Genomic DNA, 60,948 nt, shown 5'->3' on the forward strand with positions numbered 1-60,948 from the left:
CTTATAATTTGGACTTGGTCTAGTGAAATATTGTCCTATCCTGATACATCACTTTCGTGAGTCATCTGTGTTCAGCCACGTTCCATCCTCCTCCACTTCCCTTTGGACTACCAGGAGCATCTCTGTGACATCTTGAGAGAGCTGCTCGCCGAGAAACGTGCTGGGGAAATGAAAGAGGGATGAAAAAGAGAGATTAGACAGAGGAATGGACACGACAGAGAGTAGCAAAAGCACAAGAGAGTGCCAGAGCAGAGGAGTATGAGAGTAATGGGGCCAGTAATAGTTTGGCAATAGAAAATGAGGAGGGCCTGACAAACAGCCATTGTCCTATGACACCATGTGACAAACTGAAACATAATGACGCACACAATGACAGGCAAAGCTTAGATAAACAACAGATGCAATCATCAATTATCAACAGGTCAGCATGCCTCAACACAGAAATCACCAGTAAATATGTCACCAATCAGAATATGCTATGTAAGGCCTCCAGCCACTTCCACCCTGACTGTTTATTATAGTACTGAATATTAATGCCAAGAGTAGTAGATGAAATCAAACCTATGATAACTGGTAGCAATCTGCTAAGTGTGATGGTCTTATTCATTACAAGAGGAGAATGACTACAATAAGGATGCCCCCATGTTTTTATGTGGTGGTACTTAAAGAAGTAAAGAATGAAACATAATATGCTCAGTGGACAGTACAGAGAGGTTTTTACTTTCCCCTCCTCTCTTCTTATTGTTCAATACATCTTTGACCATGACTGTAGATGTATGCAACAACAGAAGGAAGATGTCCACTTCCACCTGATGCACTGAAGGTAACGGCAACCTCAATCATATACTGCAAATATGGTTGTAAGTAAGAAGTTGTACATAACACTGGATGAACAGGAGACTCCTGAAGAAATTAAGCAAGTCAATATCTAACCTAATTCACTGCCCAAACCTGTTAATCACTCTTTCTTGTTACTCACCGGAGTTCTACTTCCCCTCCAATGCATGTGGGACCCTTTAACTTGGAGTCCAAGTTGTAGTAGTTCCCTCCAACCTGTCGTACAGCAAGCCAGTGTCGCCGCCTGAGAGGGAGGGATACAATTCCCAGCGACACTCGGGAGGGAACATTGAGAATAAAGCCCTGAACTTTGTCCAAACGCAGGCTCTGCACAGACCTGGGGGAAGGGAGAGATAAGAGAATGTCAGGGGGTCTCTCCAACAAATGACAGCTTTAGCAATGAAGATCATGGAACTGACTATGGCGCTGAAAAGACCAAGCTGTGTGCTGATGGCAGAATAGTATTGCTGTTTTAGTTTTTACTATGAGGTGCTCAACGCCTCTGAATGCAAGTGCTTGGGTGCTCTATGTGTACACAAGACTTTGACAATACAGTTCAGTGCTTCTTAGAAGATAAGCACTAATGACTGACTGACTGACTGTGAAGCTTAATATTGACTGACTGATGTTTTCTGGTGTTCATTTGCAAATTTAAGAGTTTGCACCTTCGTTTGTCCCACCACACTGCTGCCAGGCCACGACTCTGCAGAGCTGCCATGATGACATTAACATCATAGTTCCCAGTACCCAGCATTGAGCGGTGCGGATTTACAACGCATTGTGGGGCAAGGCTGAATGAAAAGAAGCACAATATAAACAGTAAAAATAGATATGGTTATAACGTATTAGTTCTTACATCTTGTACATTGTCGGTTGCTGAGTAATGGCTAAAATAAAACTCTTGTTTTATAAGATTTTCGAAAGTTTCCGAAGAAGGTTAAAAACACCAACTCAGGTGGTAAAAGGAAATAATTCTACTTGCCATGTCAGAGTGCCTAATTACACAAGTCGCCTGTCAAATGACCTCACCGCTTGCAGATGTCGTCGGCAGTCTCCTTGGTGAATACCCGCTCTTGGAGCACGTTGTTGAGAGCATGGATAGCACACAACTCCAGTCTCTGCTTTTCGTGGAAAACTTCTCCTTCGCTCATACTCTTTCTAGATTAGGACGGTCTGACACGAGAACACTGTACAATTATCTGCATTTGATTTACTTAATAAAGCTACCTAAGTTACCGCGCTAACATACCTACAAATTGAAATAATTGGTATGTTAAATCCAGCAACAAAAACGTTACCTCCCCACTTTGAACACTCCAAGAAAACAGTGGCGTTGTGTGTGGTCTCTAACTTGTACTACTTTTTTTATGAATATGGGAATATGAGCAAACGATTAGGTCCGGTACTTCAAAAAACAAAGTAGCTCGATAGCTTGCTGCATCTCGAGAATGACTGTATTGCCTTGCCTTGCCTACCTTGCTGTAGACAGCCCGCAGTGCAATATTCTCTTGAAGCGGTAAATTCAAAAACATAAACTGCTTTCACGGTTTGCTAAATCAGTGAGATATTGTTACCATTCTTATAACGTTTAAAACTGCCCTAATGTCTCATTTACGCGAACTTGTCTTGGTATATGCGTGATGCTCACAGTCCACCTCGTAAAAACGACTAACCGGAAGTTGCCTTGTTGTTGTTTCATGTCGGTGACGCCCCGAAAATCTACAGTGTTGAATATCTCATCGTTGTCATCTACAGCCAGTCAACAAGAATGCGTCTACAATCTACGCCAATCATAAAGCAGTGCGATTGACTACAATGCGTTAGCGTTTTTTTCAGGCATTATTGCAAATCTAGGCTAAAAAATACACATGCCTACTCTGTATAATAAATGACAGAATAACGTCAACATTTTTGGAAATGGTTTAAGATTAAACGACGTAGAAGTATATAGGCTGTAGGATTTTCTTTCTGTTTATTATTGTTTTCTCCGTTGGGCCGTAGGGATTTAAAATAGGCTGTAGAATCCGTTTTTCAGAATATTACAATTTGTGGCGAATAGCAGTCTTCTGGCGCTCTCTAGTGCCAAGACAGTGAAATGATAGTAATGTAGTGAATTCTTTATTATACATGAGTAAATTAAACATATTTTATTTTAATTTGCCCATTGGTTTAAGATGCAATGTTACGGCTCTGGTCATCTTGTTATGTATGCACAAGATCACGAGCAAAATTATTTTTGTTTATGCTGCAGGTGGTAATCTTGAGTATTCCTTGAGCTCTTTAACGGTGCAAACCCATGCCACCGTTGTGAGCGACGCGATCTCTAAACCCAATGCATTTCAATGGGAGCCAATCCATTGTGACGTAAATTAGCGATCTGAGCGACGCGTCCGTTGAAAATTCGAACATGTTGAAACTTATGCAAATGAGGAGCGATATTTCCCGGCAGCAGCCAATGAGATTGTTTGGTGTCGTCTTTGACAGTTGGACTGCATGCTATTTCCACACGCTACACCACGCCCACTCAAAGCGATGGAAGTCGCTCACAACGGTGGCATGGGTTTGCACCGTAAGTATTTATTTTTGTTTTGCAACATTAAGGTATGGACAAATGCTGATAAAACTAAATGAAGCAAATGAAACATTTGTTTTCTAAGTTTGAAAGTAAGGCGTCTTCAACGCCTACATATTATTCTCGCTTCATTGGTTGTCCATTTACTTGGGTGGATGTGAGTTTTTTAAACGGACCTATAGTTTTTCACCATTGGACCTAAACTCAAATTTGGCTGGTTGGGGAAGCTGGAAAAGGTTGTGACGACATCTATTTCTCGGTGCACAATTGGTCAGAGGAATTATGTGGTGTGGCAGCTATATCACGGCCCGCATGCCGATTGGCTAAGACCACAATTTTCACTTGGATAAATGTATTTTTGTTCCTGTGTCAAAGATAGATAGCTTAGCTGGTAGCTAAGAGCTATAGCCACTGGGAGGCTGGCTACTTTAACAAGTTACATCTTAACTGGCGAATTATTAATAACGAATTATTCTACAGTTTTTGCTCACCCTCATGCATTAAGTGAAATATTGTATTTTATATTCAGTCGAATGTGGACAGTCTACTTTCAGGCTACTTGGAGCAAAGCAAAGCAAAGCTGCTAAGGGGACTAGCGAATTTGTTTAGCAAGCTAGCGATAGCTAACCTTACTGCTGCCTTATTTAACGTAAGCTGATTGGCATTACCAGCATAACGTTCGGTTTGCATTGTCATTTCATTAACGTTAACAGTTCAAGCAGTACCTTGCACCAAAACTCAGGAGCAGCGGAATTATTGGCGAAGCTACAACCAGAACGTATCTAGAGGAGGAAGCTAGTTAGCTGGCTAACCGGGATAATATAGGACGTTCCCTTAACAGTGGCTAGCTAGCAGGTCTACTGTTGACAGTGGCAGCTAAGTGACGTTAACGAAAATCCAGTCCAAGAATCTACTGTCAAGTCGTCCTTCTGTCAGATACTTACTCTATTTCAACAAAGACAAGCCATGGTGAGTAAATGCTTTCGACCATAACGTTATGTGTGCTAATACACTGTAGTTGTCTGTAATTGTTTAGCTTACGGTACTTCTCTATATAGCTAGTGACGGCTAACTAAACTAGCCAACAAAGTCTGCCCAATTACTCTTACATGCTAGCGATTAGCCAGTTTACCAGTGTCACGGCATATCTGGGTTTACGTTAGCTAGCTACAAAGCTATTTATGAAGGCGATGTTGCTTGATTCGTTGGCTACCTAACGTTGTCAATTACGTGTATGGATAAGTTAATTGGTAGTCGTTCTTAGTTAGATATTTGGAGTTGGTAACACCATAAATATGTGTTGTACACTTTAGATACGTATCGTCAAAGTTATATAGCCACCATGTCGTGTTTGTGTTACGTTAACATCTGCTGTTCTCACTGCTGATAGCTGAAAGCCAGATTTCTTGCTTACAGGAAAATCATATAACTGTAACTGTTATCGCCCTATGTAGCTAAGTAACTTCAGCTGTAAGTGTATGTTTGTGTGTTTGGCTGGGACATTGTAAGCTGTGGGCATTTCAGACCATTAGAACAGTCCCAACAGGATTTCAAAATTTAGTTGGTGTGATCTTTTTTTTTCTTAATTTTTTTGCTATCAAATTACAGATTTTGTGGTGGTTATCTCCAAAAAATGGTTTAAAAATATTTGTTCCTCATTAAACTTCACATACTCAATCAAGCAAATTATTTAGAGATTAAGGTAAGTTATCTGATTAACTACACAAGTTCTGATACGATTGATGCTAGAAAGTTGAACATTGAAATTCACTAGAAATTGGCTCGGTGTTTGAACTCTCTTCCACAGGTTCTTGTTAATATTCAGAACAGTGATCATGGGTTATCTTATATTATTATTATTAAAGAGTCATGGAGCATGGCGCATAAAGCGAAAGAAGACAGAAGTCGAGATCCAACTAGCAATCTACCGATTGCTGAACGGCTTCTCTTCCACCTGAAAGCACTGTTACCACAGCACTCAAAGAGGACTAGTTAGAATTGCACACTTCGCCATAACACTCTTTTGTGTAAAGTTAGCGTTTTGAAACTTCTGTCATACATATCTATTCACATCAGATTTGCTCATGTAGGCTATTGCTGACACTTTTTAAAACCGGTTTTGAACAATGGTCTAATCCAAATAGATAAAACAGTGATGTATGTGGGTTAATAAGGCTTTAGGCTGAGGTTGCGGGCTATTCACGTGGGGCAATTACGTCATCCGGTTAGAAAGTCCGGATTGGGCGTCCATACAAACACCGCTCCGCTGGCGGGTTCGTATCTACCCACATTGGAAACCGGATTCAAAAGGTTCAGTGACACAATCTCCCGGGCTCGTGTGGACGAGAGGCCGATCCGACGACATTTCTTTCCGGATTCGGGCAATCCAGGTTCAGTCTGGACAGGCCCTGAGGCTTGAGGCTACATGTAGCACGATAACATTTAGGCCTGTACGATTAAAAGATGTCTAGGTGACCATTAGTGTCTACATGAACAGGGATTGCTTACATGTTACATGAGTTGACCACTGTAGATCTTCATTTAGCCACCGGAGCTTTTGAGCAAGCTAACAGGTTAACTGCTGACGTTTTAAGACACTACAACTACACTTTGTTGTAATTCATAGACATAGTAAGACCTAAGGCAGGGGTGGGCAAACTTTTTGACTTGCGGGCCACAATAGGTTCTAAAATTTGACAGAGGAGCCGGGCCAGGAACAGATGGATGGAGTGTTTGTGTGAACTAATATAAATGACATGTAAAAATCATCACATGAAAGGATTTGGCCTTTAACAGGGAGCAAAGCATTTATTTGCAAGGCAATTTAACAAATTGCACGAACATGAACAATACAAAAACATGTCGTAACGTGACTGATCAAACATCATGAAAACATCTGAGGCTTGCGCCCAAACCAATTACCTCACTTGAACTTCTTTATTATTTATTTACATTAACAGGTTAGAGCAGCCACGCAGGCTCTGTTCGGCATAGAGCTGCAACGATAAGTCGACAAAATCGACGATGTCGATTGTGAAAAATGGTCGACATGGATTTATATCCGACGCGTCATTTCATTTATTTATTTTCGGCCAGGCGCTAGCGGAGCTAGCGGTTATTTCCATACGCCGTTGCAATGCACTATAGGAATTGCGAAAAATTGCTTCTTTACCTAATAATAATTGACCATCATTGAGACAAATGGAACAGAATCTGCAAATAGCCTAGCATACGAATCAAACTACTGACAGAGAAGACAAATATAACACCGGCTTTCTATATTTTTATAGCAGTGAAATATAAACATTCAAATATATATATTGTTTTACATGTGCACAATTTGAAAATATGCATGACCAAGATCATGCACCATTTTCTTTACCCTCCGTTCTCTTACCTTCATGTGCTGCATATCAGAAATTGCCGACAGAAAAGCGAATTACGGTGGGTGTCCACGGGACGCAACATCGTGTCGCTCTCATTGGGATAGAATGGAAGCGTCTTGTTGCCTGCCGACACCTGCTGAGGAAAAAGTCGGCTCTCCTGGCTGCTGAAAGTTGGGGATTTTTTAACTCTATGCAAATGAAGGCGACTTGCTGAGAGCCAATCAGTTCGGCGTGTGGGTGATTTGGAAGTCAGCGTAGCTCATAGGGGCGGGAGTAATCAAAAATGTCTTAAAAAGATGGCGGACATCGGGACTCATTTACCGGGACATATTTTATGTGAATAAAGGTTATCTACACGACTTGTATACGTCTAATCGACTCGGTTTGTTGTTTATATCCTACACGAATGCTGTGAGGTCAAACAGAATATTGTAGGTCTTAAATTAAGCTCTAATTAAGCTCTCAACTATTAGTTAGCTTGCCGCTAATACTTTGACCGAAAACCCATTGTAGCTAGCTAGCTGCTAAATATGTTACAATACCATGTTTTCGTGATTGAACTGGCTGATATATATATGGTTTAGATTCACAAATTAATTCACAAATTACAAATTAAAGTAATCAGCGCAACATCTTATCTGAACTCTGAACTATTACTGTTAGCTTGCCGCGAAAACTTTAACCGAAAACCCATTGGAGCAAATAGTGGCTAGCTAGCAAGCTGCTAATAAGTTTCATATACTTGGACATTTGCTACAGCCAAACTGAATTTTCTGACCACGCCCCCCAGGCAACTAGTCACATATCTATCGTGGACACCCACCGTTATTCTGAGATGGCTCATGTTACCATGGAAACAATAAACAAAGCTAGCTTTGGCACACACATGCATTGCGAGATCATGCGCCATCTAGTGGGGAAATGGGGGCATTACAGGAGAAAGGTCAAATTGAATTTAATAATATTTGGACAAGTTCGGTGGGCCGGATTAAAAAGCCCAAAGGGCCGTACTTTGCCCATGTCTGACCTAAGGCCTTCATTGACTTTGTTATAGGGTACACTAAAATAGATTGAAATGCTCCAGTGTTCCAAAAAAAACACATAATTTTTCTCATACTGTACATCTATAGTCGCTATCTTAGCGCTCCTGTGTATTTAAGCCCTCCCTTCCTGATGAGCCCAGTTTTTGAACAGCTGTTGGCAGTCAGGATTGTGTTACAAGATTGCATCATCAAGGAAAAGGACTAGAATTCCAATGATGTGTTTCAGGCAACTGAGAAAAGTGGTTTCTCTGGGAGAGAGTTACTCCCTCTAGTGTGTACTTTGAGATTTGGAACTACAGACCATCTACATGCACAAAAAGCCTTATAATGCAATAAAGGGAAGAGGAAAACTGGAAAAGCATGATGGGCCCTCTTTAAATGATGTCTGGGCGACCTTATTGTCTCCATGAACACAAATTTGTTTATATAACATATTACATCAACTTAGTTGAGGCAAATAGACCCCTGAAGATATTCATTTTGCATTTGAACTTTTGAACTAGCTGACCGGATTACCACTAGGTAGATTGCTGGTTATGCACCACACCACAACTATAATTGCCACTCAGGACGCCCAAGCTGCTTGCGGCACAATTCACAAGGTGTTTCGCTGTGTGGAAGCATAGAGTTTCTCATTGACAAAAGCTTATAATGACTGATGTTTTTTTTTTTTTAGCCTTGCACACATGAGCTAGAGATGTGGTTAATGAGTTCAGTTATTTTTTGGTTGTGTTTATTTCCACTTGTACTCTAAGCCCCAGGTGTTTGGGGCTAGATTTAGGCACCTTTGTGGTTCTCACATACTGTGATATTTGTGAATGTCATTGTCAAGCGAATATCCTATATCAAGCTCACTGTGGTCTTCAATCCATAATGAATGCGACATGAAACAGTGGCAGTGAATGAGACAGACCGTGTGTAATTTTAAACCACCGCCAGGAAGTCAGAATTAAGTTGCAATTCGACATCAAGGCTTATTTTATGCAGTAAATAATCAAAATATGTAGCATTGTAAAATAATGCAGTAAGGCTAATTTAGCATTGAATTCCATGATCATAAAATAGTGAAAAACTGGGGGGTGTTAATCTTAATAGGAGCACTCCTTGCATTGATCATAACTTGACTTTACTAATGTAAACAATATGTTTTGCCTTGACAGAATTCAAATGTGGAGAACTTGCCCCCTCAAGTCTTAAGACTGGTCTACAAAGAGGTGTCAGCGCTGGCAGCAGACCCTCCTGAAGGTATAAAGATCTATCCCAGTGAGGAGGACATCACAGAGCTACATACTGCCATAGAGGGTCCAGGTAAAGTATTGGTTATTTGGTTAAGCAAACTATTTGTCAGGGCAGTTTTACCCCGTGTCCAAGTCTCAGAAATATCAAATTATATTATGCAGCTGCTGTGAAGAATAAAGAATGTTTGTAAGTGTATGTTTGTCTAATTGTTGTGCAGAAGGAACTCCGTTTGCTGGAGGTGTGTTCAGGATGCGCTTAGTCTTGGGGAAGGACTTTCCAGCTGCACCCCCCAAGGGTTATTTTCTCACCAAGATTTTCCACCCAAATGTTGGCCACAAGGGAGAAATATGTGTCAATGTGCTGAAGAGGGACTGGAAGGCAGAACTGGGCCTCAGACATGTGTTGCTTGTAAGGTTCATTCCTGTACATTCCTGTTCATATACATTCACACACACTCAAACCCTCATGGTGGTTTTCCTCTGTAATCGTGATCTGTTGGCACATATACTTGTGATCTGTGTCCAGATAGTAAATATATGTTGTAAGTGGTTGTTGCTCAGCATGTTTTAATTCAGTCCATTTTTGCATTTTCCTTTCTGTACATTTTTCTATTCTCTAGACCATTAAGTGCCTTCTGATCCACCCAAATCCTGAGTCGGCTCTGAACGAGGAGGCTGGGCGACTGCTTTTAGAGGACTATGCTGAGTATGCTTCCCGTGCCCGTCTCCTGACTGAAATTCACGCAATGGGAGGATCAGGAGGGACGTCGGGAAACCCTCACGAGCCTGCTGATGGCCCTCAGCCTAAGAAACACGCTGGAGACCCAAACAAGCGGGCAGTTGGAGCAGCTGCACAAGCAGCCAATGGTGCAGGGGTCAATGGTAGCACTAGTGGTGGCAGCAGTAGTAGCAATAGTAACATAGTTGCGAAAAAGAAAACCGATAAAAAACGTGCTTTGAGGCGACTCTAGTTCTGAGTTCTAGCTTGTTTGTGTGTGTACATAAATATTGAAGTGTAACAGACCACCTTTACTACCCCCCCTCCTTCATCTTTCTATCCCTACTCAAATACTCCTGTCCTTAACCAAGTTTATTAACCTGTGGGTTTTTTGACCCCCACATCACCCCCTAGTATTGTCCCATCATTCTCTCTCTTTGCTGCTACTCTCAGGATCCTGTTTGTCTTCAAGTGAAGTCACAAGTACTCTTGCCTCTTATTTACTGCACATCATATAAAAACCTTCTGTGTGTGAGATGCAGTGTTTAACATTGACGCTTATGTTACTGAAGATTTAGTTTGTTTGTTCTGAACTCTTACTGTTCCTGTGCTTTAGCCCTAATTCCTCTAAAGAGGTGAGATGGGAAAGAGTTTCGGGTTTCAGGGGGTTGCCACTCTGTTCTCATCAATGAGGCAGGATTGTACAATGTACTGCCCAGGTAGCCTCTTGTCAGATCCACCCGGAGAGTTCAATATATGTTTTCATCAATGCTTCTGAATAATCTCCCACTCAATCAGGCATGTCGTTAGAAAGGATACAAGAGGCTGCATGGAACTCCGGTGCTAAGCAGGCTTCTCTAGGTCTTGTTTAGACTTATCTGAGAAGTTACTGGAGGAATCCAAGGGTAAATTGAAGGTAGCAATGGTCATCCCAGACATTATGCAATTGCACTGGCCTCAAAGGCTTGTATAGGGCATGGCCTTTGTTAATCAATGAAAGATTGAATTCATTTTTAGGAAGTGTACTTTGTCCCTCTGTGTTGTATGTGTGTGTGATGAAAGATGGAATTTCTCTATTTTAGGAAGATGTAGAAGATTGGGGGCTAAAAATGTGGTCTGTATATTATTAAAAAACAATGTTTGTCTTTTTTAAAAGGTATCTGTGTAATTTTGTAATTGGTTTTCTTTCTCTTTTTTTCTTATTTTTCAAATTTATAGACTTGTTATTTTTTATTTTATTTTTGCTTTAGATTTTAGACCAGGGGGACAAACAACAGAGGTAGAGCTAACCATGCAGTGAGGGGGAGAGTGAGGGGCTCTTGTATCCTTTCTCGGGGCCGGGGTATCCACAATTTTGAGTCTTGCTCTCAGTGACCACCATGCCATTTTTAAATCTACAGATCCCGCCTGTGGTGGTCTGTTGTCAAAGAATTTGTACTTTATCAGATACGGCAGTTTTTATATTCCCCCTTTTTGTATGGATTGTCCCGTTCTCATCTCTATCCCCCATGGTCATACCTGGATAAAGTGTCTGTCTCTCGGGAAACATTCATCAGCAAATCATCTCCCCATCCTCTTTGCACCACTACGGCTCACTCCTCTGCAGGTTTTCACAAATTCTAAATGATGGGCCTACATTTCCCAAGGAAACACCCTCTTCCGCATTTGACTTTGAACTTTGAAAACCTGCTCTGGGAAGCTAGAGCTTATGTGCAATTTCTTGGACGGGGTATTTTTGTGTCCGTATAAGTTATTTAAATTAATAATAAAACATAAAAGTATGTAATCGTTTTGTGCACGTTTCATCATTTAACATCAATCATAGAATCTATTCTCAAAACTTGGGACTTTAGGCTACAGTCTCATTTGGCCTTGTGCGTCAGTGGCATTTGGCGGGGTGCATACACAGCCAGTAATTTCAGGTGTTTATAACGGATGAACGGTTTTCTCAGTAGGTTACCCCTGTGTCTGCATTAGCTGCCCACCCACCTGTATGGGAATAGCTTCCTGCGCAATGTCTAATTACCCTGTGTGGCGCATGTGGCTGACAGCAACCTGGGGAGCAAGCTGTATCTGAAAAGCTTGTGGGAGGTTGCCTTTCACATGAACCTCGGTAAGGTTCTGGGTCCTTCAGATATGACTCCATTAAGGGTGCTTTTGATAACTCACTTCCAAATACACCTTGTGGATATCCTCTTTTTGCATGTAACTATTTGCTGGTCTGCTTTGGTTTGGTTCTTTTTTTTTTCCAGTTCAAGGGAAGTTGGCGTGAATGATTAGTGATCGTGAAAAAAAACAATGTATAATCATATTCGTTATCAACAATTCCTTTAGTCTGGTAGCCTATATAACCATATCCCCCCTTTCATCACATTAGAAGTGCCACCAACAGGCTGACACCGTTGCTGTAGCAACCAGTGGTACGTTTTCTCCTTTCATACCGCCTGTATGCGCGAAAAGACTGGGAAGTCGCATGAGACACGAAACATTTGAAACGGACGAAATCATCGTGTCAGACAGATCTGTACCAGTTTGGGTAAGACAGACGGCTACTTGAACTATCTGGGCTTGGCGGACCTTAGTGAAAATATTTTCATTCCACTGGTTCTTATCAATAGGGTCTGGACACCTCTCCCACAGAACGCATCCACGAGCGACGTCAAACGACAGCATTAGGACATATCTTGAGAATCATGTTGACTGAAACTGAACAAAAAGCTTTTGCATCCGCGCTCTGGTTGACGCATGTGTTTACACCGATAAAGATCATTTATTGATCTTTTTAAAGACAACTAGGCTCTGCAATTTGTTTCACCTTGTGCATCTGCAACGGTAGGCTACAAATGTTTCTGAACCGTCGTGGCAAAGAGAGGCTACTCTTATCCTAAAATAACTTATGAATTGATGGCGTGACAAGGCGTAAAATATGTAAGTGTACTGGCTACATGGTATTATGAGTGAATTGCAGAAAAGGCAACCTTCTTAAAAATCACTTAAACGCATAATTGGAGCTTTTAAGTGACTTTTTAAAGAGTGGAAGTGGGATGAGTGTCGCAACAGTTATTCTTCAGAAGACAAGCTATCAGCCGTCATAAATCCTTGACGACATAGGATTTTGGGAATGATTGCTCACGCAGCAGTCTCCAACCTGTCAGTTCTATAGGATACACCGAGCAGAACACAGGTAAGAGACCTTGTCATTTCCATGGCATCTGATAGTTTACCAGTGAAACTGATGTCTGGCTTAGCTTGGTAAGCTGCATATTTTTATGATTAACCATTTACTGATTCTATGAGAAAATGTTCAATAACCCATGTGAAATGAGTAACTCAACTAAGGTGACTGGCAGTGGTCATCATCATAGGGTGAGCTTTGTAAAAAAGTCCAATTATCAACGCATTAAAGCGCAAGACCGCTTGAATACAGTAGTTATCATTGCGGCATACGCACACACTCTTTTTTTCAAACAGCACAACGGGTAGTCATTCAATGCATACACATTTGTACTCGTACACCTACTCACACATTACGATACAAGCAAATCAGGTGTCAGTAGTCTCTGCATGACATGTTAAGACGCGCTCATCTCGCATATAATCATACGAAGTCCACTGTCCACATCAAAGTCTACGTTATGAAAAGCTCAAATATACAAAGTGCATTACGCAGTAACTCTGTTTCTCCAAACAGAATTTTTGGTGGTTTACTGAAATAATTCAGTCGAAATTAAGATCGCTTTCTGAAGACGCACCACAGAAATACAGTAATTTGTTTCTTTAGTTTAAAACGTAGAAGGTCTTTCATTTTGATTCTGCTAACAAGTGTCTCTGGAGTACAGCAGGATACCTACCCTAAGTGTATAAAAAAGATGGCACAGTGGCATCTATTAACTGATATGTGTGAGATCTGTTGACTGATGTACGGGTATTGTATTATGCATCTATGCCATCCATGTCATTGACATAAAATATTGGCAATGGGAATAACAGTTGCAGCCAATTATGTACGCACATTGCACTGAAGTACATCTCTTCCATCTCACCATCAGCCTCACTCCTCCTTCCCTTCAGTCTCTCAGTTCATCCTTATTCATCCTGCCCTACATAATATGGTCTACTGCCCTCCTCTCCCACCCCTTGCACAACCGCATAGCTACATTACTTTGGCTGGTCAGACTAACAGGTATTTTTGAGTCTATGACATTGTGTCTCAGTATGCAGCATAAATGACAAACGAGGTTTCTAAATTGTCCTTGTCCTAGAACTCTCTATAGTCCTGCAAACCTGGCTTGTCCTTCACTTACAAGAATGAAATCATAGAATTTGGTACCTGATACCACAGCGAAATAAGCTCCCCAAAAATCAGTCATGAATAGGTTTGCCACCTGTCACAAATTGCCAATATATTAATATGAGACCCATTTGAAGTAACCTTCTTATTTATAGGTTTTGTTATACTAAGGAGTTCCAGGACAGCTTGTTGTTTTTCGTGGAATGACTTGTAGGCCCCAGCCTACTGTAGAATAGAATGAAAAGGCAGTAAATAGTAGACTACACTGGTAGAGGTTGGGTTATGTTAAATTAGAGGATAGTGGCATGGTTTTGCCTAAATGTGCACACAAAGAGCATTCCTAGTTTTTCTCCAAGTCTGTTTCTCCTTCTCTACCAGGCAGCTCTGCAGCAGTGCTATTCTAAGAGAGTTAGCTGCTTCATCCCACGCACCAAATCACACTAAGGAGAGAGAGAGAGAGAAAGAGAGAGATAGGGGAAAAGAAGAGATAACCTAGAAGAATCCAGGACTGATATGTTATGTGAGACTCTACCTCTATTGCAGCTTAAGAGAAGAGAGTTGCTGAATAAAATCAAAATTAATTGCTTCTTATTTTGCCACATTTTGTTACATGAATGGTTAATTCTGTTAGTTCTGCCTATGTGATGTTACTGAATTGATAGGCTATGCACCATGTTTTCCTACATGTTGGCATACTTTGCAGTCGTTAAATATGTAAAGGAACAGTGTATGGTTAACATACAGTTCACGCTCACGTGACAACTGTTTCAGAGGGGACATTTTGATGTTTGTAGTCTCTCATGGGCTAATCTGAAAGATCTGTTTATGTGTTGAGTGGGTTTGTGCCACTGTCACATTTTATGCAGCACGTTGAATACATGCTTTGTGGATTAGTGCATATGGTGTGTATCACCTGCGGTAACAGTCCAGTATAAGTACTGCTGATGTGTCATGGTGTCTGTGGTTTGTCTCTGAGCTGTGGTGGGAGGCATTTTGATAGCACTTCAATATGTTTGCTGGTTACTGGGTGTGTTAACTTTAGTTTGTACTGAGTACAGCCTATGCTAAGGTCAGTGTGTTACCTGTGTTGGTTTATTCTGTTTTATCATTTCAGTGTGATCAATGCTTTATGTGCTGTAGTTACTGCTCCTACTGGTACCGTCATGGTGATGTAAGTGGCTATGTCTATGCTGGTTACTGCTGAATTAGTAGATTGGATGGGCCACCATTTATTATTAGAAATATATGTTCTCTACTGTCTCAGTAAAGCCTCTGTGCTTTGTAACATGTCTGTGGGGTATAGAGGTATTCTATATATAGAAAATGGTGTACGTTCTGTGTTTTGATTTTCTATGAACATGATCAATTGATGAATGTTCAGCATTGTATGTTCTCTTCTGTGTTGCAGCTTGGTAGTGGCGTGACTGGCTTGGTACATGTTGTGTGTTCTCTCTGTTGTGCTGTGTGGTGTGGTGTTGGTATGATCTGTATATGCTGTGCATTGTCTGTGTGCTGTACTGATAAGTGGTGTCACAGAAAGCTCTCCATTCTCCACCCACTCACTGCACTCCCACACATGCAGGCAGTCTCTTTGCATCCATACCTCTGGCTCTGGTCGTTCCTGTGCTGCTTTGCTCTCATTTAAATCCCTACCCTGCATTTATCTCTTGTTCTTTCTTTCTCGCTCTGTCTCTCTCTCTCTCTGCCTTTCGTTTTCACCCTCACGCTCTCTCCTCTAAGACACACACGTACACACACTCAAAACAAATTCACATTTTCACGCAGGAACAAGAACATGCAGTCAACTGCACACACCGATGGTGGATACACACTCCCACACAAACACACTGACACATATAACACACAGACATGTAAGGTCTCTCTCTCTCTTTCTCTCTCTCTCTCTCTCTCTCTCTCTCTCTCTCCCTGTCTCTCTCCCTCTCCTTCTCCTTCCGTCTCCATGATGCAGTTGTGACACAATTACACTGACACATTTTAATAGTTTTTCATTGGTTTTAATGCTTCAACAGGATGGTCTGAACATGATGCTTTTGTGCGTTCCCAGATTGATGGGAAGCACACATACTACTGTACATAAACATTATATGGGTGTGCATGAATAATCAAATATCTGGATAACTATGTGCAGAATAATTGTTGGAATGTTAATATCCCTAGTCAGTTATTATGTACATGCACAGAATCATAAAGGATTAGCAGAAAATGTGAAGTTTTCTGGGATAGCTAAATACTCACCTTAAAAAAATTACATAGTTCATTTGTGGAGATGACATGAACACTCACAATGGTTTGGTACTCGTTTGTGCAGTGAGATGGCACTATGGTTTGAAGCACACCCCTAGACCATTGCATTTAATTGTTCAGTTGCAATGGAGTAAATGGTCTGTTTAACACTGCCTCAGAGATTAAAACTTGATATGATCTAGTTCCTCTCCTAATATGTTTTTACTTCACTATTTCTCTCATTTCAGATGATCATTGAACCTTTCATGGAATAATCAGAACTTTGATCAGGTGTCGAACTGAAGGCATTTGGAGAAAAATTACTAGCATCGGAAGAAAAAGGAGGACAATTTTATGGAGACACATAAATTACACTGGTTAAGACACCAACTCCAGTCAGTCTTTCTGGGGCCTTCGTTTGTAGGGTGGATTGAGGAAATATCTACTCATCCATCCTTTCCCCCTTGCCTTACAGAGAGCACACAGCAGAGAGTAGCCCGTGTTTTATAATTTACCGCCATAGACTCATGGGTATTCTAGTAAAGAGGGATTTACAACCATTATACAGCAGGAGACCCAAATCTCAGTATAAACTGAAACTTACTGACAGTGGTCATTTAAAAGATAATAGTTTGTGATACATTGTTTATTAGGGAATTTTCCATAATGATGTGCAATATCACCAGTTAGTACAACTTTATTTTCTCTCTTTGTTTGTATAATGCACAGTCTGCATGTTATACCATAACATCACCACTATCCTTTGAATAGAGAAAAGAATAGAGTTTCAGTTCTGGAAATTACGCTACTGAAAGAGATAACAATGTGTCCTCATTTTGTATTTCATAGCAACCTTACGGGTTACAACAATTAACCAACATTCTAAGTGCCATTGTTGAATGTAGGCAGTGCCAACATATGTGGTAACAATCAAATGAGCATGTATCGTAATCCAAGTTTGTGTCTTCAAAAGTGTTTACAAATGTGCTGTGGTCTTAAATCAAACACTTTTTTTGTAAGTGCCGAAACCTTCCAGATCTGTTGAAGAGTCAAGTTTACAATAATCAATATAGCTACCAATTGCATTCCCATTGAATTTCCACTTATTTTGTGAGCCCCCTTAAGCTGGTCTGGTGGTCTGTAAAAGGATCACAATTTGAGTGCTTCTATCAAATATTTAACTTTTGACACTAAAGCCCTTCAGCATTATCCACTCAGGACTGTTGGTACAGCCAGCCTTATGTAAGAGAATGCCTAGACTGGCTAGCCATATTAAAAGGTTTGCATACAGATCTTTCCAGTTGAAAACACGCCTCTGTCTTTTTGATAAGAAACGATAAAAAGAAGTTGTTTACATTTTTGTTACATCCAAACAGTGTTGGAATTTATACTGAAGCAAAGTAAGGGCAAAGGATACCGATTCTTGTTAATAGTCATAGAATATTCTAGCATTTTGACGTTTTTTTCTCTTGATGTGTGAGGATTTTTACTCTACCCATTTGCCATAACACGGCTCAGGTTGCTCAGTTTCATCCAGTACAAAAGATTTCCAAAGCCAAACTGAATAAGGACAAATTTTAAAATATCTCTTTTGCCAAGTCTATGGGAGTGGACATGTACATATATCAATTATTGTAACGACATAGCCCTCCTGCCTTTGGCACTTCTTAGGCATTCTTGTCTTACAGTCAGCCATCTGCTCTTTATACCCGTTTCACGCACCTAGTTTTTCACTTGTGTTATCTAATGTTTTATGCCTGGGATTTTAATACTTGAAAAGCCATTTTGAGCCGGCTCATTTTAAAAAGGGATGCCACATTGTACTGTGTTGACTCAACCGTAGAAAATAGATGTCTTAGTCATGTAAAGATGGTGCCCACCTCCATGCTCAGAGTGCGTGTCATCTCCCTGCTCCTTTTAATCGCTGCCCCACTTAATACTGCAGCAGCGAGCATCACAGACCCCCCCAGGCTTGAGCGTACTCAGGGGGGCGACACAGACTCTTTCAGACCCAAACAAACCCAGGGGGGGGTTACCGAAAACCCCGCCACCAGTGACAGACAAACCGCCTTGGGATGGCCGCCCCTGAGCAGCCGGTCAAAGGCACGTGCCCTGACACCAAACAGTAGGCCAAAATCTTCACTCAAAGGTTTGGAGACCCCACCAAAACCTCAGCCACAGATCATGGCCCCGCTAAACGCCACGGAGTGGCACAGAGCAGCCCAAAGGGGGTCCCCGCTGGAGGCAGACCTGTGCCGAGGTTACTATGATGTGATGGGCCAGTATGACTTCACCTTCAACTGCACAAAGGATGACTTCGTCATCTGCTGTGGCACATGTCACTACCGCTTTTGCTGTAACGACATCAAGCGGCGACTGAACCAGGACCAGTGCAACAACTACAACTCGCCTGTCTGGGCCAAGGTCTCCACGACCCCCCCATCCTCCCCTGACCCCGGTCCTGGCCCTGGTTCCATCCGCCTGCAGCAGCAGGGCAACAACACCGTTTACGTGATCGGGGGAGTCATCTCCTTCACTGTTGCTGTGGCAGTGGCCATAAAGGTGGCTTTCAACAAATCCTCACGGCAACCCAGAAACAATGAACTCAATATGCCCAGGTGAAGTTACCAGGCAAAACTAAAATATAATCATCCAAATGTGCTGATGTTTGATTGTAATGTTTTACCAGTAATGTCCTTCAAATTGTTATTTCATTTCATGTGTAGTTCTATAGGTAGGTAACAAAGTGAAATCCAGATAGAATTTACAATAAGTCAAATTGGATTACGTAGTATTTCTCTTTTCTCTGTGCCAAGGCTTTATTCAGAAGTTCATTTTTTATCTTCAATGTCTTAGAGCCCTGGTGGACATGCTGCGTCACCAGTCCAGCCCCGTTGAACAGGGAGAGAGGAACAACAGTGTGGCCCTTGCCAGCTCAGGAGGAGGTGAGGGGACCTTAGGTCGCCCACCAAAAAATCTCTATCCAACTTTGCAGAACAAAGACAACAGATGTAAGTGGAGACCCTGCATAATGGAAATATTAGTGTATTGATTTTAAATTTGGCTTTGGACCAGTGACTAGTGGGATCATATTGTAATAATGTAGACTGTAGAAAATATAACATTCATTTACACCAAATCTAGCATTTTAATATCCTCTTTTTTGTACATTATTTGGATGAAAGTTGTAATTAACAATGAAAAAGTGCATGGGTGTTTGTTTGTTAAGCCACAAGAACTTGTATCCTAATTTGTGATGCATAGCAGTGAAGTTAAGTGTGAGTGAGCCGCCCTCAGGGTGTTCTGCACTGGAGACGGCTCTGAGCCTCTGCATATTGGGCTGGGCTCCTATAGAACCGCTCTCCTTCACACACTGATTAGGATGACTATAAGCCTTTGTCAGCGTGATAGATATTTGGAAAGCTGTGAACAGAAAGGCTGGGTGGACCGATAGAGAAGGAACGGAATTAAGGCCCAGGTGTGTAAACAGGGTGTGTCATTAGGTGCTACTGAGGTTTGGGTAATGGCTATCTTGAGCTTAATGCCAAAGTACCCTTATGTAAGGCACTTAGCCTGAATAACTGCTTTACAAATTCAACTGTATAAATATGAAATGAGCACAAAATAAATATGTGCCAAGAAAAGCATGCAGCGAGAAGCAGGTGCCAAACAGTGTAATGACTGCATTATTTAGAGAGGAGGCATGGTTAATGTAACATGACGGATTGTTTAAAAATTTTAACATGTGCTGGAACATGCTGACCAAGATGACCGTTGCAAGACACATACAGAGCAATGCATTTCACTTTTCAGTACCCACACGTATGCCCACATTCCCACCTTAAACATACTACTATTGATAATCTTGCTGACTAAATCCAAAACAAGAACACATTAAATGTTATATGTTCATATGTTAATATGTTCAAATGGCTAAACTGCTGGACATGTCAAGAACGGGAATACATGCATTTCCAGTGTCTGAATTAATGGATTTTTTCATTTTTTCAGTGGGGAACTTGCAACACAATTATATCCATACATCAGGGTCCAGTCCAAAACATACAGCCACAATTGGTAAGATATATATATATATGTGTGTGTGTGTGTGTTGGTGTTTTTTTTACATCCTATGCTCAGTATCTCAGCACAGTTTGTGCTACACTTATCCGTTATTGTGGAATTTGTATTCTTTTATTTCATTTAACTTCTTAATTTTTGCAGTTTATGATGCCGCTGTTTCATCTTTGGAAACCTCTGTTTATGTTCTGAGCTACACCTTTGCACTTGCCTTCATTTTGTGTCCATAGCAGATGCTCTCAGGATGTGCTTCTTCCTCATTTTCTAGGACAGCATCCTATGCTTTCCCTATATCCTGTTATTGGGTTTACAGCCGTTATAAAGTATGCTCTCAAGAATAGTTCCCTCTCCAAAATGGCTGTACATAAAAAATTGCTTCATGCAGAGCCTTTACTTTAAGTACCCCCTGAAGTAGCCGACGAATTAAGTAGTAATTTCCCATGATGGTATGAAATCACGTATCATACTGTCTTCCACAGAACGAGCACCCCGTATGAACAACATGCAGCAGATTGCCACAGGTGGCACCCTGAAGCCAAACAAACACAACAACACTATGATTACCCAGCCTTCCTTCCACCATTCTCTGCACAACCTCGCCCAGCTTCCGCCATCCTATGAGTCTGCCATGAAACCAGAGCTCAACAGATACAGCTCTCTCAAACGCCTGGGTGAGTGACGTGGAAATAAATGTCTCTCCCCTTTCCTTTTTCATCCCTGATTTATTCTGTCCACCTTGACTGACCATCCTTTTGAAACCTGTTCTTCGTTCCTCCCTGCATGATTTATCCATATTTTCCATGATTCATAATTTCATAACTCATCTTCTTTGTCCTTCTCTACTCCACTGGAACACAGAGAAAGATCGGGAGGACTACTCGGGTTACTGCACCGCCAAACGTCGCCCCAACCCCAACAATGCCCAACCTCCAACTTTTCATTCGTCTCAGAGTCACTTGCAGTGGGGAGGTGACTATACTTTGGGTGGTCGGGGCACACTCCCCAACAGACCCCGGAGACACCCTCAGTCAGCTCCTACTCCCACCCCTAACCCCTATCCTCTTCCCCTGGCTCCTCGAGCTGAGTATCAGTATCACAACCCCAACTATGATACCCTATCGAAGCCGCCTAGACGGGTCAAATCCACTGATCAGCTTCTGGCAATGGCCGATGCCGCTACTTTATCCAGGCTCTCCAAGAACCAGCAGCACCAGTACTACAAGGCCATGGCTGCTGCTACTGCTGCTGCTTCAGCGAAAAACTCCAATAACCACAACACCTTGAGAAAGTCCAATGATCGGATGCTGATGTCACCTGACCACCTGGAGGAGAGTATGGGGCCAGGAGGGATGGGAGTGAGCGATTATGGGGGAGGAGGAATGGGCATGTCTGATTATGGTGGGGGTAGTGGAATGGGTGGGCCTGATTATGGAGGAGGTGGAGGAGGTGGAGGAGGTGGAGGGATGGGAGTGTCTGACTACGGAGGGGCTGGGGGGAGGGTCCCCACTCTGCCCCGCATCAATCAGCAGCACCAGAAGGCCCAGTCACAGCAGAATGTGGCTGCCACACCCTCTCTCGACCGGCATCACATGATCAAGATGAACTCCCACCCAACCTCAGGGCGGGAGCAGGAGCGTACCACACCTACCGGATCCACCCACTTGGGAGGGAGTGGGGGATCTGGGGTAGGATGGGGGGATATGCCAGGCACAGGGGTGGTGATGGGGACGGGGACATTAGGGGGGCACAGCGCCAGGAGGTTAGCATTTGCTGCTAAAAGACAGAATACTATAGAGCAGTTACACTTTATCCCTGGTGGGGGAGGAAGTGGGAGTGGGGGAGCTGGTTCAGGATCTCAGGGAGTGAGAACAGGAAGTAAGAATGAAGTTACAGTGTGAACATTAAAGATTGTTTGAGGAAAGTTCAGAGAGCAGGATAATAATAATATAATTAAGGTTTGTCGTGGGAGATGATGAGTGAAAATGTAAATATAGTTAAACTCCTCAAAGTAGTCATTTTGCGTTTAAATTACCATGGTAAACTTTGAGGAAAAAAACTTTATACTTATATATGTGTGTATATACAAGTACATATTTGTTTGATATCAGTCATACTTGCATCAGCTTGCTATATATGCTTGTGTCTCATGATCCATTGAATCGAAGAAAAGAAACAAAGACAAATAGGACAAAGTCTAGGACAGTATTCACTTTATTAGGTATCTTTTAAATCTAATATATGTTACAGTTTACTGCTTTGATGTTTAAGGTGAAATCCTTTTGAGCCATACAAGTGTGAGGAAAACATAACAGAAATGGGAGTCAGAGTGAGAGAAGGTGACATGGAAACTGTGATTGGACATGGACTATTTGTGTTACAGAATCCTGTAGGACCAAAGGGAATAGCATATTTTTGGACTGTAGCTGCTATGACACAAAGACATTTAAGGAAGACCTCTGTTGATTAAGTTAAATGAGACTTCAACATTGTAGTGTTATGTCACTCAAATGAACTTTTTTATATTTTGTGAAATCTAACACTGCCACATGCAAAAGAATGATGTTCATTCCCTGTAATAATTGGCCGGTTGCAGATTTCACAAATTTACTATCCAATAACAGAATGTGTGACTATTCCTAGTAAAGAGCACATTCCTTATGTCTGGATAGAGACTAGCAGACCCGTGTGGTAACAATGATTTACATTTTTGAAGTCTGGACAATTTGAAGACTCAGTTATTGGATTAATGCCTGCTTGACCCCTTTGCCATGAATGTTAATTGTAGTAACAAGTTCTTTGTAGATTGTCTTTTTTTTTCATTTTAGACAACTCAGTGGGAAATATTAGATGTTTCTATTTTGTGGTTTTGACAGTGCAAGTGGCTGTACATCCTATACAACCCTCTCTGCCAGTGGAACAGTGGCATGCCAGTCACCTTTTTTCTACCATTGCTCAGACCATTCAAAATGAATGAACAGACTGGATGTGATTATCACTCAAAAAAAGCCATTCTAAGACATGACTGGGCTGACATTCTCAAACAACCAAGAAAGTGTCTGACAATCATCTCTGTCTTGTGGTGGATATGGACTCATATGAACAGTATGTGGCACTGAGACCATAATGGCCACGCCAACACCAAGATCATGTATGTATGCAGGGATTTGACAAGAAAGTGCTGCATATATGAAATTAATTTCTTTTAATATCTAAGGACGTCTACTTATTGTCCTGGAAATCCTCTGTGTACGCAAACTTTCATTTTGACCAAATTCAGCTGCACAGAGTATTTCCACATAAAAGCACAGTGGGGTTCCTGTGCGTGTGAAGTCAGTAGTCAGGAAAGGGAACAGTGTAATGAGAGTGGAAAGTTTACTAAATGAATCTGAACCTTCTTGAAAGGGGACTTGAATAGTAATAGGGTACACAGTAACCTCTAGGATTTGAGTAGTTTGACTCAACTGATATAGCCATGAGCAACTCTTGTGAAGGGCACTGTCACTTTGAGAAGATAATCTGTTGCTCCAAGAAACTGTTGCCTCTAAATGCTGATGTAGAATCAGGTTTCTTTCATCCCTATATGTATTGGTCCTAATCATTATTAGATAAGGTGGAAAACCGATCAAAGATCTTAAAGTAGGTACAACTCAACGGTTGTCTTTGTAGATGTAGACAACATATTTCAGTCATGTAGGAATGAAATATCATAATCCATGACTTTCAATAATAACACTTATACACATAAGGGCTATTCGACATGTGTTTGTGGTATGTGCTCTACCTGATTTTACCTTCTTTATAATTTTTTTGTGTTATTATTATCATTATTATTATTATAGAACAGTAGTTTAACTATGTTGAAGACAACAGGAAGATGGTAAGGCACACATTTCTCTTTGTAGAGGAGATGTGGATATACCTGTCAACATCTACCCCACATAGACTAAATGTTTGTGTGGTGAATATATATTTCATGAAAGCACAATGTTCAAAAGGATATGCTTTCATATGGAGGGGCTTGTGCTAATGCTAAGCCAGAGAGATACAATTTATGGAAAACTGGAAAAACAGAATTATAAACAAGCATAAATTAACCAAGAAAACTTGTGACAGTGGTAATCAACTGCAAGATTTTTCTATTCCATCAAGCACATGGAAAAATGAATGATGATGGACTGTGAATGAATCTTTCAGACAATCTTCCTACACACTATAATATGTAAGTGTTTGTCATTGTCATTATTATGACAGCTATTACTATATAATTATTGGTAGTATTATTACTGTTATGATTATGGAGTATAATATATTTAATGATGGTGATGTTTTTTTCTTCTGTGAAGTGTTACTGTATTTTTTAAAAGTATCTACCTTTCTCATGAATGTTGAAACAATTCATTGTAGAAAGCGGAAGCACAACTAACGAGATATTAATTTATAGCCGGTTGTATTTGCCAATTTTATTACATCGAATGCGTTGAGAAATGCCCAATATGATGTCACTTAACAATGTTTAAAGGCTTGCTGATGTCACAAACCAGTGTGAGATATCACAGTGGGATTAAGTATCATGTCACTGCCATAGGTTTTACAGAGGACACATCTGTTCTATTGCTATGGTCACAATATGTGCATATGTTGCGTGTACTGAATGTCTCATTATAGATAGGATTTTAAGTATTTGAATGTTACTTTCAGGGAATATAAAGACAGCTAAAACAAGTTAAGCATTTTCTTTCAGATGTAAAAGGGTTTGTAGCAATGTCTCCTCTGTCTTGTATCCATAAGCCATACAGTTAAACTATTTATTTGACGAAACATCAGTTAGGAATGATTTGTGGAACACAGGCCTATTACATTTTGTATTATTGATACAAAGAGTAGTCAGAGGGCCATTTGGCCATTTGTGACCTCTCACAAGAGAGATCTTGGTAAACTTTTATTTGTAATGCATAGATGTAGAAAATATAGCCTGATCTGAAATCACAGTTAGAATGTGAGAAAAGCTAGTGTACTCAATTGTGCAATCAAGGAAATCTCTGATCCCTGGCTATAAAAGAATAACCTACCCTATGTTCTTCTTTGACTTGTCCTAACCCTTTTGGATATCAGTGTGAACAAGATGTAATATTATTTGTAGAAATAAAATGCAGCAAATTTAAATGTTTCTTTTTCTTTTATGGGGAAATACAATGTTAGGGGTACATGTTCAAATAACAACATCTGTTTATTAAAACAGAGATAATTTTGTTTTCGATCAAAATCTCAACTGGCTGCTTTAATAGGCTATAATTTAAGATGTCGCAGAAAAAAATCTAAGGCGGCCATCTTAACGGACATAAGGCTGGTGTAAGCTGACAGAATGTAGGCTAATAAAATGGCTTCGGCGTTTTCAGATCTCATGCAACAGAGATCATGCTTTCACTAACACAGGTAACATTGTAATTTTAAATTCGAACATAGTTATTTTGCGAAATGTAACAACCCAGCGTTACAGTAGCCTCTATGCAAAGGAGCTGCAGTCAACTGGCTAGCTTGTGTATTGTCGCACTACTTCGGTGTTAGCCCTAGCCAGTGCATGCAGAGATGACAGATGTCTGATGGGCCGGTTTGAAAAATTCGTTGCGCGTCAGAGCAAACAAAACCCTTCAGACTTAAGAGATTTTCTGTCGAATATGATCGTTCCCACTTGAGCGTGTACAATTTTCTCCATAGACAAATAAGACTGTGCAACGATAGCCGGAAGTACTAAAAGGGCCGGAAACGGCCAATGTTAAGTGAGCACACGTCATTCACCCCCTTACCAAAAATTAACATAGACCGTCCAAAACAATTTGGCCGACAAAAATGCAACAATTCATCGGTCGAAATGGAAACCGCTAGCAACGTCAAAATAGCCTAGTAAACCTGTGTATCGTGGGGTCCTGGTGAAGACTAACGACGGGCTCCCTCTTTTCAATGCAGCGCAACATCATTGAAAATGGTCTCTTGCTAACGGGTTAGCTGGCTGATACGAAAACAGCACACAGAGAATGGCAGATGAGCGAGTGGGTGAGGGGGGAGCACAACAGGCCTCGTTCATCTCGCCCTGGCTCAAAATTGGACACTTAGGTAAAATACCACACGTTATTGAATACTTAATATACAAATATATAATCTTAAGTTGTGTAGTTTTTGCAAAAGGGAATGCGGATGTATATTGGTGCACGGTCAGTGATGCATTTTATTGAGGTTAGCCTATGGACGGTGCGGTTAGCAAGTGTTGCAAACAAACCATATCGCCATCCAGCTGTTTTGCATGCTAGCTGGTTGCCTTTTGCACAAACATTCAAAAGTTGCTTTAATTACTCGATTCGAGTTTCTTAGATGGTGCAAGATTGCATTGTTGTGTGGCGTAATATTTACTGTAATCAACAGCTGACGCCACTGTTCTCCACAGAATTTGCCAACTGCATGATTGAACGAGGCATTCAGAAGATGTAATAATTATTCGAAATCCCTCTCTCCCCCTCTTGGTTGACTGTCTCACGTTCCAAGCTGCGAATCGACTTCCTTTTTGCTAAGTCTAAGGTGAGTTGTTTATTTATTTATAAAAATTTTTTTTTTAAATGATTTGTCAGCGAATTAACCTCAAGTTAAGCACATTTTCATGACGAATTTATTAATATTTTTTCCCATTGTCAGAATTGATACAAAATACAAATTGTGTTCATAAATTGCTTGTAGGCCTAATTTTAATGATTTTCAATAAACAGAATGATTAAGAGTTTGTTTTTTCTGTTTATCTTATTATTCCTAATTTCTTGACTATTAAGGAATGGGTTGTTAACATGAACATAAAGGCAGCATACTCAGAGTAGTGTTGTTATATATATTTATACATCATTGTATTTGTATCTGTAGTTTATATATAAATATATATATATATATATATATATATATATATATATATAAATCTTTTGATCAGTTTGTAGCTTACTACATCTGAAATTAAACTTCAATTGCAATTCAAATGACTTGTTTAACCCATTACTTTTATCTTTTCTGTCACAGATTCTTCAGCTCATGAACTGAGAAAAAAACGTGAGGGGGAATTGGGGAACATTCAATGAAAGTGAAAGCAATTTAGACTGACATCATATCCTAACAGATGCTAATCTACATCAGTCATCACCTCACTTCTTAAAAGCAAACAGTGCTGAATTCCAAAATAATGTAAATAGAAATGTGCCGAATTGGAGATTTACCTAAGAAGGAGATCCACAGAGAAAGGATCAGAACGCTACTCAACATCTAAAAAAGGACTTTGGCACATTAATGTATGATGTACTCAGTGTCATGCAAAAGACTTTCCTAAGAAGGAATATGCACACTTTTCATGCATGGACAAATCAGAGATGCACAGCAAAGCTGTGATACATTGTCAAACAAACACTCTGAATACACATTGCCGTCCTAGGTTGTGATTTGACACCTCTGAAGCACTTAAAAAAGACTGAAATATATGTCCTACCCAAATTTAGGTATTTCATTGAAAAAAGGTCTGATAATACAGAAACATAAAGTAAGTATCACCTCCTCAATTGAACTTTCTGTCCCTACCTCTCTTAAATAGAAAGTTGGTCAACAGAGGAAAGTCATTTGAGCTGAAGATTTAGTAGAAGCATACAAAACAGACATTTTTGGCAGCCGTATTGAAGCTGAGATGTGGGCCAGAAACACTTTACAAAGCAGCATTTCCTTGAAGTGAGATTTGAAGTAGTAGATCTTCTGTGGGTGGAATCGTTGTTGCCACTCCTGGCGCTGGTGGTGTGCCTTTTGCACCTCCATGTCCCAGTGAGTGGGAAATGTTCCAGTTTGGAAAATACAACTTGGACATCATAGAGATGCTGAGTGGACATCAGGCTCACCAGTTCAAGGGTCTTGGATTAGAACGACAGCTACAACATCAGCAGCAAGTACAACTTCATCAGCATCAGTTACAGCAACAACAGCAGCAGCAGGCAGAATCACCAGGAGCTCTTCTGTCTGGACTTGGCTTGGGACCTCTTCAGGGATCCCGGAGCAACGCATTCAGTGATTCCTCATCACTTTTTGCCAAAATGAGTGCCCCTCCCCCACCTTTGCAGCAACAGTCTCTGTCTTCATCCTCGCAATCATCCCGAAAGTCTAGCAAAATGGCCGGAAGTAGCAGCAGTGGATACCCTCAGTTTTTGCGCTCATTTCACCCATCTGATGCACTTGCCCAGGAGCAGCTGCATCATGGAGTGGGCCGCTTTGAGCACTTTGCAGGAGGCAGTGGCAGTAGTGGAAGTGGGCTTGGAGGATTAGTGTCTTCTGGACCACCACCCCCTCCTCCATTGCATCCTGGACTCTCTGTTCCCCAAGCTTCACCAGGGCCAACTTCTTCCTCTCCATCTCCATCAAGTTCAGTAGCAAACTCCATCAACCCACCCAGCAGCAGTGCGGTGACCTCTTTAGGGCACCAGCTGGTTGGATCCCAGTCTGATGCCCGCAGCCTTCATCAACAGTTCAGCTGTATGCTAGCAGCCAATCAATACTTTTTATCTGGTGTTCCAGCAAACGCCAGTTTGGAGCAGTTCTTGGTCCAACAAGGCAGCCACAACCACCTTGGTCTTAGTGATTCAAGTTCTGGCCTTGCACCTCCTCCTGCACTTCATTCCACACATTCTCACTCCAACCCCCCACAGCAGCAGCAGCCACCCCAACAGCAGCAGTTGCCCCCTCACACTCTGTCACACCCTCACTCCCACCACCACCACCATCACCACCACCCTCTCCATTCAACCTCCCAATCCTCATCACTAGGTAGTTTTGACTTTCAAGGTATCCCAGTCCTGTCCTCAAACCAGCTAGCTTCTCTAATGCAACAGGAAGCTGGCCTTCCTCTCCCATTACCTCTTCATCTGTCTCTCTCCAAGGATGATGGGAAAGGGGACAGTGGTGGAGGAAGTGGTGGAGGTAGGAGAAAGAAAGCTATGGCGGGATACATGCCACAAAGAAAATCTGATAACAATAATAGCAGCAGTAACAGCCACAGTTCTTCAAATCCTAATTCAAGTAGTACTAGTTCTGGTGGCCTCAGTCAGAGCTCATCCTCTGGCCTTGTTGGTGGGGGTGGAGGGATTGGGATGGCAGGTCATGGTGGACAGCCCCCCTCCCTCCTCTCTTCCTCGTCTGTGGTTTCTTCATCTTCCTCTTCAGCACCTTCATCAACATCAGCATCTGTTTTGGTGACAAATGGCTCACACCTCTCCAAGACTCACGGATCCATGGGGCCTCCTCGGCCTGAACCTGAGGCGCTCTACCATTGTGGCGAATGTGGCAAAACCTTCACACATCTTTCAAGTCTGCGAAGACATCTACGCTGTCACGAATTGACCACTGCAGGAACCGCAGGCTCCAGAAATAATAATCCAAACCCTGTACAGCTCGCTGCAGAACGAGGAGGTGATCCTCATTCAACCCCACCGGCTAGTGCAGTTGTTGTTGCTTCATCCTCCTGTCCAAGTCCTGATAAGACTTTCCAATGTTCTGAGTGCGGGAAAGGATTCAAGAAAAAGGGGCATCTCATTCAGCATGGTGTGATACATTCAGGAGCAAAACCATTTGCTTGCTCAACATGCACTCGTGCTTTCAACCGCCGAGAGTCTCTGACCCGCCACGAGAAGATCCATGAAGATAAACCGTTCCGTTGCCCTGCATGTGGACGCTGTTTCCGAGAGAGCACCTCTCTGTTGAACCATGCAGCCTCTGGCACGTGTGGAAAACCAGGAAGGCCTCCCAGACCACGGAGCCCTGGAAGCGGCAGTGCCATGGCTGGTAAAAGCAGTAAGAGTGGCACAGCCAGTGACGGAGGGATGGGTATCAGTGGCGTAGGTAAATGCTGGGGTAGGGCAGGGGTGTGAAGCCTTGGAAAATTGGGAAGTAAAAGACAAATAAGTCCTGAAATTGTATTGTCTTGACTTGTCATTTTTTCTTGTGGTAAACAATATTAATGGATGACGAAAAGATGTTCATTCAAAATTTGTCATTTTTTTTGTAGGTTCTTACAGAAGTGATGGTTACAATGATGACTACAAAGATCAACGTTCTCAAAGCCACCCATATTCTGGGCCTTCCTCCTGCGGCAGTGGGATGACTGGCCCAGCCCTGAGGAAGGCGCCTCTAGCTCCAACTCTGCATCCACACCCCCAAAGCCAACAGCAGCATCATCACCAGCCACACCTCCCCCTCTCCTCCCTTCTGGATGACTCTGAAGATGATGTCACAAGTTCAGTCAATAATGCTATATCTGCCATCACCGCTGCTGCAGCCAACTGTATGAGCAGTGATATGAATAGTGGTGGAAACCGAGGAGATGACCGTAGAGACATAATTGGAGGGTTGCTTGGTGGCCTTGGTTTGGGCCCCCTTGGGGTCTCCCAAAGTGGTCCATCATCCACTTCGGGAATAGATAAATCATATAGGGGAGGTGGTCACCCAGGAGGCATGGGTGGTTTGGCCCCAAATCAGCAGATTCCAGGTGCCAAGCCCAAACGTCCACGGAAGCCACGCAAGAAGAAGGAGCCTGGGCCAGGTGGAGAGATCGTAAAGAGAAGGCAGACGTCTCACAGGGGAATAAATGGAAATGAACGCCCATATCTGTGCAGTGTCTGTGGTCGAGGGTTTGCAAGGCGTGAGACGCTACGCAGACATGATCGCATACACACTGGTGAGAAACCTCATCACTGCACAGTCTGTGGTAAATATTTCAGAGAAGCCTTCCATCTGTCCAAGCACCACACAGTTCACTCTGGGGAGAAGAATTACAAATGCGGTCTTTGTGGAAAAGAATTTGGCTATGCGCAGAGCCTTAAAAGACATGCTAAGCTGCACCAAAAAGGGGAGATGGAAGAGGTACCCACAACTCCTGGTGGAGAGAACCTGAACAGCTACACAAATCCAGGGGGCATGAACCAAGATAGGGGTCAAGGGAACTCTTCCTATTATTCATATTCACAAGATGTTAAGCCTCAAGGGTCTCATAGTCAGCCTCCCCCTAGGTTGTACACATGTGCGATATGTTGGAAGTCCTTCCGTCATCATTTTCACCTAACTGCACATCATCAAACAGTTCATGAAACTGGGGGAGAAAAGCTTTTTTCCTGTGAGGTGTGTGGGAAGGCCTTTGCATATTCCAACAGCCTCACAAGGCACAGGCTCTCCCAGCATGGTTTGTCACGCACAGGCCAAACAAATTCACAAGGTGATACTAGTGGCTCTGGGGCCAATACCAGTGTAGGTGGTTCTGTCTCTGAGAGTGAGGCTGCTACAAATGCCTTGCTCCAACTTGCTCCCCCTGGTGGAGCACATGGGGAACAGCAGGCACATGGTGGCGTTCTCCATAGTCATCAGCCGCCTCCCCCACAACCACAAGCGGGTTACTCCCCTTTGTTTTATGTCCCAGATACAAACACATCTCACCCCTCATCCTCCAATGCCTCCCCATATTCTCATCCACTTCCCTCCAGTTCAAACATACCTCCCCTTAGCCATCAACAGTCACCAACAGGTGTGAAAGGAGAGCCTCTTTACCAGACAGGCGCAGGTCACACAATGAACACAAACCCTTCTGGACATCCCTCTTTTGGGATGTCCCCAAATGAACCCCATCCACTTCATCACCTCCATCACCATCACCACCATTCTGAGGATCTGCAGTCTCGTCATCAGCACAATCAGAGCTTTCACTCGCAAGATGACCTGAGAAAAAAAAAAACGAAAAAAAAAAAAAAGGCCGACCGATTGAGGGGAGTATACAGATGGGACGAGAGGGTGGGAAGGGAGCAGATCGGGAGGGAGAAAGTTCTGAGGAGGAAAATGCTGAGGAGAAAAAGGAGAGCGATTCACCGCCGGCAACGCCGCTTCAGGAAGCGCATGGCCCTGCTCTTGAGGATTAGACGTGGAGGAAGCGGAAGAACAACAGTATGTGAACTAGCAGCTGTGCAGGGGTTAAAGCTTCATAGTTTAGCGTCTTTACAAAACCCCCTCAAGCGTTTTCCTTGTCCCCTCTGCCCACGTTCAACCTTTTCACGACGTGCAGCCCTTATAGTCCATCGCGCAGCCAAGCACTGTCCCAGAGCCAGTTTCCCTGCCGAGCGTCTGAAATGTAATGTCTGTGGGAAACAGTCTCGGAAATTTTTGTCCTTCTTCATTCACAGGGGGTCTCACTTATCCAAGGGAACATTCTCTTGTAAACGTTGCTCTTCACGTTTCTGGAACCCCAATCTCCTTAAGCGACACAAGACATCCTGTCGTGGAAAATTAGCAGGCTTACGCCGAGGAAGAGCACTTCATTCGAAATTAGCAACAGGGGCAGTAGGTAAGGGAGGAGATGGCCATAGTGGCCAACCTTACATGTGAGGTGTATATATATACAGTATATAACACTTCAAGTGTTAAATTGGCTTTTGAAAGAAGATATGCGAAAAAGAAAACAAGACTTTGAGGGTTGGTATGTGCATGCTATTATTGAAGAAATGATCATCTGAATGGCCCATGATGGATTCTACAATTTTGGAAGGCACCAGTACTTCAGCTTTTCAGTGACTGTTTAAGACGGTGCATTTTCCTTTATAATATCACGAACAGCGCTAATAATCAGAACTAACCTAACCTTAAAGCAAGCACCCACAATCCCAGTTGCATGGGATGATTTTTTAAAGGACATCACAGTTCCCTTCCAGATTCTCCTTAACCTTTATGTGCATTTACAGTACTGTGGATCATTAGATGAGATTTCTGTGACTTGCTCATATTTACCCCTTTTCCTAGCAGTAATGATTAGCCCTCACTGTAACCCAGCAAACTCTGTATAAGTATTCTGTCTCTGATGTGTATAATGTGTAGTGGATGTTCACGTAGAGATGGTGTGGACATATGAACTCTTTAATGTAAAACTGCATTTAATAGGAGAAGAGGGATCTTGGGAAAGTGAAGGTATTAGTTTGAGGAAACTGTCTTTTCTTTTGGTTGTATTTTTGTGCATGTTGGACATGTTAAACAATTATCTTAGCTGATATGAGGTTTGGAAATCACTATGTGGCCGTTACACTTTAAATCGAATTTGAGAAGTGCAATTTTTATTTGTTGCTGTTACAATATTTCGCTCCAAATCCAGGCTAATAGGTCTCAGACCATGTATTTGGACTATGTCAATCACCTGATAAGATCAGGTGGTATCAGTATTTTAATAAAATGTCATAATTGACATGAGAAATTGACAATGAATGGTTGATTTGAAAAGTGCTTTTTAAATAATCAAAGTATAAAACATTCTTTGAGTAAAATTGGAAGTACATCATATCTTGCCAAAACTAATATAAGAAATAAAGCCTTTAACCAAAAGTCTGTATTGAAAGTGGTAGCCTCTTGCACCACGAACAGCAGTGTAAGCAGAAATGTAGTGTTTTTACATGGAGGTTGAAATAGAAAAAAGAACGGAACAAGTGTACTGTAATGTAAATCGTGTTGATATTTTATTACTGTTACAATGTCTCTCTTTTTTGCAATCAAATGCCTAATATTTAGTTTCTATCATTGCTACTTTGTGAGTAGGTGGAACAAGAATGTGGGAGTTATCACTGTAGAGGAGAACATGACTTAACATATTAATGTGTTTGACACAGCCTTTCAAACCCTAAACCTTAGCTCTTACACATTTATCACTTTTTTTCTCAAGTAGATATCCATACTACTCATAGCATACTACTCATAGCCCTGTTTTCTTCAAAAGAAAATGATTCTAAGTACCTTTCTATCACTTTATTTACCTATGATACAAATGGTTGTTGATTCTAAGCATTTAATAAAAATGTAAACTGTATATTTGTGTGATTTTGTGTGTTTTAGAATCCCTATGCTACAGAGATATTTCTAAATAGCTGTACATATAACTCATAGCTATAGTTCATTAGCCATTATAGACATTGGGAAGAAGCCTATAATATTTAACAGCAGCAAAGCCAGCTAAGTTGGGGGCATTTACAACTCTTACTAAAAGTTACAGTGAACACATTTATTGTGAAACAAGGAAAATTGTTCAACCAGTCACATTAATTATTTCACTAGAATTGTCAGTGCTCAGAAGTTGACACTGCATATTAAGAGACCCTGCTAAGAGTTTTATTTCGAAACTCTGGAGAAATGATCAGTTGCACCATCATACGTTCACCACAGGGTAGCAGTGGAGCTCTCCTTTCCGAATCACTGTATGGTGCCTGACTGAAGGTAGAGTGTGACTGTCACATGGATTTTGCACTGATGGAAAACGGGACACAGTACAGTGCCTTGTTTGCTAAATCAGTGGCCTTTCGAATGTATCCATTGAGTAAGCTGGGCGTAAATTAGATTTCTCCTATTTATCATTGCATTAGTTAATAGTTTAAATCATAAAGACTGAGCCGTAATAGAAATATCACCCGGTGCACGGTCATTTACACATCACGTGAACATATATTAAATGTACTTCACATCAAAACGTATAGGCTACTTTTTGTATTGACCTAGTTAGGTAGTTTTAACCAGGTTAAATGTACACGGGCTTAGGCATCTGTAGCTCCAAAATGCAAGTAAAGGCCACGGGGGAGAAAACTGTGTAAGCTCGGAAAATCTATTTCCTTTTTGACTATGGATTTCTAGTCGTGGGACAAGCAGTACAGGCACATGCGTTCAGTGGCCTTGCATCGATGTTCCAGTGCCTCTCGGTCTCACGCGGCTCTAGCATGGGGTTAGAAGAGGGCGGTGCGAACATTGCAGAAACCACCAATTGGCTGCTTAAGGGGCCGAGCCTGAATGAAACAGCAACCAATCGCTGGGATTTCAGCACCGGGCTTGCTGCTTCTCCGCGTGCGGTGGCCATGTGCAAGCGAGTGCTGCTCTTGTTTTTGAAAGGCAACCAACGTGTAGTACTCCTGTCGGCGTAGAACTGACACGCGCTCACGTTTTCTCCGGATTACCAGCGAGCTGAAAAGTGCGTCTGCTATATTGGTCGACGTTTTGTTTTAGCCAGTTTACCAAACTTAATACTGATGCAACTCAATACCTACTTAATGCAGTTGACTTTGTACTATGATAATAAAACAATGTATGCACTGTATTTTGCACCAAGATGATATTTGATATTTCTGGTGCACGATCAAGACTCGAGGTTCCAGATATGTTCATTCCAGCAAATAAAAACAAACAGCCAAGGCAGTGAAAACTTAACTGACATTTAAGCTTATTGAGGTTTAAACTTTCCTATCTAGCATAGGGAGCATAAAGAACAGTGGCTGTTGTTGGCTACCCAATAGTGTGGCCTACTTTTAATGGATAATAATTATAATATAATAGAGTAGAGAGAGTGTTCATCATAAGCAATCTATTGCATTTACTTGGGCACATCGCTGAGCGCATGTTTGACTCGAAGATTTCAGTCATTAATATTAATCAGACAAAATCCTCCAGGCCGCCTTAACGCTGCTGTGACGTCACGTGTATTGCCCGTGTTCGTTCCAGCTGAGCGGAGTGCTCTCGGCGGCTAGAGCGCAAGCCGTGCCTCAACACTCAGAGAAAACTAAGGAGAGAGGGGGCCACAGAAAAAAACGACAGAGGGACTGTATGGGAAAAAAGAGAAAGCAAATATCAGCCAACCAATTGCACTGCGTCGCTGCAACCGCCTCGGTTACTCTTTGTTGTCATTTGTCATTTCTGCTGGACATAGTTTTCTTTCCTTTCCTACTCCACGGTCTTGGGTTAAATGTTGTTTTCTAGTGCTTACATTGTCAAATATTTCAATAATTCACTGGCGCAGCGTTAATCTAATTCTGTATCCGACTTTGGTGCTGTCATTCGAGTTGGAAATGGACCACCTTTCTCATTTTTTTTAAATTTGTGTCTGGATCGGAATAATCCAACGCGGTCGGATAACTATTGGAATATATTCACGTCGTATGGAACTATCTTCACTATTTTTAACATGAAGAGTCAGTCTGGTGTATGAAATCTTCATTCATCATAAAGGTAAATTTGGATTTATGTCCTGTCAATTCTAGTAGCACTATGGCACAAGCTAGCACTCTTTGCCTTGCAGATTTATAATATCAATTTGAAACATTGACAGCTACTTTTACATTTATGATATTAGTAGGTTACTTCATAATTGCTATGCTGTTCTTATAATATGTGCTTTGCGGACTTATTTTGATCTGACAACAAGTGTCATGTGACTGATCGACTTCTGTCCATTGAGTAGTTCTGAACACGTCACTCATCTCGACTCGGCACCCTCAAGCGATCCCGGGAGATTACAACTCTAGACGGTGATGTCCAGGCCGATTTCGCAGCTTCTTCCTCCGGACCTTCACCACGCCGGAGCCAGTCCTCAGTTTGGAAATTGCAATCAGTCTTCGTACCCTCTCAGTGGCGGCCACTTGAATCCTGCGGCCAACTTGAAGTCCCTCCTGCAGCTGCCAATGAAGGGTGACCAACAAAGAAGCAAAGACACTGAAATGAAAGGTAAGAATATCTCCATCAACTCTGATGACTTTAACTTCCACTCCACACTTCTGCCTTCCCTCTGGTATTTGGTCACGAGTGTATCAATTGACCCTACACTTGTCTCCACGTCCCTTTTGGGTTTATTCATCACAGCAGCTTATAGAAAGTGATTGAGTTACCCCTGATTTCAAATAGTTACAATCATAAAATCAAATTTACAATTTGCAATCAAAAGAGGCAAGAGGTCCAACAGTGGGTGGAGTTTGGCCAGAAGTACCATATGACAGCTGTGAGGTCCCTTGAGGTTCTCAGCCACTAGTTAAGCCTCTATCACACAGCACATGGCCTAGCCATACAACAAAATAGTTGAGAAGAGGATTTAGTATGTTGTTGCTTACTAATGTGGTGTTCTTGTCACAAAGATCTCCTTTAATGACGCTGAAGCCACTTTGCAGTTCTTACACCCTCCCATCAACATTTAGAATCTCAGAAACAACTACAGTGAATGGACACTATAATATTGAGTGTAACTGTATATCATCATGTATATGAGAGATGATGGGTTTGATTCAACTGAATGGAGTGGAATACATTTGAATGTAGCCTACTACAGGTAACTGTTCTAGTAAAAAACAAAAAGCTAAGTTGTGTCCATATACAATCATTTTGATTATCTGTACAGATCAAGTGAATAATGGCACAAAAGTATTTAAATTATATGAAATTGTAATAAAGAGAATTTAACTGTATATTCCTCCCTCCCACAGCAGCAGCAAGAATAATAGTCTAGTAATAATATTCATAATGATAACAACAATAACACCAACAACAATAATAATAACGTTTTTATAGGTTATGATTATTTTTGTATTTATCTCTTAAGTATCCTATAAGATAAATTGCTCATGAGCTGCATATTCCTATTTCACTTTAGATTGACTCAGTTGCCTTTGTGATTCCAATTGAGCCAGATCCTTGTAGCTTTGTCAGACTGTCTCTGTAACTTTGTAACTGACTCAGCAAGGCCATCATACTGAGCAAGGACACCTTCTGCATCCATCCACAGCTTTTTTGTCAGCTGTAGTACAAAGATTTACTTGGGAAATAGAGGAAGCCAAAGAAACATGCTGAGGGATGTATGTGATTGGGCTTGAGCATCAAGGCTATTGTGTCAAAGACATAATCATTTTTTTGTCATTGGAATGGGAAATGGACCTTGGTGGAAAGAGTGTAGAGTCACCATTCTATGTGTGTTCATGTCGATAAATAATCACTCAAGTGAGTGTCCATTTTGTAGAAATAGTCAGAGTCAGGTTGGAAATTTGTGTGGGCATATACATATACTCTTACGCTGAAAAAGGGATAACTAAGGTGTTGTTTGGCATGTACTCACAACATATTGGTCATGATTCAACAGGTCTTTCTCTTACATCTAAAGAGTATTGGCTTATCTGAGTCCTTGTAGAACAGGGAACCTTAAATCCTCATCCATGAGTAAATTGTGACTTGAAAATGCATATTTTTGCAGTGCCGTACTGATTTCCTCACCCCCTCATCTCATTCTCTCATCCTCTCATCAGACAAAAAAACCATCCTGGATCTGGATGAGGACTCGATGGGCCGCCACTCCATGCGCAGTAGCAGCAGCAGCAGTGGAGGGAGCAGCAGCAACAACAACAGCGGCGGCGAGGGCAACAACAGCAACAGCAGCAGCGGCAGCTTCTCTAACTCGACCTTCACAGGCCCGATGATGTGGGAGCGGACGCTACCCGTCGATGGCGGACTCTTCCAGCTGCAGTATATGGACCTGGAGGAGTTTCTGACTGAGAACGGCATGGGCAACATGCACTCCACCTCCAGCTGCTCCAGCGCGGCGCAGGTGCCCTCCCACAGCTCCCAGTCCGCCGTGCCCAACCAGAGCTCCCAGTGCCCCACCACCTCCCCGCTGCCTTGCTCTTCCGCCTCTTCTTCCTGCTCGTCCTCCTCGGCCTCCTCATCGCCCACGCTGATAGGGCTTGAAGTGCAGGCGCCACCAAACTTAATGGGAGTCCCTGACTGTTTGCACGGTGAGTTATTCGACTGAAGTGATTTGGTGTGGTGCGTATTGATTGGATTGTGAAGACCCTATTGTGTGGCAAACACAGAGGTTGGTGGTAGGTTTTTTAAACCAGTGGTGTATCGTGCAGATACCTTGCTGGTTTTAAATTTCAGCCAAGCCCTGAGATAGTGCTGGAGATCTGATCCTACACAAGGTTCTCCATTCCACGTTTGAGAGTCTAAGAGAAAGACTGAGAAAAAGCCAGAGAAACTTCTTAGAGTTGCCAGGAACTCCTATTTCGCTGGCTTTAGTTGTTGACTTAAGTAAATCAGTGGCTTGCTGCTTGGTGTTTCCACACTGTTCCACAGTCCCACAAACAACAAAACAACCACACCTTTATTTTCGCTCCATCAGACTTGAAGAATAGCCTAATAATTGTTTTCCCTTCCAGCCTTGTTCGTCAGCAAATGACCATTTGGATTTTGATTCAGCATTTGTGTTATCACAGTACTGACTGCAGTATCTGTTTTGAAGGTGCCAGGTAGCTGCACAGGGAAATGACCAGGCAAAGGGCATCCTGGAGATAATCACTGGAGCTTTGTACACTGACGTTGCCACCAGGACAGCCAGCTGCATTTGTATTTACTGTGCTTTCAAGCACAGGGCAAGGCTGTAAGCTTCAGTATTGCTAATGCCCAGAAGGCTTCCTCAGAACAGATGACAAAGTTATTGAACAGGCTCAGGGAGTGGATGAGGTGCTGCTGGTATGCATGCTTTGAAAAGGAGTTTCTCCAAAGGTTTTGTTTGTAAGTGAAGTGACAGGGAGGGTAAAAGGAAGGCTTGGTTTGCAGGTTGTGCTACAGAAGGGTCATTAAAAGACTGGGTTGGGTGTGTTGATCTGTATTTCAGGAATGTACAGTAAGTTGATGGCTGTATCTCTGTGACCTGTGCCACAGGGAGTGTTCAGGAAAGTGAATGATAGAGAGAGAAAGAGAGAGAGAGAGAGAGAACGGGTGAGGGAGGGAGAATGAGCAGGCATGGAGAGTGTTTGTGTTCGCGTGTCTTTAAATCTCTTCCCCTCCTCACACGATTGGGCCACGTGCACGTGCGCCATCATGTGCTGAGGACAGGAGCACTGGAGCAGGAGGGAGGGAGGAGACACTGTAAGAGGAGGAGGGGCAAGAATGGGAGGGAGCGAGAGAGAGAAAAAAAGAGCTGGAAGGAAAGAGGAACAGCCATGGTGATTCTGAACTTCTGATTAAATGTTTGTTGACATTGCTGTAGCGATGGAAGGATATACACAGAAGTCAAATCACCTTCATCAGGAAACTCTAAATATTTGAAAGAACAGTTTGTTTATGTGTGTATGTGCTTACAAGCGAGTATGACTGTGGCATATATTTTCATGTACAGACTCCGTACATAACACTGAATTTCTGTATGGCATTATGATAAGTGTTAATTTATCATTACATTTATCATTAAATACTGCTAAAAAGAAAAAAATATTATTTACTTGCTCAGTTAATAGGAAACACAATAAATATGTTCAGGGATACTGGAATAAATCTCCTTTTCTATCTCTTTCTCTCTCTCTCACTCTCTCTCTCTCACACACTCAAACACACGCGCGTGCACACACACACACACACACACACAGACACGCACACGCACCAGCTGCTGACGTGATTACTCATGCAGTTACTCAGCGAGCTTCACCTTCCTGCTGTTGTCTCTGGCCTGGCTTATGGTGTGCCGTGTGTCTGGAGGCCATGGGGCTCTGCACGTGCTCTCACCCCGCCTGAGTGAGTGAGTGAGTGAGTGAGTGAGTGAGACTCACAGCCAAGTCACGGGCGAGCACAGCATAAACCACTCAGGGACACCACCTCCAACAGCAGGACTAGTTGTGTGTGAAGCCCTTCCATGGTGTCTGTGTGAGTTTGTGATATGCAAAATGTGTCAGAATATGTTTTAGGCAAAGGGGATCGTGTGTGTATGAGTGTGTTTTAGTTATGGGTAATGTAAAATATGGATAGTAGCTGACTTTTTGATATATATTTTAGATTTACACATAAGCCTACAATTCAGATTGAATATCGTTTTGGTTTGACTTGAACAGCTGTCACTGTAAGGGATGAGAGAACTGGTTTTATTTACATGAAATATGCATACCTGTCAAGTTAACATGAGTGAAATCCGTGAGGTCAGTAATTGAAATATGTCACCCCCACCGCCCACATACACACACACACACACACACACACAAAAGACAACACGTGCGAGCGTATTGTTACACTAGCGCTTCATTTTGTTGGCCCCATACAGATAAGTTGTTCTGTCATGAAGGTGCTACCCGCTGTATATGTTGACTAGTATGACTCGAACGCAGTTATAATGAGCACAGTGCTAACACGGCAGTCTCTCTCTTGACTTGTAATTATTATTCTATGCAATTGTGAGTGAATATTCGAGATAACAGATAAAACGTGAGTCTTGACAGGTGTGAATGTACATTATGGGTATTTACAAGATAGAACAATCAGTATCTCTCCTTTCACCTATAATGATAGCACTAGATCTGATACCATAAACTCATAGTGTGGAAATGCCAAGTAAATACTTTGCAGCCCATCTGAAGTATCAGCATCAGAGGTTAAGAGATATTGCCTTGCACACTGTTACCATCTAGTGGACAGATTGTAAAATTGCACTACAAGGCTGATCATGGCTGATCATGAGCCCACACTAGCAAGCGTCTCCTGTCAGCAAACTGGGTGCTTAGAAAGTTGAATGAAACATAATTGTATTACAATGGTCTTGTTTTAGCCAGAAATTAAGTGCTGAATTGCTATGATTGGAGTAGTCATTAAGGTACTTTGTACCATTCAGATGTTTATGAAACACTTTTGTAAGTTGAAAGCAGATGGACACAAACAGGATAATGACTTATGACATTGCTATGTCTTAATTGATTTGACTCTAGACTGGGTGCAGTTGTAAGACCAGCTCCTTCTCTCCCCCTCTGCAGGAGGCCATACAGCTGCCTTGGACCCCAATCAGTCCCCCTCTCCTACCTCCTGTGCTCCAATGGACACTCCACCAGAAACCGACGGCGACAGCGAAATGGGCGATATGAGCGAAATGGGCAACTATGACACAGAGGCTTCTGACCTGGCATTGTCCACTGTCCCTGGCCAGGAATCGTTTGACCCGCGGGGGCACCGTTTCAATGACGACGAGTTAAAGCCACAGCCCATGATCAAGAAGGCACGCAAGATGATGGTGCCAGAGGACCTGAAGGTTAGCACAGCAGCAGATCTGTCACATCTACAATGCAGAGAGAAAGTGAGATCTTAAAATTACTGGCCATCTGGCTTTACAGTACATGTGCACTGATAACTTTAGCATTAGCAAATGCATGGCACATTAGAATGGTACTATTCTATTCTGTTCTTTTAAATGTAATATGTATCATTCTCTCCCTATACTCAATTTTTTTTTTCTAGTTTCTTATAGACATTTAAGTTGGTTACTAGCAAATAGCATATTTATGGGATCAATAATTGTTTTGATAAAAAATGTAAGATCTTAAGTTTATATTATAAATAATGAGGAGAGGATGTATGTTTGCTGGGCTGTAATTAAGGTCTCTCCATATGTGACTGTCAGATGTTGCTCTGAGGGCCCATCCAAGTGTTAATAATGCAGAGCCATATCTCATGGTGGAGCTCAGGCTCAGCGTGAGGCCCAGATTAGATCTGTCTGAGCACGGCCTGATTAGATGGTCTCCTCTAAAACCATTAGATGAGTAAATTATTTATTTCCTCTCAGTTTTTTTCCTCCTCATCATTGTTGTTTTATTCTCTTTTTTTCTACTTCTCTACCCATCCTTTGCCCCCCCCCCCCCCCCCTCCATCTCCAATAGGACGATAAGTATTGGTCCCGCCGCCATAAGAACAACGAGGCAGCCAAGCGCTCCCGTGATGCACGCCGGTTGAAGGAGAACCAGATCTCCGTGCGCGCTTCCTTTCTGGAGCGCGAGAACGCTGCACTGCGACAGGAAGTGGCCGATATGCGCAAGGAGCTCGGCCGCTGCCGCAACCTCCTCAACAAGTACGAGAGTCGCCATGGGGATCAATGAGGACCTGGAGGAGGATGAAGAGCAGCCATGAAGCTCTCTGAATGAATGTTCTAGTGGATGGGAGACAGAAAAGACACTGGTTGAACTGGGAGATGGAAAAATGGAGAAAGACTGGATGGAATAGACAAAGAATGCAGAAGATGGGGAGGGAGGGAGAGGTGAGGGGAAATGAAGATAGTTTTTATCCGTGGAGAGAAGAGATCTAAAGAAAGATATGTTGAGAAACTAAACAGCAGGTGTATCTGTTTTTTCCTGCAGTGTGATTTTAGACTGTTGAGAAATGAATTTTGGTATTGGAGAGATCTGTATATTTTTATATGATAGATATAAAAGATAGGGGATGAAGCTAATTTTGGAAATAATTTTTGTATATTTGTATATTTTTGTATATTTTTATATTTGTTAGATGGAGAAAGAGATGGATTTTTAAAGATCTGTGTATAATAGAATAATGGTATATTAGCAATGGTCAGCACTTAACAGGAAGCACAGTCGTGTGACCTCAAAGAAGAGGTGGAGTCTGGAGTGGAACAGGAGGAACATCATTACATCAGATGGGGAAAGACTGTAAAATATGAAACAGACACATTACTTTAAAATTGTATAGTTCCATTCATTTATTCTCAGAATCCCTAAAGTCTTTGTTATGTATCTCTGGATTAGCATTTAATTTGCCTCAGTGGTAAGAAGGATAGAGGAAAGAGAAATACAGAGAGAGAGGTGAAGAAACAGATATAGCTGAACAGATACACCACAGCTGTTTTCATCTTTTGTTTCATCTTATGGAGAAGATTACTCACTTTTGTATGATAACTGATAACTGTATTAGTTTCATCTTTTTTGGGGTATTTATGGGGTCCCGGCGAAACAGAAGAGTTTTACATATGATGAATGGGCGTATTGATGTTATTTAAGTCTCTCGTCTTTTGGGTTTCTCATTCTGTCTCCTTCAACCTCTCCCTCTCTTGCCCTTCCTGGAGTGTAATTCCAATCCAAGGTGTCAGGAGTAGTGAACTCTCTCTAGTCAGTACTGTATTCTCTTCTTTATTTTGTTGATGGGATCTAGAGGAGCATTGTGTTCCTCTGAACATCAAGTCCACCCTTATCTAGATTACACACACACAAACCCACTCACAATGACCCTTGAGCAACATTCACCAGAATTTTACATTCACTAGTTTTGTTTGAATTAGTTTGCAAGGATTGTTGGCTATACGTAAGACATTGCTCTCTCTATACCAAAATTAGCTGTCTTTGTGTGTTTCTAATATGCAGATATATTTTGTGAATTGGGACTTTGCTATCACAACAGTGAGTCTTTAATGAAGCCTATTTTATTTAAAAATGAAATCCAGAGTTTATTCTTCAGGGCAGCATCTTTACTATACACAAAAATGAACTTCAGGTGGACATGTTATGATATTGAAGCGAACTATCATCTACTTCGCTTGCAAATGTGGTGTAAAAAAGATTTTTAAATGTGATGGGTGGAATCTTCCATTTCAGTCTGTATGTGTTCATCTCCTCAATGACCAGTTTTTAAAGTAATTACTGTTACTATTAATTATTATTGTTAAACTTATAATCTGTTACTGTTATCACTTAAAATGATTGTTTTGCTCACTATCTCTTTCTTTGGAACTTTCCTGAAAAAAAAGAGAGATTGCAGTTCCCCTACTGTCTCAGAGTTTTATGTCATATCCTGTTTATAACAGCAGTCCTTCACATACTTTTGCCAGTTCTGTGGAGACCCTCTGACAGAGTCTTCAGATACCCTTGTGGATTTGTCACCTCCGTGAAATGTGTTTGAGAATCACAGACTCTCTCAACCCTCCCGGACACACTCTGGGTTCACCCTGGACCTCGCCCTCTCCCTTGGGTGTGGAAATGGGTAGATGTATGCCTGGATATTGAGAAGGAACTCTCATTAGACTGATAGTTTGCATCTATTCAAGCACACCACATTTTTTTCTTTTTCATTTGTTGTTTGCAGCCTATGTTCCAATCAGTGGCGCTATGCTATCCCAACTGGATTGTGGGTAATGTTGTCCCTGTTTTCCCCCTCCGAATGTGGATGATTATGTACATCTCTAATTGTGTCTCTTATCTGAACTGCAACTACTGAACTGCATCAGTGGCGACCACTGTTCCTAGCCAAGGAGTGTTGTAGTCAGAATGTCAGAGAACACAAAATAAAAGAAATGTTCTTACTCAACTGACTGACTGAGTGTGGGTGTTCTTCATGTGTGCAACTATTCAGAGGATGTGCTGTTAGGGCACTCTCCTCAGTGCATGGGGTGCTCATAAGCCCTTGAGGTACACATTTTCAAAAAGTAACTATTTTTATTCAGGGCCTCCTCTCTAGAAACAGATGAAAATTTGACCAAAGATGTTGGCTGCGATTTAGTTTCAGAGAAGCAATACAGAATTTGAGCATAATATACTAGAGTTAGTATATCTATTCATTTGACTTTTTTGTGAGAGCTAGAGATGACACTCATTTTGTGCAAATTAATAAGAGTGAGAGGCAGGGAAATTAGATGGATAAGAGGCTGAATGAATCATACTGGATTCAAATCTATATGCTAACCTATGCAAACATAGTCCTATACTAGTATACTGGATTCAAACCTATATGCTAACCTATGCTAACATAGTCTTATATTAGAATACCACTTAAAGAGGGGGTTGGGTTCGTTACATGATGTTCTTCCAATACTGACGAAAACAGCATTTTAGTATCTGATGGCATATAGTTCACCACTGTGTTGATCTTGATTGAATTGGTGACTAAAGATATACAAGCACTGTATATTTGTCACCAGTTACTTGAGGGAGTGTTATAAGAGATAGAAAGGTACAGATTTGGGTAAAACATGAGATTTGTACTTTTTGTTTGCATAGATGGGAGCCCCCTTGTGCTATAGGTTGCTTTTTAAGATTGTGTCAATTGTGTGATTGTTTGTGTTTGTTTGATGCTGTTTGTTGCGTGGTCTTCTGTGTTTGTGTTTGTTTGATGCTGTTTGTTGCGTGGGCTGCTGTGTTTGATCAGGCCCATGTAGAGCCTACAGAGAAACGGGTGAAAGGTCTTTTTTTTTTCAGTGGAATTTTACCCAACATTGGAAACAGTCAATACAAACCAGATGTGTGTTCCTCAGACGTACCCTCCTTTCCCTCCCTCTTGTTTCCCCCCGACTCAATATCCTCCACTCTTCCCCTGCTCCCTCTTTCATAACCTCTCCGGTGACCAGTGTCTAGAGATGGAGCGCTCTCTTCTCCTGCTTGCCTTGTGGGCTCTTACCAGCATCCCAGCTTTTGTGCTCGCAGGTGAGTTTCAGACCACAGCCTTTCAGGCACCGTAGAATTTCAATGTGCATTTTATATGTTAAATCCATTCGTGTCTTTCCATACATCTGTGCATATGATATCCCCTGTGTAATTGTGTAGGGTGTGGTGAACTCATTACGGATAGTTGAACTATGCTTTCATTCTGGTACTTTTTTGTACAATGGAGTCACATGATTTTTCAGATAATGATATCAAATCTGTGACAGTGCATTTGTTTATATTAAGGCGCCTATGTGTAATTCAGATATATATTTCATCAGTGGGAGGGTTTTGTGCATTTTCCAAATTTGAACATATGCAATACCAATTTATTTACCAAGTTATTTAATTGAAGTAAGTAACACACACACAAGTGCATGTACACACCTATTTGGGAGCTGACCTAAATGTGTTGAATATTTCAATGGGTATTCAGCCTTGATTCCTGCACTCTGTCAGCATGGAATCACATGTGTTCCAGAGCTCCCACCCACTCTGTGCAGAGCTGTGTGTTCCCTTTTCAAAGAACATAGCTTTTCCCACCCGGGGCCCCAGAGGGCAAACTATAGCAATCATACAGTAACCGTTCTCCCACCCAATTACCTTTGATTGGAGCTGCCCGTAATGGGATCCTGATGTTCCTACCACAGCAGACCCTTTAGCTTATGTTGCTTAATGGGTTTTTGATTCATTGGTTAGGTTTAAGTAGACATTTCCCCCCTGGTTTCTGGTTTTGTTAGGGCTTTGACAAGAAAGAATGTAGTAAGAGAGATGAAGGTATTATCACCACAATCTGTGTACTTCTGTCCTAGCGGAGGAGTGTCCAGAGAGGATTCTGGGTAACGAGAGGATGCGCACCTGTCCAAGAAACTGCAAACAAGACAAAGACTGTGGCGCTAAGCGCCAGTGCCTGTGTGATGGTCAATGTGGACTCAGCTGTGTGGTGCCAAGTAAGCCAATACTCAATAAGTTATCCTACAAACGTTACCAGACAGGTGTCCCAATGATCCATATGGCAGTATTGTTACCAGATACAGTGCTACTGACCTATCCTAACTCACTGACTGACAGAAACAAATGCTAAATATGCTGCACTTCCCATATATTGTATAATTCAATGTGCAATGAAGCTAATTAGCTGATAGGGAGAAAATATATTTTTCTGCCTTGTACATCAGTATCTTAGTGAATTTGCAAATAAAGCACACCATCGAGTAAATTCATAACACACATATCAATGTGTGAGATCTGATTTGATACATGGTCACCAAATGGATTGGCTAAACCGCAACTGTGAAATAAAGCTGAGGGCTTATTTTTCGGGCACAGGGTAGTGGAGGCAGCAAACATCACATGCAAACACTAAACATATGTGTTTAAGTGATGACACTTTACCTCTGACATCCCACCCTGTCCATCTGGCCGTTGTCACAGAAACCTGTGAATCACCCCCCATTGGGGTGGCCAGTATGTTTTCAGCTTAGACACAGATGTTGATATCAGCAATCCCAGTGTAAATCATGTATAATTGAGGTTGTGCAGGATTTTGATATCCATGATTCCCAAATTTTCGAGGCGTGTGGGTGGAGGGCTTAAAATAAATCAAAATGCCTAAAGGGAGAGAGCATGTGTGGGATAAAGTCAGATATTCTGCTGCAGCCAGGCTGAAATGTAACCAAAGGGATGGAAAAAATACTACCTGCAATACTGATTAACTGGTTTTTGCATCTGCAGGTGTACAAAGCTCACACCTGTAAAATAACTGGCCTTTCTACCACCTCTCTGGTGCTGATGGTGGAACACGAAGTTAACTAGAAATATGTATGTTAATATGTTATTATGGATGCTCAAGGCTCCTCGGTTGATGAAAACATTAGATTTCAATCAATCCATTACTCATCTGGTCAATATGAAGTCCTAAATCCCCAAAGTTTCATTTGAGCTGAGTATCAGGTATTAAACAGGGTATATGTTGTCCAGGAAGGAAAAAGGGTGAAATTATGAGTTTCATAGGCTGTTCATCCTATGCCAATCTAATAAGTGTCTGCCTTCCTTTCACTGCAGTATATATGTGTTCCACCTGTCTTTAAACATCCCCCTCCTTTTTTAACACTGGCGAAAGCCTTGCTGCAAAAGCATTTCTGTTATGCCTGTTTGTCAAATAGTTTCTTTAAAACAACTCGCTATACAGTAAAGGTAAACTGTGACACCTAAATATATAAATACTTGAATGTCAAACCAAGTTCCACTATGAAACGTACAGAATTATTTTGACTCCTCCAGCAAATGTCAATTCTTGAGGCTTCTTGTCCTGAGCCGATGTCCTCTGCCTTAGGCCGTACCTGTCCCTGGCCCCTGGCCCCTGGGAATAACTCTGAGGTCCTCCTGCTCTCGCCCACACCCTCCTTCTCTGCTCTCCTGGAGATCCGATGCCTCCCAGGATACACCATGTTCAATGGCCTGGATGCTGCCATTCGTCGTTGCCAGGGTGATCGTCAGTGGAGTGGAGATGAGCCTGTGTGCACAGGTGGGTCTAGATGCATCCGGTGGGTGTTTGCCTTTGTTACAAACACACACACACACACACACACACACACACACACACACACACACACACACACACACACACACACACACACACACACACACACACACACACACACACACACACACACACGCACACACACACACACACACACATACACACAAACCTGGTTGAACTCATATGTACACAAAGGAAATCACACAGCCTTTTGAATTTCACTTTTCATTGAAACCTATTTGCCCTTCCAAACAAACTGAAATGTGGAAAAGTTGAAGATGTGTTTGTCTAATATATAATAATCCAAAGTAGGCAGAATTGTCACATGTACTCGTGTTGGTGATAACTAGATGAATAGAATTTTGCTCGGTATTGCAGAGAAGAGTTTTCACTCTCATTTCCAGGAACAATCAGTGGGCAGCATTAAATCCTCCACAACTTCACATACACACACATGCACACGCACACGCACACGCACACACACACGCACACGCACACAACACACACACACACACACACACACACACACACACACACACACACACACACACACACACACACACACACACACACACACAGGCTATGCAGGCTATAGGCTATGCAGGCTATTGGCTGTGTTGTAGTTCATTGGTGCCTCTGGGACTATTGTCTTCTGTGTGTCCTTCCTCTTACCCATTCCCTGCAGTGTGGCCTCTGATGGGGCGTGCTGTTCATTCTATGCTCAGGCTGTATATAACTCCACTAGACTGCCAGAGGGGATACAAGGGCCTCTCATGCTCTCAGTGGCTCCTCCCTCTATAGCATAACTCACACGGGCACTTGATCTGTTCTGCAGAGGTTCCTGGAATGAACGATGTTTCCAGGAATCAAATGTAAAGTGTAGGAGGACGGCTATACCAGAGATAGGAGCACGGTCCTCCTGCAGCTCAGCAGCACTTTAAATAACATCACACACACGCACACACGCACACGCACACACACACACTCACACACACACACACACACACACACACACACACACACACACACACACACACACACACACACACAGACACACAGACACACACACACACACAGACACACACACACCGACATGTGAATTGCTCTCTTTATTTGTGTATTTTCTGCTTCCCAATAACTTGTCTTTCTCACTGAGCATGATGACAGAGATTTTTTCCAGCTTTAACAGGAAGTCACAGTTATTTTTTTTACTAGTATCTTTCTCCCTCTCCTTCTCTCGCTCTCTCTTTCTTTCTCTCCCTCTTTCACAAACATCTCTTTCTCTCTCGTACTCTCACACTCTAGTTTTTCTCCATCTGCCCTTGCAGTTTCAAGGAAAAGGCTAATCAGAATGCACATTACATAAAACCATTACTACCACACAGGCATGGAGAGCACATGCAGCTGTCTATGGACAACTGCCTTAGAATGCACAGTACGATGTGAGCCCTCAGCATCAAATACAAACCCATTCATTACTGTGATATCTTTCTGCACCCTCACTACTCCTTCACATACTCTGCATCCCTAAAACCAATCTCCATGACTTTGTGCATCTCACAAGTCTGAGTTTCTGATGTGTGTATGGCGGAATCAAATCATCCACTGTTGTTTCTGAATCATGTGTTTGTACAGTAAAATCTCTTTCTCCCTCTCTTTCACACAGCCATCCCTTCAACACTTCCCCCTGTGGTTGATGCTGGCCCATTGCTGTCCTGTGAGCTGCCAGAGCCAGATGTCAGCTTAGTCATAGTGGAGGGAGAAGCAGCAGTAGGCGCCTCCATACGCTATAGTTGCCCCACTGGGTAAGAGAGAGAGAGAGAGAGAAGGGTGGGCTGGTGTGAATGAGAGAGAGGAAGAAACAGCGTGAGTAAGACAGAAAGATTGTATGGGGGTTTCAGAAGAAAATTGTAGGGGTTTCAGAAGAAAACCAAATGACACAGAAAATAGTTTAAAGAGAGCCTTCCTTGTTTAGTTGTTTCAAAACAAAGAGTGTTACCTGGATCAGTGGCAAAACACAACTGCTGAGGCTATACAGTGTGGTGCCTGGTAGAGCCAACATGCCAGAATACATAACGTAACTGTATGAGAGGAATTCAGAGTGGTTGAAGCTGTGGTGTCATGTAGTATTATATAACAATATGAATGAAGCATGATATATTCTTCTTAATGTTACTGACACATGTTTTTTATGACATGTATGTGGTGCACATAGGACCAGAAAACATCTGTTCTCACTTAGCGCTTGTGATTTTGGTGGTTTGGACATATTTAATGTGCTGTGAGGCAGGAGGGTTTGCTTTCCCCTGACAGCGGAATCTCTCCTAACCTCTCTCCACCTTCATCCCACTCACTCCCACCCTTTCTCTCTCCTTCTCGCACTTCCTCTCTCCCTCTTCAACACTCTCTTTTCCAATAAGCAGACATGTGTTGGTTGGAAACAGTGAGAATTTCTGTCATTCTAACCAGACCTGGCAATACCCTCATCCCATCTGTCAACGTAAGTGTGTGAATCTATATGTGTGCACGTCAACCTTATATATTGGCTCTTAGGAGGATGATAGAGAGCACACATGAACACATTTCTACTGATACGTGTGTAAGAGAGACTTTCAAATGGATGACAAGTGCTAGTATGGGGAGATAAGAGAGCTGAGATCAAGATGTGGTGGGTGGGTGAGTGGGCAGAGTAAGTGTGTGTGTGTTTGTGTGTACATGTGAATTGTATGCAGAGGGTTTTGCACTTGCACAGATCCCCTATATTGCCTCCTGTTGGCACATAATAAAAGGACAGCCTGAAATGGCTCAGCAAATCCATTACTGACGGTGCCCTACTGCCATCATCTGGAAGTGACGGATAACTACCATTATCTCTACAGTGGTAATGTGGTCAGCCTCTCTATGAGACAAAACCACTTCTGAGCAGCAGTAATTGCACCAATTCATTAGTCTCTCTCTCTCTCTCTCTCTCTCTCTCTCTCTCTCTCTCTCTCTCTCTCTCTCTCTCTCTCTCTCTCACAATTTGTATGTCTGTCTGTCCGTCTGTCAATGTAACTTTCCCAGGAATGTTCTGCCCCCCTCCAGCGGAAGTAGAAAATGGCTACCTTGTAGCAGTCCAAAGGAAGGAATATGATGTAGATGACACCATATATTACCTGTGCAAGAAAATATTCTCACTAGATGGGCCCAACCGTGTCACCTGTTTGTCAAATGGTACCTGGAGTACAATCCCTTTTTGTCGAGGTAAGGATGATTACCAAGTGCAGATATAATACACACACAGTAACAGAACTATTCAGATATGCCTCTCATGTCGGTTCAGGAATTGTTTCAGAAATAATTAAAGTTGTTACACCCTACCTTTCTGTAAATCATAAAATCCTTTTTTCATATCCCTGATAATAATTAAGCAAACTGCTTTTTAAACTTTCAGACACTATGTTGATTTTATATTTAACAACAGTTATTTTCTCTGACATCCCCCGTTATAGCACGCTGTCCAATTCCAGCTCAGCGTAGCAGGATCATAATTGCTGGGCCTAAGCGCTGGCCGTATGATGTGACAGATGGGGTCGTTCAACACGGGGAAAATGTGACATTTTTCTGCAAACACCCACGGAAACCGTGCAGCTACACTGCCATGGAAACTTGCTTTGATGGAAAGCTTCAAGCACCAAGCTGCTACATGGGTAAGGCCCTAGCCCCTTGCTATCATCTGGAAATATAAATCTGAAAAGGTTTTATTCTGTAGTCCAACAAATACTATGTAATAGTGGTGGTTACATGCAACCTCTGAGAATACTCTCTCACTCTCTCTCTCTCTCTTTTCTGCAGAACCCACATGGCTGCAGTATAAACTCTTCCCTCATCGGCTTGTTTCAGAAATTGACTCATGTAGCCCTGCGGATCTCAATGACCTGTGACATAACAATACTCATGGTATTGGTTTATATTGCCCGACATGTCCAGCCTGTGCAAACAGAAAATCAATATGCTTACCTGCCTCTCTCACTTGGGGAAAAGGGGGGTGGGAAAAGGCCTCCTAACAGAAGTTGAGAGGATGAATAACATTTCTTACTGAGTTTTACACTTTCACACTGATTTTCTGTAATAATAGCCTCCTCTATATAATTGTAATGTAAAAGTGTTGTTACAAAAACCATGACAATTGTTTACTCCATTTATGTTATGTCTTTGAATATGTGTTTGTTCGGCAGTCTTATCGCCTGTCATCCTGTCTGACATTGTTCTTAAACAGAATTAGAATTGTATCTGTTGCATAGGCATACATTTCAATAACCTACAATGACAACTCAAATGCTTGAGGCTATGTGTCATGTGTACTTGTAGCACAGATTGGCCTTACACGACTCTGTTAGTCTCTAACAATGTTTTTTGACTGGTCTATAACCTACTTTAAGGTTTGTTTGATGTCTTCATAGTTACTTATCTCACATTATAGCCTTCACTCAAGGTCTGTGTTACGTCTAGGACGCATCAAGTTGGAAGCTTGAGAATGTTGTGTATTGAAAGAACACTTTTGCAATAAACAACGATGTCCATACTGACGGGGTTTAAAGATATGTGAAACGAATCTATCCGTCCTATAAAAATACGTTTACGTGAGTCTTTTCAATGTCAACGAGTGAAAACATGTTATTGTTTTGATGCAGCACGTACGCAGTAGCAGCTAAAATGTATCCCTGTCGGACCCAGAAAATCGCGACACCTAAATATCCCCCCTCCCATTCTCTTAGCTCACAGCAGTGCTCCTCGGTCACCCATTCATATTTGGTCTTCCGGAAGTATCTGAGGGTCGAGTGAGCCGGAGCCTATGCGAACGACAGACTCTCGTGGAGAGTAAGCAGTTTCAAATTAATTTTCAAATTGACACAAAGTATGACGAGACCCTACAACACCCGCGCTGGATATGTTTTTCTTAATTCTGATGTGTAGTTGATTCAGTCAACGCTGCGATGGGTCAGAAAGTTACAAACGCGGGTTCGGATCGAGCTGTGTAGCAAACGTTCCCACCGGCTCGAACCCTTGGTAGGCTGCACATAAAATGGCTGGTTGAAGGTCCGAGTGTAATGTCTGTGATGGCCACATTCCGAAAGCAACACAAATTTTGGAATATGTAACTCATGTGAGAATTATAGGAATTGAATAATGGTCTGGTTGTTATTATTCAATATCTCGGGTTCGAGTGAGATGCACAAATGTGCTGTTTCAGGTGAAAACCTGAAATGGTATCGGACCTCCGACTCGTAATGGCGTCTGTCCATGTCGCCTTCTCTACCTAGGCGAATTAGCTGTGTTTCCTTTATACATGATCGAGATCTAAACTCAAACCCAGCGCCAGTTTCGCTGATAATCGAGTATCAATGAAGATAGTTTAGTCGCCAGCAGGTTTTGACTGGGTCGATAGTGAACATGAGCGGAGTCCGTGAAAGGCTAAGGCGAGGCTATAGGCTACAATGTTACAATGTCACTCGAACCCTCAGCAGATCAGACATGTGGGTGTGCACGACGTAGACTACCCTTTTAGCTATGATTAATCAGTCTGTGCCCAGTTGTCTGTGCATCATCTAATGCCAGCAAACAATAGTGTAACATTTCTTGCTGTTAGGCTCGACTGAATCCACGTGGTACCCTCGCCTGTCATTTTGCCAGATGACTGCTGGATTATTTAGTTAATTAAGATACCAGCTGATACTGGAACTGTTCAGACAATTTCCTTTCACTTTTAACTGTACGGAAGCCAGACAGAAACATTCGTTGTGGTGACAGACCTTTGAGTCATGATGACTGTGAAACCCTATTGTTTGACAGCTATTCTGTCAATTTGGCACTCTCAATTTGCACTGTGTAACCCACAAACATACACATTTCCCAAAATGTGAGCTAAAATCGAGATGCATAGTCTATAAGACATCATCTTAGGCTACAGGAGAAAAACAAAATACACAGTATTTGGGCAGTTATTGCCTTGTTACGATGTATTTATGACGCTTACCTTGATTGATTTTGTAGAATGTGATGCCATGTAACAGGACTCTGTTAGAGTTAAAATTTTCTTTTCTTCAGAAAGAGTTTCATTATTCAGCAATTGCATTTAGCCTGATGAGATCAGGAAACCATTGAACCATTTAGTAGGCAGGCAGGTGTTTTTACATTAAAGGCTGTGGTAGTGGCCTTGTGCGCTCACAATAACAAATAGGCTATCATGATTACCATCATGTTGTAACTAATTATGTCGGCTAATTTATATTTAAAACGGAGTCTACACAACGATTCAGAATTGTACCAGGTTTAGGCCACGACCAATAGCTGGTAACCCCTTATTCTAAGACTAATTAGAATGCGATGTATATTGCTATATAGCCATTTTTCTCAGCAGGGAGACCACGTTACCTTGTCAAATAATGCTTTCTGAACCTGTGCTATCTCTCAGCTTTCGACTGCTTAATAGGCTACTTGTGATTTATCTTTTGTTGAAAGAAAAAAAAATGGCATGCCCTATAAAATTTCTTTCTACGAGTGTGCCACATAATCTTGCTCTTGCAAATACATCAATTTTAGATTTGTATTTTGTCAGTAAGCCCATTTATCTTTTATTGATTGAATGTTTTATATACAGTGCCTTAATATATGGTACATTAGGAGGGTTTATCTCCAGAAAATCAGGAGCTTTAGATGATCTGTAATGAAGTATGTGAATAACTGTAAAGTTTGTTGCGAGCACCAGCTTTATTGACCTTGCACAGTTTTGCAATGTAATAAAAAGTTCATCTTTTCTGACTTTTCAGATTCATGGGCACAGTTTTGAATGGAACCAATAAGGCACTACAGGGGTGTTAAGGAATGGTGACCTAAACCAACCAGAGATGGCACAGCCTGCTGATATCCAAAAGGGGCCAATGGACATCATTGAAAAGTCACAGGATGTCCCTTCGGAGAGGCCTTGGCCTAGATGTCAAACGGCTGTTGCTTCAGTTGGAAGTCCTCTGTTGGAGATGAGGTTACAGAAGAGGCAGAATTTTCAGTGGCAGCAACACTTTACATTGGTAGAGCTGTTGCAGATCACCGTGCAATCTGAAACACTCTCTTAGTATAACCAAAGCACTCAACACCTAATGCCTCTGGATTTTTTTTATAGTTAAATAAAAAATCTTGAGCGCCAAAGAAAAGGTTTATATGGATATATCTGACAACACTGGCTGTTGTATTTTGCAGTGGAGTGATATGGACATAGATGTCAAAGGGGCACCTGATGTTCAGAGCTGTAATACTTTGAAATTAGCAAAGAAACCAGTCAAGATAGGGTTCCAAAACACAATACTGTGTTCTAGCCTTTAAAATGGAGCCCAAGAATTCCTTGTCAAAAATAAACAATCCAGCAATCCAAAAGACAGGAATGGAGGAGGGTCTTTCTGATCTCTTGACAAAGTCACCAGTGCTGGGACAGAGTCTGTCAACCCAAGGAATGAGGTCTTCAAGTGATTGTAAGATCTTTGACGTCAATCTTGCCATGCATATTAAAGAGGAAAAAGAAGAAGTCATGGTGGGATTCGATGACGCTGTTGTAACAAGCACTCAGGAATTGGGAAAAAAGGTTAAAGTTGAACCGGTGGTAAGGGAGAACCTTATAGCTAGGACTCGAGATCATACAAACCTGGCAAGTGAAACAGACACTGAGGTGTCTCATCAGTTTCCAGGGAAAGGGGGAGATATTTGCTTTAAAGTTGAGGAAGGGAGCGTTGTCAAAGAAAACCAGTTTGAAGAAACTATGGAGGCACTTGACTTGAGCTTACCCAAAAAGAGGGACAGGAGCTTCAAGGACAGATGTGTATGGATCACCGGGGATGATGCTGAATATGAAAGCTCATTACTAATGGAGGTAGATGAGATTGCAGATGTAAGGACAGAGCCAGAGGTAGAGGAAGATGATGAGTCTTCCTGTGAGCTTGGGGAAATGCAGTGGGTGAATATACAAGTCTCTGATCATACCTCTCTCTCAGCTCCACTGGATGGCGCCATTGCTGAGGATGTGCTCCTTATCGATATTCAAGGAGTGCCATACACACTCACACCGGATGGGACTAAAGTTCCTCAGATGGACACTGAGCAGCATCCAGAACAGCCAGACTCCACGTTAATAGTTGATAAAGACCAGCCCTGCTCCTCGTCAACAGGGACAGAAGTAGTTCTTTCCAAAAAAAATGTGTCACACAGTTCAGTGTTCTTAGGTAACTTGTCTTGTACGATACCGGCACATGAAACCTTAGCTGGTGTTCAACACACAGCAGTAAAATCCAGTCCTGTCCTGTCTAACTTATCTCAACTGTCTGTCTTGCCTGCATTGTCTAGTTTACCTTCTCAGCCCATTCAGGTCATGGCAAACAGCACATCAAATACACCCATTTTGCTCATCCCCTCCTCTCAACTACAGGCAGCTTCCTCTTCCTCCCCAGGCGAGGCAAATACAAGGTTAATGGCTCTTTCACTCCCTCTGACTCTTGCCCAAAACGCCCAGTCAACGCCCATGTTTCTTGTTCTGTCTTCACTGCCTGTGTCCTCTACTCAAACGTCTGTTACCCAGTTTCCTATCCTCAATGCTTCCTCTGGCCAGCTTTCACAAATCTCATCCATGTCCTCTGTTTCACTTCCATTGGGATCATCTGTGATGGCCTCAAATCCCCCTGTTGTCAACCTCTTAGTTCCAGAGTCCCCGTGTTCTACTGTTTCAGGATCAAATGAGCTAGCTTCTCCTTCCTCTATACCTGCTACTGTTTCACCTGCCGGTGCAAGTAATGTTAGTTCAACAAGTCACACCAGACATGTCAATGCTAACAAGTCAGACAGCTGGGCACCCAAGTCTTTCCGAGAAGCCCTGCTCAGACCAACTCCCTCACCTGAAAGCAGAAGAGTACAAAGCCTTGAGCTGCCAGCTACTTCCTGCTCATCCCCTAAAAACCCAGGGCCACTTTCTCCTGTGGTGACCTCTGACCTTTCTGAACCCCAGAGTCCCAAAGCCAAACTGTTACCAAAACCAGAGGAAGAATCTGTGCCCATATCTGAAAATGCATCAGACTCTGCATCCTTACAGGATGAACAACAAGTCTCCTCGTCGTCTCCAACACCCCCCCTTTCCCCTTCTGCCAACCCCAACTTCCCCACCAACCAACCTAATGATCTCTCCCCGTCGTCTCCCTCCACCGGTCCTCGTCGCATCCTCTACTGCCGATACTGTCCGCGGGTCTTCTACTACCTATCCGACCTGGAGCGACACTCAATCACCCACTCCCAAAACAAGCCCCACGTGTGCTCGCTGTGCGACAAAGCCTTCAAGCGCTCCAGCCACCTGGAGAGGCACAAGCACATCCACACAGGCCAGAGGAACTTCATGTGCTCCATTTGTAACAAGCGTTTTCGAGAGGCCGGGGAGCTGCTCCGGCACCAGAGGGTGCACACGGGTGAGAAGCCCTTCCAGTGCTCGCTCTGTCACATGCGCTTTGCAGAGCGCAACACACTGCGGCGGCACACCAAACGTAAGCACCAGGGGCACGAGCAGGAGGCAATGGTGTCTGACGGTGGACGCGAAGGGGCCTCCCAGGCGCTGGTGCTGGTGCAGCAGGAGAGTGCGGAGTGGTACAGCTCTGCCATGCCTGAGCAGGACTCAGACTCTGACCTGGACAAAGATGGAGAGTGAGCGTAAAAGTGCCCACGTCTGTTGGATTTGCAACAGATGTGTTTTTCCCCCACTTGGTCTGATCATCATTTATTAACTAGACAGACCCTAAACTAGATAGCGGTGTGAAAGTATGTCTTATGGCATAATGTGAAACAGGATATCCCAAACAGTTTGACTTTTTTGCCCTTTTGGCTGCAGAGACATATATTCCAGTTTTGATTTTGATTGCTGCAATTAAACCCACTGTAAGGCTGGAACTATCTTTTTTCATTTACATGTATTTGTATATTTATAAAATGTTCTACCTGTCCGTGTGAATGCAAGTAATTTGTTTTATACACTTTATATTTTGTTGTGATATTATGATGCACTATTAGATCATGCCTTCATGGATGTGATAAATCCACTTCTTTCCTATTACTTACATGTACAAGGTGCATGTAAAATCTGAGAATCTGTTCTGAAAAAAGTTTAATGGTTTAATGTTTAATGTAAAGAATTAAGTTATATCAAGATTATATTCGTAATCTCAACTGTATTTACTTTGTAAATGTAGTTGTACTTTGCACCGTGGGTTCCCAGACAGGAGCAAAGAGATGCTGTAAGCCTCACAGATTTTTGTCTTTGTTTTCTTGAAATCCCTCACTAAGCCTTGGCATAATGCAATTTAAATATCCAAATAAATTACTGTGTTAATAGCAAGGTATTAGCCCTTGGGAAATTGACATGGGTCAATTAGTTACCTAGCCCAGATCAGATATGTTCTGTGTAATTATGAGAGTGAATATTTGCACTGTGCGATTATGCTTTGCTTGTTAACCCCTGTGTTTCACTCAGCCGCTCTCTTGTAATTATCTGGGCAATTTAGCACATCGCAGCTCCACTGCACAGCAACAGCCATGCACAGAGAGATTTGGTGGCTTGCTCCAAGATAATGCTGAAATGGCTTAATTGGGTCCACTTCATGGTTTGTCATCCCATAGTTTCTGGTCCTTTATTTTGTTATTAATGGCTGTCAAAATAATTGTGTTTTATATTTGGTAGTAATTTACCCTCAAAATAAAGAGATTTGCTAAAAACGTACATAATTAACTATCCAGGGAAAATGCTATTGAAAAAACACTAGATACAGGGGAATTACAATGAATGATCTTTTTAAAGCGGCAATTTACGAGATTGTGTATTCGTTGCAACGCCATCAAGAGATTTGAAAAACCAACTGTTAGCCTGCCTCCTCTCTCCATATTCTGTTCAGTTAGTCACGGATATTCATATATAAGATTGTTTTTTTGGAAGCTGAATTACTTAATTTAAGAAGGGGATATATCCATGTAACACCCAAGCTGTTACAGAATAATTTGGAAATGGAGGTCAATATTAAAATATGTAATTTCCATCACCAACAACTGCTTATTGTGGATTTAAGGTGATTTTCTCCATTAAGTGGACAGTTTTGCTCAACGCAGAATCTAATAATTTGTACAAATATTAAGGGAGCATAAGTGATATTCATTTATATGTTAGTGTGTGTTTTATAGTGATACCCTATGCAAAAGGCATATTCCTTTTCACAGTGATTTTGTTGACTCGCACTTTGAATCATTAATATGTGGGTGTAATCAGGTCTCAGCCTCAACTCTTTAAAGCTTAAAACACATTCATCCATCACATCCAGGTCTTCAGGATGGAGGTGTGCACTTATTTAGCTTTGCTCTGTCTCTGGGGAGATGGATGGATGATTAGAGGGCTCTTTGGAAACCAACCTGCCAGATGTGGAGTGTTTTTTGGGCCGTGTCCCGCTTGGCAGGATCTTCAAAGCAGCGACCGTCAGCTGTCACAGAGATCAGAGAGGGGAGGAGAGGTAAGGAAGGTGACTCAGGCAGCCAAGGCCTGTACAGAGGAATGGCCAAAATCCATACCTACCACTCACTGTGATAAAATGCAGTGACAACCTCATGTACAAAAGGTATTTGCTAGATCATATTTATAGTGCATAAGATTTTCTGGTTTGGACACACAGCTCGATATATTTGTAGAACAAAGTGCATTTCTGTCTTTTTCTTGTCTATTATTTGCCTACAGTTGCATTGGAAAGGAGAAGAATGGTTTGTATTTGTGTTGACCTGTTAAATGTCAGAGATGAGTCCCCGTGTGGATAGTTAGCTTTTTTGGACATATCTTTTATATATTTGAGGGTTTGCCACTTGTCTTCACAATACTCTTTTATGTGAAAGAATACCTATGTCTCTATTTCC

The 60,948-nt window shown here is 42.1% G+C and overlaps 7 protein-coding genes across 10 annotated transcripts in view; 6 read left to right on the top strand and 1 right to left on the bottom strand.

Moving 5' to 3' along the window:
* The window catches only part of josd2 (Josephin domain containing 2), a 3,009-nt gene extending 519 nt beyond the window's left edge, over positions 1-2,490 (bottom strand). Inside the window, exons 1-4 of the mRNA XM_080857784.1 lie at positions 1,867-2,490; positions 1,503-1,628; positions 980-1,174; positions 1-160 (exon numbers count right to left, since the gene is read on the bottom strand). The exon at positions 1-160 is cut by the window's left edge and continues 519 nt beyond it. Coding sequence (XP_080713910.1) covers positions 49-160; positions 980-1,174; positions 1,503-1,628; positions 1,867-1,988 — 555 coding nt within the window. The 5' untranslated portion in view covers positions 1,989-2,490 and the 3' untranslated portion in view covers positions 1-48. The remainder of the gene's footprint in view (positions 161-979; positions 1,175-1,502; positions 1,629-1,866) is intronic.
* A 1,346-nt stretch (positions 2,491-3,836) lies between these two features.
* ube2s (ubiquitin-conjugating enzyme E2S) lies at positions 3,837-11,518 on the top strand. Its single transcript, XM_080857783.1, has 4 exons — positions 3,837-4,378; positions 8,999-9,146; positions 9,295-9,485; positions 9,697-11,518. Exons 1-4 carry the CDS (start codon positions 4,376-4,378, stop codon positions 10,045-10,047), a joined length of 693 nt encoding a protein of 230 aa, XP_080713909.1. The 5' UTR covers positions 3,837-4,375; the 3' UTR covers positions 10,048-11,518.
* Positions 11,519-18,198: 6,680 nt separating this feature from the next.
* shisa7a (shisa family member 7a) lies at positions 18,199-22,307 on the top strand (the record flags this gene model as incomplete). The annotated part of the gene is made up of 5 exons (XM_080857369.1): positions 18,199-18,947; positions 19,186-19,340; positions 20,341-20,406; positions 20,889-21,080; positions 21,268-22,307. The coding sequence occupies 5 exons, from the start codon at positions 18,199-18,201 to the stop codon at positions 22,305-22,307; spliced, it is 2,202 nt and encodes a 733-aa protein (XP_080713495.1).
* Positions 22,308-25,751: 3,444 nt separating this feature from the next.
* Positions 25,752-34,285, top strand: LOC308380434 (uncharacterized protein). Of its 3 annotated transcripts, XM_080857771.1 has the most exons (5): positions 25,752-25,842; positions 26,374-26,520; positions 26,849-26,979; positions 27,463-30,309; positions 30,476-34,285. In XM_080857771.1, the coding sequence occupies exons 4-5, from the start codon at positions 28,257-28,259 to the stop codon at positions 32,833-32,835; spliced, it is 4,413 nt and encodes a 1,470-aa protein (XP_080713897.1). In that variant the 5' UTR covers positions 25,752-25,842; positions 26,374-26,520; positions 26,849-26,979; positions 27,463-28,256; the 3' UTR covers positions 32,836-34,285. The 3 variants fall into 3 exon arrangements, with proteins under 3 accessions (XP_080713897.1, XP_080713896.1, XP_080713895.1); XM_080857770.1 differs by lacking the exon at positions 26,374-26,520; XM_080857769.1 differs by lacking the exon at positions 25,752-25,842 and having other exon boundaries at positions 25,912-26,520.
* A 1,762-nt stretch (positions 34,286-36,047) lies between these two features.
* dbpb (D site albumin promoter binding protein b) lies at positions 36,048-43,261 on the top strand. 2 transcript variants are annotated; one of them, XM_080857779.1, is made up of 5 exons: positions 36,048-36,474; positions 36,707-36,969; positions 38,532-39,017; positions 42,018-42,334; positions 42,915-43,261. In XM_080857779.1, the coding sequence occupies exons 2-5, from the start codon at positions 36,777-36,779 to the stop codon at positions 43,128-43,130; spliced, it is 1,212 nt and encodes a 403-aa protein (XP_080713905.1). In that variant the 5' UTR covers positions 36,048-36,474; positions 36,707-36,776; the 3' UTR covers positions 43,131-43,261. The 2 variants fall into 2 exon arrangements, with proteins under 2 accessions (XP_080713905.1, XP_080713906.1); XM_080857780.1 differs by having other exon boundaries at positions 42,018-42,289.
* Positions 43,262-46,390: 3,129 nt separating this feature from the next.
* Positions 46,391-52,922, top strand: ntd5 (ntl-dependent gene 5; the record flags this gene model as incomplete). The annotated part of the gene is made up of 9 exons (XM_080857370.1): positions 46,391-46,457; positions 46,578-46,583; positions 47,270-47,407; positions 48,793-48,984; positions 50,666-50,804; positions 51,423-51,499; positions 52,063-52,242; positions 52,491-52,688; positions 52,834-52,922. 9 exons carry the CDS (start codon positions 46,391-46,393, stop codon positions 52,920-52,922), a joined length of 1,086 nt encoding a protein of 361 aa, XP_080713496.1.
* A 4,259-nt stretch (positions 52,923-57,181) lies between these two features.
* LOC308380094 (uncharacterized protein) lies at positions 57,182-58,711 on the top strand (the record flags this gene model as incomplete). The annotated part of the gene is made up of 1 exon (XM_080857371.1): positions 57,182-58,711. Exon 1 carries the CDS (start codon positions 57,395-57,397, stop codon positions 58,709-58,711), a length of 1,317 nt encoding a protein of 438 aa, XP_080713497.1. The 5' UTR covers positions 57,182-57,394.
* Positions 58,712-60,948: the final 2,237 nt, after the last annotated feature.

The sequence above is a fragment of the Sprattus sprattus genome (assembly GCF_963457725.1).
Source record: "Sprattus sprattus genome assembly, chromosome: 19".
NCBI lineage: Eukaryota > Metazoa > Chordata > Actinopteri > Clupeiformes > Clupeidae > Sprattus > Sprattus sprattus.

Coding starts and splice junctions, on each gene's coding strand:
- ube2s (XM_080857783.1), top strand. Junction 9,147..9,294: donor TACTGCCATAGAGGGTCCAG/GTAAAGTATTGG, acceptor ATTGTTGTGCAG/AAGGAACTCCGTTTGCTGGA. Junction 9,486..9,696: donor GCCTCAGACATGTGTTGCTT/GTAAGGTTCATT, acceptor TCTATTCTCTAG/ACCATTAAGTGCCTTCTGAT.
- LOC308380434 (XM_080857771.1), top strand. CDS start 28,257: ATGTTCCAGTTTGGAAAATACAACTTGGACATCATAGAGATGCTGAGT. Junction 30,310..30,475: donor GATGGGTATCAGTGGCGTAG/GTAAATGCTGGG, acceptor TTTTTTTTGTAG/GTTCTTACAGAAGTGATGGT.
- dbpb (XM_080857779.1), top strand. CDS start 36,777: ATGTCCAGGCCGATTTCGCAGCTTCTTCCTCCGGACCTTCACCACGCC. Junction 36,970..38,531: donor CAAAGACACTGAAATGAAAG/GTAAGAATATCT, acceptor TCCTCTCATCAG/ACAAAAAAACCATCCTGGAT. Junction 39,018..42,017: donor AGTCCCTGACTGTTTGCACG/GTGAGTTATTCG, acceptor CCCCCTCTGCAG/GAGGCCATACAGCTGCCTTG.